The sequence below is a fragment of the Filicampus tigris genome, chromosome 7 (genome assembly GCF_054856515.1).
Source record: "Filicampus tigris isolate MCC_2025a chromosome 7, RoL_Ftig_1.0, whole genome shotgun sequence".
Lineage (NCBI taxonomy): Eukaryota > Metazoa > Chordata > Actinopteri > Syngnathiformes > Syngnathidae > Filicampus > Filicampus tigris.
In genome coordinates, this window is record NC_141223.1 from 14,084,648 (window position 1) to 14,156,736 (window position 72,089).

At 40.9% G+C, this 72,089-nt stretch overlaps 4 protein-coding genes across 9 annotated transcripts in view; all 4 read left to right on the forward strand.

Annotated features, from left to right (window-relative positions):
• The first annotated feature begins 9,746 nt into the window (after positions 1-9,746).
• trpc4b (transient receptor potential cation channel, subfamily C, member 4b) lies at positions 9,747-19,403 on the forward strand. Its single transcript, XM_086035512.1, has 11 exons — positions 9,747-9,875; positions 10,504-10,898; positions 11,330-11,848; positions 15,092-15,428; positions 15,520-15,659; positions 16,468-16,781; positions 16,870-17,065; positions 17,157-17,351; positions 18,142-18,183; positions 18,264-18,353; positions 18,436-19,403. Exons 2-11 carry the CDS (start codon positions 10,521-10,523, stop codon positions 18,913-18,915), a joined length of 2,691 nt encoding a protein of 896 aa, XP_085891638.1. The 5' UTR covers positions 9,747-9,875; positions 10,504-10,520; the 3' UTR covers positions 18,916-19,403.
• A 5,131-nt stretch (positions 19,404-24,534) lies between these two features.
• On the forward strand, positions 24,535-42,814 carry postnb (periostin, osteoblast specific factor b). 2 transcript variants are annotated; one of them, XM_086035611.1, is made up of 22 exons: positions 24,535-24,656; positions 25,379-25,477; positions 29,819-29,883; positions 30,565-30,722; positions 31,307-31,471; positions 31,553-31,699; positions 33,805-33,946; positions 34,732-34,944; positions 35,272-35,406; positions 35,923-36,071; positions 36,153-36,289; positions 36,730-36,860; positions 36,941-37,071; positions 37,236-37,338; positions 37,471-37,538; positions 38,106-38,151; positions 38,265-38,291; positions 39,235-39,387; positions 39,699-39,746; positions 39,857-39,919; positions 40,004-40,042; positions 42,248-42,814. In XM_086035611.1, exons 1-22 carry the CDS (start codon positions 24,535-24,537, stop codon positions 42,274-42,276), a joined length of 2,370 nt encoding a protein of 789 aa, XP_085891737.1. In that variant the 3' UTR covers positions 42,277-42,814. The 2 variants fall into 2 exon arrangements, with proteins under 2 accessions (XP_085891737.1, XP_085891738.1); XM_086035612.1 differs by lacking the exon at positions 40,004-40,042.
• Positions 42,815-59,557: 16,743 nt separating this feature from the next.
• Positions 59,558-70,229, forward strand: spartb (spartin b). 4 transcript variants are annotated; one of them, XM_086036638.1, is made up of 9 exons: positions 59,558-59,728; positions 60,138-60,838; positions 62,256-62,453; positions 63,968-64,115; positions 65,276-65,470; positions 65,547-65,705; positions 67,937-68,027; positions 68,129-68,173; positions 69,172-70,229. In XM_086036638.1, exons 2-9 carry the CDS (start codon positions 60,143-60,145, stop codon positions 69,374-69,376), a joined length of 1,737 nt encoding a protein of 578 aa, XP_085892764.1. In that variant the 5' UTR covers positions 59,558-59,728; positions 60,138-60,142; the 3' UTR covers positions 69,377-70,229. The 4 variants fall into 4 exon arrangements, with proteins under 4 accessions (XP_085892764.1, XP_085892762.1, XP_085892763.1 ...); XM_086036636.1 differs by lacking the exon at positions 68,129-68,173 and having other exon boundaries at positions 59,559-59,728; positions 60,141-60,838; XM_086036637.1 differs by lacking the exon at positions 69,172-70,229 and having other exon boundaries at positions 59,560-59,728; positions 68,129-69,157.
• A 1,043-nt stretch (positions 70,230-71,272) lies between these two features.
• dclk1b (doublecortin-like kinase 1b) overlaps positions 71,273-72,089 on the forward strand; it is a 16,190-nt gene continuing 15,373 nt past the window's right edge. The window contains exon 1 of one of the 2 annotated variants that reach the window (XM_086035953.1): positions 71,273-71,463. The gene's annotated coding sequence lies outside the window, so the exon portion shown is untranslated. The remainder of the gene's footprint in view (positions 71,464-72,089) is intronic. The other variant, XM_086035954.1, reaches the window with a different exon arrangement.

The window sequence follows — 72,089 nt, forward strand, 5'->3', positions numbered from 1 at the left end:
AACTTTTATATGAAATTGTTACTTAATAAATGATAGCTTATTTGCATTTGCAAGGCGGACTAAAATAATTTAACTATGGCAAAATTCACCTTCCTTGCCATCTACAACTAACATAAAAAAACAAAAACAAAAACACACACCTACACATAACTGAAAGATAATTGACTGTAGAAATTTACCTGGAATGCCCCAAGAAACACCATGTCAAAATTCGGCATGTGTAGAAATGGGCACTGGACATTGTTGACAGAGTCCAATTATAAGCATAGCTGAGTAAACTGCAAGGAAAGCCCCTCAGGCTTTGACAGCTCCCAGATAGTAGAGAAAATGGGAGGGGAAAAAGCGGTCGAATAAAACCGTCTGACAGCAACCAGTGCAGAGAGGGAATTGGATCATAGCCCAAACCTTTAGGCTTTGGGTTTGAGACCAAGCCACGTTTTGTGATATTCCGTCATATCGGATTTATATCAAATTTAGTGTAAATTGTCGATCCAGAGCATAGTGTCACAGTGTCAGCTTGTCAAAAGTTGCTGGAGAGACCATTTTGATTTATTATTGGCTAGGGCAAAGATGCACAAGCGCAGAGCTTAAATAATGCACTTGCACTGCAGGTCACATTCACCCAAAGTTTCCTCCTGCTTCAAATCTAACAACAAAACAAATGAAATCTTTTGCTACCGGGCGTGACAATCCTTTGTCCGGTTTGTTTTTGCTTCTGTAACAACTGCACTGACAGCCAGATAAGATGCTACCTTGGGTGTGTTGGAAAATTTCAGCCGGTCACTCACTTGGGATGTAAGCTCAATTATTAATTCACAGACAATAACCATTTTTCAACGCGTGTTCGTTTAATCTTTCAAGAAAGCATCCAATGTAAATCAAGATTCACACCAGTTGATTGAATTTGCTCGTCCATTTCTTTCAGTCTCTGAAATACAGGAATCAGACAAAGTCAGATCTGGGCTTCTTTTCTTACCTCGCGAGCACTCACACCCAAAGGGGCGAAGTGAGAAAAGGGCGCTGCCTAAGATGCAACACCCACATATATAGTGTTGTGCTGTCAGATAAGTCTAGTCAAAAATGTTGGTTCTGATCTTCTCCATCTATGGTTACCGGTAATCACTTCAAGGACCAGGTCGTCTGGCCTGGAGACACCATTTGTCACAAGGATTTCTAGCTCTGTCAGATATCCCTCAAAGCCACATACCATTACATTAAACAAAGCTGTATGCGTGCAGTGATGTGAAGGCCTGTTGGTGTGTGTGTTACACAAGACACAAATAGTTTTCTTTCTTCTTTCTATTGACTGCTTATGTGTAAGGACATTTAGCGGTTTGTGTAATGACCATAAATGTTTAATGCAATTACCATCTGATCAACATATGGCTAATATATTGGCTAATATTCAGCCATCCATCTAGAGTCAGTAATTACCAGCCTGATGCTAATATTGGACAAATCCTTCAGGTGCACACTGAGGACAACAACACAACACATGCACATTATAAAAAAGCGGACATTCTTGTCTCTATATTGTCTCTATATTTGAAGCTACTAGCAAAGGTTACGCTTGGCTCAAGCCATATTGGTTTGCAGCCGGAAAAAAAAAGTTACCAAAAGTTACCAGCATAAAGTACAATTAATTGAATTCCAAGTATATTGCGGCCTAAATGGAAGATTGCAAAAGCAATGATTGCATTTTGAAAGGTACCAAAATTAGAGGAAGAGTTGTTGATTTTATTCATTCATTCATTATCCATACCGCTTATCCTCACAAGGGTCGCGGGCGTGCTGGAGCCTATCCCAGCTGTCTTTGGGCAGTAGGCGGGGGACACCCTGAATTGGTTGCCAGCCAATCGCAGGGCACACAGAGACAAACATCCGCACTCACAATCACACCTAGGGCCAATTTAGAGCATCCAATCAACTTACCATGCATGTTTTTGGAATGTGGGAGGAAACCGGAGTACCCGGAGGAAACCCACGCAGGCACGGGGAGAACATGCAAACTCCACACAGGGTGGCCGGAGCCGGGATCGAACCCACGACCTCTGAACTGTGAGGCGGACGTGCTAACCAGTCGACCACCGTGCCGCCCTTGTTGATTTTAGAATACCTGAAAACAACCAGCAGAAGGTCAAATTCATTCCAACCGAACTGACTTTCTGCCTAAAGAGGCTGCTGCAGAAGCAGAAATTGAACAGGAAGAGGGGGACATTTCCCCCTCCCTCCCCCCAAAAATAGATATGCGAGGATACAGTGGATTTCATGAAACTTATTATCCCCAAAGAAGGCTCAAATAATTCAATGCCAAATAGACTACTGCCTCAACGTGCAGCTGAAGAAAAGTCAGAGGATAGATTGGGGCATTTTAAACGAGGCGGTTTTCACTAGGCAGCAATGTGGCCGACTGTTTAGCACATCCGCCTCGCAGAAAAGAGGCCAAGGTTTCAAATCTGGGCTGCGGCCTTCCTGTGTGGGATTTGCATGTTCTCGACGTGACAGCGAGGGTTTTCTCCAGGTACTCAGGTTTCCTATCACATTTGAAAAACATGCATGGTAGGTTTATTGAACACTCTATATTGTCCCTACGTGTGATTGTGAGTGCGGATGTTTGTTTGTCTCTGTGTGCCCTACGATTGGCTGGCAACCAATTCGGGGTGCACTCCGCCTACTGGCGACAACAGCTGGAATAGGCTCCAGCATGCCTGCGACCCTTGAGAGGAAAGGCGGTTTGAAAATGGATGGATGGATGGTTTTCTCTACTAGCAGAAAGCACAATTAATTCATTCCCAAATAGGCTGCTGCCTAAATGGGTAGCTGTAGTGTACGTTAGTTGAAGATTACAATAGCAAAGATTGCACTCCAACTTTAAAAGGTACCAAAGTTAGAGGACAAAACTAATCCAGACCTCTCTAGTTTTCTGCCTAAACATGCTGCTGTGACAGCAGATAAGCAGCTACCTGCAGTGAAAACTGGCCTACTACAGGAAAAGGAGGTTTTTTTTCCCACATGCATAATTGAAAAACATCCTACACTCTAAAACCAGTTGGGTTAAAAATAACACAACGTGGGTAAAAATATGTACCAATACACAAATTGGGTCAATTTGACCTACTTTGTGGCATTGTTTTGTACAAAACAGTCAATTTTTCGGGTTCTTTTGTACAAAACTACCCATTTTTGGGGTTGTTTTTTGCAAAGAAAACCACAAGAAAGTTGGGTCAAATTGACCCAAGTTGTGGATCGGTCCATTTTTGACCCAGAATTGTGTTATTTTTTAACCCAACTGTTTTTAGAGTATATTTTATTAGTTACACAGCAGCCTGTCATTTTTATGCATATGGCTTTCAGGTGAATGTCGAGCCTTATTGTCGTCGCCCACACGCCAGTGTGGCCTTCTCTTCAGTCAGTCAGTGGGGCCATTGTTATTACACTTGCGTTAAGAGAGATGTATGCGACATAAGGGATAATGAGGTGCTGCTGCATGGTCAGGTGGAGACTCCAAAGTCCGCCGATGGATGAACTACTCTGCGGAATTGAGCCACTGAGAACAAGAGTGGTGAAACTCGATTTCTGTTGTTTTTCAGCAGAGTGACTTAAAGATTTTATGCCTGTAATCAATTCTGGGGAATTTCTTTCTTGGTGGTTTGTACGGCAATGGCGACTTCTTCTGGATGCTCCCTTTTTAATTTTTTTTTTACATAAATTGCGGGTTTCCACAGAAAATGAGAGAAGAATAATTTTGGACTTGGTTCATATTGGATATTCATATTTCTTGCGCTTCTATCTGCAAATTAGGTAATGTCATCATCTTTATCATCATCATCTTCAGTCAGTATCTTCTGCATTGCCTGGAAGAAAAGAACTAAACCGGGATTTGTCATGGGAGGAGCTGAATTTGGAGCCAGAAGCAGACAGGACACGGACGTGAAAAAAGAGTCTATATATAGAAAAATACAAAGTAACAATAGAGCAGGGCTGGATGCAGAACACAAAAATACAAAGTAAGAACAGAAAGCAGGGCTGGATGCAGACGGTAAGGAAGAACACTTGACATTCTGACGTGTCACTAAGCCCACTCAATCTTAAATACTCAGAGACATCAAGCCCTGACCAATCTCGCATGACAACATAAAGGTGACAGAATAAAGGGCCATAGCAACTGCACAGCAACTGACAACTACAGTCACAAGAGGATTAGAAGGGGGAAAAACATTTAGTACATTAATGGTCTTAATCCAAACATCCATCAAATCACTGTAAACTATCGATCCAATATCCTTCAACTAACGTGCTGCAGCCTGACTTCCTTTCTGTTTTTTTTTTTTTTTTCTGGAGGGTGTCCTCTTGGAAATGGGAGTTGGCACAGTGTTGGACATTGGACATGGACATTGGCCCTGTATGATTTATCATTATTTGTATTTATAGCAAATATTATTTATTACCGTATTTGTCCAAAAGATACTTTATTACCTGTCGGGGCTTAAGGACCGAGCCCTGCTGCAAATAATGAAATAGTGAAAAACTATCAGAAATTAATGCCACACCCAACCGCCAGATATTTTTCATAATTGACTGTATGCGGCTAATAGACCTTTTTATCATGTTTGGTGCCAGTATGCTTCGAGGTGACAGACAGCTAATGATTACCGCTGACCTGAACTGAAACAATGACAAACTTGTTTAGGATGGTACTAAAGATAACGTATACCCGAAGAAAAGGTTTAGGTTTCTTTATGAAACTTAATCAATCCAGCAGAACCTGTCAGTGAGAAAGATAAATCGAGGTAATCTCAAAACTAGTTGTATAGAAAAGCTCGCAGAAAAAAAAATTGCCTTGTTTTTTTTCCCCTCCTCAAATTATGTCAATGTTATTGATGGAACAAAGGAGCAGACCTTGGCTATTGCTTGTTCACTTTTTGCTAGCAAAGCGAGATGGGTCCTCGGTGGTGATTCCCTAGACGGCGCCGCCTGACGTCATCACAGAGGCAATTTCAGTTCATCAACTTTCTGTCAGGACCAATTCTTTTCCGCTGCTTCAAGCGCAAAACAGTGGCACCATCGACTTGGAGCTCAGGCCAAATCCATATTCTCCAATTTTCATTCCTCCCAGGATGCCCCCCTACTAAACAGGCAGCACAACCCAGTCAGATTTAATTATATTCTTTACCTTGCTGGGGCGTTGCAATCCCCTCGGGTACACGTGGACCGCTATGGCTGGACTATTACGGATGGCAGGAGCAATCATACGGCTTTAGCAAACAAGTCAAATGAGGTTTATTTACAGCGTTTGCTTAATAAATAGCTTCATCGCAGGCGACCTGGAAAATATAAGCGGAAAACGTCCAAAAGAGATGAATGTCTGTGCCTCAAATAAAAATATGACCTTCTAACATTGTTTTTGTGTCTTAAAGCATGGCTGGGTAAACCTGAACACTAGGGCACATCCTTAAAAGGTACTCATCTGACCACTACAGTACAGTTAACCATGTTAACAATGTACGAGTACAGTAATTACACTTCATAAAACGACTTTCTTTCTTTACATTCACCTTTATTATGTTGTTTTGCAATACAGTGATATTTTTCTATAGAGTCAAAAGCCTACCACAGCTGATGAGGCATTCATCTGTGCTTCCGACACGCAACATAAACGTCTCAAACTCCACAGCGGAGGTGTGGTCACCCGCGGTTCAAATTTCGTGTTATTTAATGATCTTGCTGCTGCAAGGACTCCTGCCGCTGATGAGTTCTTAAGGTGCCAGGCACTTGACAGGATGACCCACGCGTCCCCCCATCTCCTGTTATGTATATGCTAAATTGATGACCAACCTGGTAGTCGACGTGAATTGTTGACCCTGTGCGGAATTAATGGGATGATTATAATCGTGCACACCGTAGACGCTGCTAAAACGGATTTGGATTTCACTCACGAATTACAATAGTATACTGTGCTGAAGTTTTGCGTCGCCACTACTTTTGTAATTACTTTTTTGTTTTTAACACAGTCATTTTTACTTTCAACCATATTGTTTTTACACAGTCATTTTTAATTCCAACCATATATAAATCGTCAAACCCATGAAAAGACCTAAGCGTAAGTGTTTAGTAAGTCTGACTCAGTTGAGAGATCCGGAGTTTAGGATTTCACGAGGTAATCTGGATTCCTTCCACAATCCCCAAAAAATGCAGATTTGCTCCATTCAAGGCCCGACATTTGCATCAAATGAAACAATAATCATGAATGTCAGGTTATAGAAGATTACATAGACAGGCGAAAATCCACTTCCGCTTATGCTTAATCTGTCTATTTTTTTTATTTCTCGTTTATTGTTTACAAACGCCGGCAAAATGGGCGTTCGTCGTAGGCGGATAGACGGACCGGTCCGTCAGCTGAGCGGAATGTCCAGCTCTGCTTTTTTCCCCCATTCATTCGATTGAGATCTTTGAAGCATTTTTAGAATCAATTTCACTCTGTGATCTTTTAGTAATTTCAGAAAGCTACATTTTATTTATTTATTTAGCTTGTAAATGTTTTTATATGTTTTGGTTGCAAATGTGCTTCACTCTTGTCATTGCACATTCTTTTAGTAATTCTAATAAACTACTTTTGTTCTCCTTGCTATGTGAATGCCTTCAGTTGTTATTTTTGTTAACGCTTTGAGAAGTGCACATGAATTTAAAGAAAAACCTTGAGTTATTTTTTATTTTTTATTTTATTTTAGTCATATTAAACAACACTTAAAATCAACCAACAAGCTTTTAGTTGAGGGCCTGTTGTGGCCCAAAACATTGAGGGGGATGAGGGGGAATATTTCAAATTTTTCCACAGTCCCCCTACTGTGCTGTAATGGACTTAATCTGCCCCTCAGAGTCATCTGTCATCTGTTAACTGTTGTAACTGATGCTTCCTGATAGATGTGGACTTCAGTTATGGGCCTTGAGTTTGATTTATAACCCCCTGCCCCTACTAGCCCCTCGCACACACACACACACACACACAAAATTAAGCAACCTACAGCGAACACACACACACATGCGCACCCCGACAGGTTTAATGGGAACCAGTGCAGCATCTGACAAACTCTTGCTCATTCCTGTCAGGTGATGGGTTGTTGCTGGACCCACAAATACCTGCAAACAGTCACAAACACAACCTCTAACCCGACATGCATCACCGTCCCTCTGAGGCGGGGGGGAACAAAACGAACGCCAGGAAAAAAAACGAGCCTATTTTTAAACGATGACACGTTGTGAGTTCTTTTGTAAACATGAAATTCCCTCCTGGCTCAGGCTTTTTCGAATCGCTCACCATATTATTTATTTTTATTTTGTGATGCTGCCGGAAGGTGGCAACATCTCATTAGACAGCCGACACAACGCCGACACTTTGTTTATTATCTGCTTGCCACATTTAGTTTGCATGAAAGGGGCAAAATAAAACACACACCTGCAAGATTACACATATCCATTTTTAAAAGGCTTGTCCTTATTAAGGTGGCAAACTGGGACATATATCCCTTTTCACACTGCACTCAGTGTGAAAGGGTCGCTCCGGTTTTCAACATGCCCATATTTGAACGCATTGATGCAGCAGCCATCCAGGAAGTAAAAACGGAGACTTTTGCTTTAGACGGGAAGTAGGCCACACCTTAATAAGATGTGTCTTTCATTGTTGCAAAAGTTAGAACTAGCATGGCTCATTTTAACAAGAAGAAGGAGGAGACAAACAACACAAACAACACGGTCCATTTTTCGATAACAAACTCTGTGTGTGTGTGTGTGTGTGTGTGTGTGTGCGTGTGGGGGTGTGTGGGTGTGGGTGTGTGTGTGTGTGTGTTTTAAATCAGGAAAATTGTATTAGCTTGCATTTTAAATTTTATCAATGAGCTTTGTTTTCTTAGCATTTATCCGCCATTTTGTCTGCCCGGGCCAAATAGTAATCGCCTTGGCCGGTCCAGCTTTCATTTTAAATGGCCTTTCATTATTGTTTCAGACTACCAAATTCGACAAATTACCACAAGCAACACACACATGCACACTTCTTGCCATCCCCTCGAATGACAACGTCATGATAATTTACAAGCGGTGTCATTTCTGTGTTTTTTCCACCCGAAAGCACATGTGATGTCACAGTGAAAGGTTTGCCACATAAGTTGCTCTTGTGCCACGCAGACCATGAAGCTATAGTGGAATAGTAACTCGCCACCATCATATCATCGCTGTCCTATTTTGCATTTTTTTTGTTAATGGGATATCTTAAAACGTTAAGACATGAGAAAAATGGACCTAGTGTTTTTCACAGGACAGCGACGATAGATACAGTAAGCTATGTGATGCACGGCTCTGTTCGGGTTGCATCAACGTGTCAATCTAGTGCCAAGGAGTCCTGGCAGCACTAATTAGCTCATGTTCACCAAATATGTTTGAATTTCTGACTATTGCATCATCGGGTTCTTCTTGAGCTGCGAGGTCGAAACCTGGCGGGCGTGAACGGCATAGCATGGTCAAGCGCATTGGAAAACAAGACCGCTTCCGCTGCATGCATTTTCTGGAAATACAAAGTGTAGTTCATTCCGCTTACTTTATTTGGTGAAAAAGGGGGTGGATTTTAGTAAAGAAAAACACTTCCTAAATGATGCGATTAATATTAAATGTTGTTGCTGCAAACATCTTCAGTTGCTGCTCTAGGTACCCTCAAGCCTGCGGCGCTAAACCTTATTTATTACACACATAAAACTCCTGAGTGAGAAAAGTTAAAAGCAGTAAACAACATGTCAAGAAGTGGACCGGAGGACTTGCTAACATTTGTACCATTAACCATTTTGTTGACCCAGATTTTTGTACTCTTCAGACACCCCAAAAAAAAAGGACCATTCCCCTGGGGATTTTTTACATCCCTATAGGGCAAAAAAAGTCCCGAGCTCCCAAATAGAGCAGCTAACATAAATCATATAGAAACTTGAATCTACAAAGAGGGTTGTTGTCTGCCCTCTAGTGGACAGACAACCGTGGAAATGATTTTAAACAGAAACATTATCCTGCTGTGCATGTGGTGAGTCTGGCTTTTGTTGCCATGATAGAGCAGGTGGAAGAGCAAGGGCGTTGCGACTAGGTGAGTTGTATGAAAAAAAAGCCCGCAAGGACAATAAAAGCATACTAATTGGTGATGGCGGCACGTCATACAGTTTGTCAATTAGTGAGCAGATCTGTGCATCTGGCGCATGCAGCGTCAACAACTTCACCAAGCCATAAAATAGGAAGCTAACATCTGTGCATCCAACAAAATTCAATGCAGCTCTGCCTATCCTTTGACTGACATGTGGCTTTTCTGTCATGGGAAGGTATCCTGACATCCACTGTTTGCAAACATTATGAATAGGTCAATTCCACTTTTATATTGGATCTCATCAAACCATGTGTAGATAAATATGTTTTCCTCCCCCAAAACACCAACGTGTCCGGTTAATGTCTTCTTGTGAGTGACAATGGCTGCATCGAGGATAACAATGACTGCACAACCTGTAAGTGAGAATCAGAGACAGCCTCGCAAAACCTCACTTCCTCCAAGATCACAACACATTGACTTTTAAATGGAAAAGTGCAAATCTGTATGTGGGAAAATAAATCACTGAGAAATGAAAGCACTGAGATGAAGAGGGAGTTGGCGGCTTGACAGGATGTGTCCATAGAGGAACGCGAGGGGAGGCGGGAGGCTGACTGCTTGACATGTCATTGAGTTAGTGCGTCCAGTATACTGGAGGACTTCTTTCTCAGGAGGAGACGATACAAGCGTGTTATTATTTTTTTTCTCCGTTCACTTTGACATTTCCTGGCTGTCCATCCAGTGGCTACTTTGCACCGTGGAAAAGGTAATGCCTATTTCTATTCAGTTGGCAAAACGGGGGCATGTACTATAATGTAATTCAGTTATTTTAAAATCGGATTGTACAAAATGAGTTAAATTATCGGGTCATGTTTTTAGCAATTAAAACCGGTTGTGCCAAATACGATTCTACTTCATGATACAAAGTTTTTCAAAAATGCCTAATAAATTGTGAAATGTAGATGATTTCACCTTTTATATGTCTGCTATATATCATAATAATTAAAAAATAGTATTGGGGGTTTTGGCCTATCTGTGTGAAGTTTGAATTGTGAAGGTCAGAGATCTAACAATCTCCAGACCGGTATCATTTGGTACAGATAGAGGAAAGCTAGTTCAGGTACACCCTGAACTGGTTGCCAGCCAATCACAGAGCACACAGAGACAAACAAACATTTACACTCACAATCACACCTATGGGCAATTTAGAGTATCCAGTCAACCTACCATGCATGTTTTTGGAATGTGGGAGGAAACCGGAGTACCCGAAGAAAACCCACGCAGGCACGGGGAGAACATACAAACTCCACACAGGAAGGCCAGGGCCGGATTCGAACCCACGACCTATGCACTGTGAGTCGAATATGCTAACCACGGCCACGACCACCGTGCAGGTGCAGCCGTTTGAACAATGTCGCAGCTGTACTACAAGAAGACGGACAGCTCCTCATTTAGCGACCGCATTCCCCTGCGCATCGTGCGGGCCGAGTCGGAGCTCTCGGCCCTGGAGAGGGCCTACCTCGGGGCGGTGGGGAAAGGTGACTATGCCACAGTGAAGGAGGCCCTGGAGGAAGCCGAGATCTACTTCCGCATCAACATCGACTGCGTGGACTCACTGGGGCGCACGGCGCTGCTTATCGCCATTGAGAATGAGAACCTGGAGATCGTGGAGCTACTGCTCAGCTACAATGTGCACGTGGGCGACGCCCTTCTGCACGCCATCCGCAAGGAGGTGGTGGGCGCCGTGGAACTGCTGCTCAACCACAAGAAGCCCAGTGGTGAGAAACAGGTACAGCAATCCCAATGAATCGTACATGACTATCTTAAAAACAGGAGGAATTGACTTCCCCCTTTAAAAGGTTTGTGATTGCCTGCATTAATTACTATTGCAGTGGTATCGAGTGCCCCAATTTACCAGTTTTTCAAGTCACAATCTGTCACTTAGTCAATTAAGTTGACTAACCGACAGACCGGTAGACTGAAAGACAGAGAGACTACAGACCAACCCACAGAAGGACACAGACAACAGACCGACCAACCGACAGACAGAACGATGGAGAGTACAAGAGCACCATTGAGAAGGAATTAAAATAATTTTTAATCTAAGTTACGCAAGAAGAAAAAAAAAGGCGGAGTGGCTACCACCACACTGTTATTCTCTTATCCAGCTAAACGACAAGCGTCTTCCTATCTGGTAATTGAATTACTTGTCTTTTAAAGCTCCCACCCATACTCCTGGACAAACAGTTTTCGGACTTCACCCCGGACATCACTCCGATCATCCTGGCAGCCCACACCAACAACTACGAGATCATCAAACTACTGGTGCAGCGAGGCGTCTCAATACCTCAGCCGCACGCCGTGCTCTGCGACTGCCTGGAGTGCGTGTCCAGTTTGGACGTGGACGGCCTGCGCCACTCGCACTCCCGCCTCAACATCTACAAGGCGCTGGCCAGCCCGTCGCTCATCGCCCTGTCCAGCGAGGACCCGTTCCTCACGGCCTTTCAGCTCAGCTGGGAGCTGAAGGAGCTCAGCAGGGTGGAGAATGAGTTCAAGTCAGAGTACGAGGAGCTGTCGCATACGTGCAAACAGTTTGCCAAGGACCTCTTGGACCAGACCAGGAGCTCCAAGGAGCTGGAAATCATCCTCAACTACCGTGATGACATCAACCCACTGCTGGATGAGAACGCAAACGATCTAGCCCGCGTTAAGTTGGCGATCAAATACTGCCAGAAAGAGGTAAGTCGCATTTTCAGTTGAACCAGAACAAGTAGTGGTCTAATCTAATCTATATTTTGTGAATACTTTCCAAAATTGAAACAATAAGTTTGCTAATGGCAAATTGACCTTCTTTTTTCTGAGGGGAATGACAAGATTTTTATGTTGGGGAGGAGCTAAGTTTAGACTGTGTTTTAAATGGAAATGAGGAGAGTCATCACCCCATGCTCATGTACATACGTACTGCAGCAGCACTTTTTGGCTGTAACTCATATTACTGTAGTTCCGTCTCAGACCTCCCCTATTTGATTACTTCTGGGGCCTGTTTTCGTAGACAGATGCACGCGTGCTCGGCGTAAAAACGATTGCATCTTCATTTTCGCGCCGGGACAAGTCCAGTTTACAGTATATGTCAATTTGGTAGACCGCACTGTGCCTAGCTCGAAGTTTCAGCAGAGCAATGGTTCAATTTTCTATTGCACGCCCCGGCGCACCTGACAATTTGGTGACAGAAACTAGGTTGGATTGTAGATCAGGTGAAAGCAGGTCTAAGTTGAGGCACAGGTGAATGTAACGCGATTCTGGAGGATTTGATCGAGGCACAGGCAGACCGATTCTGTGCTCCGATGATGTGTCGTGTATGCCATCATATATTATTATTATTAGCTTTAATATGTATAAGAGCACCCGCCTGACAGCGGCACAATTGGCGTCGGGGTGTGCATGTGTGTGTGTGAGTATGCGGGTGGGGGGTTGTCACACACAGACGTATGACGATCAGGTGGCTAAAGGCGGTCACCAAGTGCCCACTTCACAGCGGCCGCCTTTACATCATCTGCAAATGGAGATGTTCTTGCTGTTCCTTATAAATTGTGCATTGCACTTGCCGATCTCCTGTTTTCGTACACAGATGCACGTGTGCTAGGCGTAAAATCGATCGCATCTGGAATGCTTCCACCATGTAGACCACACGCCTCTCCTGCTCTGAATTTAAAGGGAGAGCCACTCCGATTGGCCCGGTATCAAGGCAGCGTGTTCACTCCCACAATAGCACAAACACCAATTTTTAACTGCGCCCGTCTATGAAAATACCAAAAGAAAGAAAATTCCACCCATGCGCACAGATAGACTGCACTTTTTCTAGACTTGCGCTGGACAGGTAAATAGGGCCCTTGATGTCAAAACCAAAACATGAAGCTCTAAGTCACTTGCGATTAGTTTGCTAATTATTAACATTAAACAATGTAATTTCCACCAAACCGAGCTGATAAGTAAACGTTCATTTTAAGCCATTATGGGTTTTATCCGACACATTACGAATATGTCCTCATTTGGACAGGCATAATCTGGGCAAGACAGTTTAAACACATTCAACATATTGTGAATAGATATACCTAAAGTCCGAAAGATGGATTATCGATTGGAATAATTGGCTGTAAAACGTTTTTATTGCTTCTGGAAAAAAAAGGAAATGAGACATAAGGCTGTCATTAGATATACAAGGACTAAATCGTAAGTGGCTTTGTGACAAGAACCGCGTCAAGATGAGCCACAAATGGGTCTAAATGGTTGGAGGTGTCCTGAGGGACCTTTGGGCAGCCCGTAATTGCAAGGCTGGTTCTTAATGTAATGCATTACTGTTGCCTCCTCAGTCCCATGCCAATCGGATTACATGGTGATAATGACAATGTGACGCCTATTTCCCTGAAACTTGAAATAATTGAATCATTAGGATAACATTTCGGTGCCAGACATTGTGTGATTTATTCTCCCGTCACCAAGTTCGGGCCATAGGGGGGCACCAAGATGCTTCGGCTGCCACCCCCCCCCCCAATTGAGGCACGGATTTCTAAAACAAAAGGTTTTATTGTTATCATTTTATATTGTCATAGTAGTTATTTTTGTGTAGTGAAATACTAATATTGAGTTGCTTATCACTGAGAATATAATCAAAAATAAGAATATAATAAAAAATATAAAGAAACAGTGATATCATTTTTGTCTGATTGATGGCTAGCCTTATCTGCAACAGTCAATCACGGAGTTACTGAAAATAATAAAGGGTACGCATCTGAGTACGGGTAACTCCCAGGTATGTATATGAGACAAATACGTTAATATTTGCATACGAGAGTCCTGCACACTTTTCAAAGTGCGTCACTGTGTAATGTGGCAAGACATGTCTGTAAAAAATGTTTGTCTTTGTAAATAACGTGAGCCGAGGACACTGAGGCACTGGCACTTGGGGCAGCATTCTGAAACGTAAAAACAATTTAAAAAAAGCTTACGTCCCTTAATATGTCAGAAAGGTGCAATCACTTGTCCCCAAAATGAATATGAACATCTCTACATATGGCCAAATCAACCTCTAAAAATATCACATATTTAGCATGGATGACGACGTTTCTCTCATCAAGTGACATAAGCTTTGGAGTGAGCGCCTCTATGAAGAGGAAAACACCCTAAAATCTGTGATACTGGGGCAATCATTCTAATATTTTCAGAGGTTGATGTGAGCAAGAGTTGAGAGGTTAACGTACATTTTCGTAAACCCTGGCAACGTTACTCACAACGTTACTCATTTTATTGCATGTTTGCAGTATATTGACGCTAACGGCGTAACCACAAGCTTTTCACAGGTTGCTATTGTGGTATTTCTAATTGGATGGTTCCAACGTGGTTACAGACAAGCTGCAGAACATTACAAGCACTTAGCAGTTGTCCACAACATCTCTTCCTGCTGCCAGAGTTTGTGTCAGATTTCAATCATACAGTAATGCAAATTAATCCTCTGCTCTATGCCATACATTGTGCAACGCTTGCCTGCAGCCACAACATCCAAATTGGCCATTCCCGAGGCAAGATGGGAAGATTTAAAGGGATTCTGTGTGGAAAGATGATCTCATCACCCTGCCCATTATGGAGTGAAGCCATTTGGCTATAATGAGGTTAAAAGCTGAAATGAACTCCCATCACCAGAAAAAGATGTCTTGCAGATGTTTTTATCACGTTTTAGAGAGCAGAGGATAAGAACCAGATTCGACAACTTGTTAGGGAAAAAAGGGATGATAAATCATTTTTGGAACATTTTTGAATGTGTAGGGTTGGAAAAAAGCACACAAATGGGAGATTAATAAAGGGTAAATAAGTACAAGCGTTCTCACCAACAAAATTGCTTTCCACTTTCAACTATTCTGTCAGCAGTTTTCCGATTCCGGCTGAGTTGCAGGTCGGTTATTATTTCTTTGTTTGTCTCATTCATAGTTTGTCGCCCAGCCCAACTGTCAGCAGCTGCTGGCCTCTCGGTGGTATGATGAGATCCCAGGGTGGAGAAGGCGTCACTGGGCAGTGAAACTCATCACGTGTATCCTCATCGGGCTCCTCTTCCCAGTGTTATCCATCTTTTACTTGATCTCTCCGAAAAGCCGCTACGGCATATTCATCCGCAAGCCCTTCATTAAGTTTATCTGTCACGCCGCTTCCTATTTGACATTTCTGTTCCTGCTCTTCTTGGCATCGCAACACATTGAAGCCCCGCAGCGTGACTTTCAGGGCCCGGCCCCGACCGTGGTGGAATGGATGATCCTACCTTGGGTAATCGGTAAAGAATATCTTAAAAGACCATTCTTCCTATAATTGGCCTTCCTGGTGGTGATGCAATCATAATCCCGCCATTTGCTTGTTTCTTCAAGGTTTCATCTGGACAGAGATCAAGCAGATGTGGGATAGTGGTTTCCAAGACTACATGGATGACTGGTGGAACATCATGGATTTCATTATGAACGCATTGTATCTTGCAACCATTTCCCTCAAGTTTGTTGCCTATGCAAAGGTATAATGTACATATAAGTACAGGACTGGCAGAACGCTTGAAGGAAGATACAATCATCACTCTAGCTCATGCCTCTTTTATTAGATAGCATTTACAATCAATACGTTCTTGGTCTGGCTCAGCACACTGCTTGAAAATTTAAACAATGGCTAAGATTTAGCCAGCATTATTAAAAGTTGTTATTAGTGGTGTGAAAAGGAACAAGGGAGGTAACAAGACTATGGAACAGGATGGTGTTAGAATGGTGGGCGAGGGAGGAGCGGAGTCTATTGACGTTGCGTAGGTGGAAGTAAGCAAGACTGGGTTATGTTATTGATTTGTGAATGGACTGATTGTGTGCTGTTGAGGATTACACTCAGACTCTTAACCTGAAGGGAAGGTGAGAGTAAGAAGTGACCTACTGGGATGGTAACACTCTCAACTTGGTATAATGTAGATTTGGTGCCAATTATGAGAATTTCAGCTTTGTCTGTGTTTAATTTAATTAAATAAGATGTTAACCAGAAGTTAATGTCTGCTAAGAAGGAGGTAGGGCAGAGGATGGAAGTGAGACATTGGGTTTACAGGGTAGGTAGACCAGGGTGTCATCTGTGAAGCAATGGAAGAAAATATTACATTTTCAGGAAACAGCGCCAAGGTGGAGGAGGTAGATGATGAAAGCAGGGGCCCTGGGGAAGAGCTCTGAGGCACACCTGAAATCAGTGGGGAGGGGAGATGAGAAGTACTTTAGCTGGACGAACTGATGAACTGAACAGTGCGGGGGAACCTGCCTGTTCATTGACAATACCATGTATATTTATTTTTGCAGTACAGTGGGCGCAAACCCCGATGCAGCTGGGAAATGTTGCACCCGACTCTGATAGCCGAGGCGTTGTTTGCCATCGCCAACATCTTCAGTTCCCTGCGCCTCATCTGCCTTTTCACCGCCAATTCCCACCTGGGCCCGCTGCAGATCTCGCTGGGTCGCATGCTCCTCGACATCCTCAAGTTCCTCTTCATCTACTGCCTGGTGCTGCTGGCCTTTGCCAACGGCCTTAACCAGCTCTACTATTACTACGGAACCGACGTGGGCAGCAACTGCAAGGGTATCCGCTGCATGCAGCAAAACAACGCCTTCTCAACGTATGTTCAGAAACAAAACCATTGCGGATGATAAATAGCTTTATTTACCAGCGCAGCAAAGCTGATATATGTTTCACTTGTATTTTAGGTTATTCGAGACACTGCAGTCATTATTCTGGTCTGTGTTTGGCCTAATTTCCCTCTATGTGACACGAGTGAAGCCGGACCATGAATTTACCGAGTTTGTTGGAACCACCATGTTTGGCACGTACAACATCATCTCCCTGGTTGTGCTGCTGAACATGCTAATTGCGATGATGAACAACTCGTACCAGCACATTGCTGTGAGTAGCCTAATCTATAGTTAAATCACTCCCATTTGTCTTGTGTTCTTTTACTATCGCCTCTGATGAACGATTCATATTTTCTTTTAAGGATCACGCGGATATAGAGTGGAAATTTGCCAGAACTAAATTATGGATGAGCTACTTTGAAGAGGGAGGAACTTTGCCGTCTCCGTTCAACATAATACCCAGTCCCAAGTCATTTTATTATCTGACAGGATGGATCCAAGCGCGTGTGTTTCGGAGGCCGAGCTTAAAAAGACTTGAAACCTTTGAAAGTTTGGGGGTTAGTTATTTTATTATATTTTCTTGGATCTGTGCAGACTCTGAGGAGCATCTTGTAACAGATATCTTGCATTTCATTCGTACAGTGGTGCTATAACCCAAATTCGTACATAAACTAGAACTAGGCTATCACTAACCTACACTGATGCAATCATAGTCATAAACACAGTAAATATTTCTATACAAAAAGCATCTTTTTTTTTGTAGGTTTTTTTTTTTTGCTTCGTGTTATGAACCAAAATGTAACGTACTACCGAGCTTCAGATATGCCACCATTCAAGTAAAGTGGAAAAACAGTCATCATTAGCTGTTAACCGTTCATTTAACGGGACAAAGGGTCAAACACGCAGTTCTAAAACGAAAACAGCCACAAGGAGCATGGAAGAGACATGATTGCCAACATGACTGACTCAAGGCTCCTGGTGTCAATCACTCAACTCGGCCACTTAAAGGCACACCAACACACAAATGTACTGCAGCATCTGTGAGTGACTTTTGGCTTCATTACACTTAAACAACCAGTTTATTTCTTTACATTCTCCTTTATGGTGTTTTATATTTTACAGAGCTATTATATAAATTGCTAAGATTTTGACAAAAAATGGTGGTGTTTTTTTTCCAGGGTTGGAAGGGATTAATGTCATTTCTATTGATTTGAATGGGGAAAATGTATTCCATATACCGTACAAGTAATTGAGATACAAGTCACAAAAAAATGAAGTCAAGGTACCACTGTATTGTAAAAGCACAAATGAACATTACTGATGGAAAATCTATGTCTCTAATTATAGAGGCGCGCAGCAGACAATGTCAGACTAAACCACGAGTATCAGGTAAGGCAAATTTCCATGATCTAAAATTATTTACAAGAATCTAGATTACTTAAACATCAACATTAGCGCGTACTTTTCAGGAGGTTTTGAGAAACCTAGTAAAGAGGTATGTCGCTGCAATGATCAGAGATGCCAAGACAGAGGAAGGGTTGACTGAAGAAAACTTCAAGGTAGGGTAAACCTGCTAAACCGAAGACCTTTCCACCAGGTTCATTCGCTCTTGTTAAACCGTCTGTCCTTATTCGTCAACAGGAACTCAAGCAGGACATCTCCAGCTTCCGCTACGAGGTGCTGGGAATGATGAAGGGCAAATCCCAAGGCCGAAACTCTGGAAAGGTAGCGAGCTCCCCCTTTGCTTACCCGGGAAACTCATTCAAGTATTCCCCTAAATGTTGCACGGAGGATTCACAGCAGAGGCTGGACGTGTTTGAGTTGGCTGCCCACAGGCCCAGCGCAGCCGCCAACGCAAGCAATAGTCCCAGCAATAGCTCCGTCACTATTGCCGAAAGCCGCTTTGGTGACGCCCCCCAGCAGAGACAGTCCAGGCAGTCCTCTCAGGCCTGCGGAGAAATCCATTCCTCCTCGGCGGAGGGCTCAAAGTGTTCGGAAACCACTGGAGGACGAAAGCACGATCTTAAAAGTCCGAGGGTGATTGTGCAAGTTGTGCAGGAGGTGGAGAAGGACACTCAAGAAAAGGACAATTCATGCACACAGCAAACTGCTGGACATTAATAACCTCAACAATGTAGATATTAAGCCGTGCCCACAAATAATATATTCGTTTTTTTCCCTCTGCTTTGTGATCATTTATTAAATGAAGACCCTTTCGCAACTGTGTTCTAGTTAGCTTCTATCGCGTATAACATGAAAATGTGCCATAGTGTTGATAGTGCTGACTTGTGAAAAGTGGTGGAACAAGAGGGTATTAAAAATAATGTGTCATGTCATTTTTCGTTAACCTCAAAGTCTGTCTGGGTTTTTTTTTGTTTGTTTTTGTTTTTAATCAAAATAAGAAACCATAAAAAAATGTTATCTCTGGACTAGACTAAAAGGCTCATGTTATGGGTACAGTAAATTATTTATAATTTTCATAAATTAGAAAGTGGTTTCAAGTAACCTGAAACATTAATTTTATACTAATTATATCGTTCTGTATGCCATGAAAATAAATTATTGTGACACATCTTTGTAACGTATTGCTTTCCCCCCTTTTTTTATGTGTGAGCAATTGAATAAAAGGAAATACAGCTCCTGGAATTGTTTGCAGGTCATGCTGCCCAGATAATATGCTTTTCTAATTTTCTCTTGTGTGTGCTTTCAAAAATATTGCCATCGTTTAAAACAATGCATCAGCAAATTACAGTGTGAAATGCAGAAATGATATTTGGTTGGACTGAAAGACTTCAACATGGTGTAAAAATTCGGATGTTTAAAACTTCCATTTTTGGGCAACGATCGCAAAGGTATCCACTTGTTTATCCTGTTTACAGAGGGGGGAAAACATTCTAGTAAATAGTTTATTTCCTATACAGAGTATGTACACAAAAGCAGATGCTAAGTTGACAGGACATTCTCAATACCGGCTTGAAACATGGCCAGTAAAACAGGGCACAAAAGTACCAACAATTGGTCCATAAAATTGAATATTCTCCCCCCAATTGTGATAGAAGTCAGCAATGGATTACTCTGAAAGATTATCCTGAGGGATTATCTTGTGGTGTAAAGTGTATTAAGAGTGATTTTCCCTCAATCTGTTTGGAAAACTGTTGCCACCAACAATCACAAAACTTGCAGTTGTTCAATATTTACGATGGAAAATTATGATGTGTGGTCAATACCGATTTTGATTATCAGATACGCTAACCATTAGCCTAGCTTCTTCTACCACTACTGCAGTTAGGCCTACTACTACTGGCCTAGATACACCAATCCGACGTCGAGGTCGTGAAGCGTCGAAGCGTCTGAATGCGCCGTCTGATTGTTGTAGTGATCACTGTCGGAGCGTCGTAATCTGTCAGGAAGCGTCTGGTGGGCGTTTACACCTGTTGAATCGGCATCGCAAGTCGCGACATTTGGTCACTCTGATTTGCTGTTAGCTAGCAAATCAGGGCTCGCAGCACCAACGGGAAGTGACAAATGTGGATAAACAGTGAGCACGCCTTCACTGCCTTATTCTTCTTACAAGTACAAGAGGGAGGTTTGACAATCTAAGTATTTCACAATACCGTGTCAAGAACGTGAGTGTTTAGCGTGGGAGTTCATCGTGAGCGAAGAATATAGCTGAATGCATTGTTTACGTTTTTATAATCTGCCCCCGGCCAATAGCTTTCTGGTTGGATTTTTCTAACCATGAGAAATAGTGACTACCGCTGTCGATGGTTTGGAAGGGTATTAAAATCTCACGTGTGCGCAGAAGGTACTTTAATGGTCAGCGTCGCTGTGTGTCGTTGCCGTGTATTCCTCCAGCGTGACGTGCCGACAGCCGGCCTGACACCACAGGGGGGTAAGCGTCGGTCACTGTTGGCCAATGTCGGATTGGTCTATCTAAGCCTTACTCCTACTACTGCTGGTCTTTGTATTTTCCAGAAGTCTGTATGCAACAGTGGCACCACGCTGCCTCCCACAGGTTAGTCTTGGTATATGACACCTATTTGGTTTTGGGGAGGAGACTCACGATACGATTATGTGTGTGATGTCATCCGCTATGCTGGTTGTCGATTTTCTTCCTCGTTATATGTGGGGTCTCTCACATTTTACCAACAGTTAGACAGTTTCGGACCGTACTTCAAAGAACCAGCTGAATTACATTTTTTGAGAACTTGTCTTATTCAATGATAGTTGATCATTACTCAATGTAAACCTAAAAAATTATCATTTTTCTACGGGGGTGGTAGGCCTATATGATTATTTAAATACATGCATTTTCATGTTTTTTTTCATGGTCATGAGGTCACAAAATGATAAAAAAAAAGAGATACTCACTGTACTAAACAATAATTAATAATTCTTGGAAAACTAAAATCAGTTCACTTGACTCTTTCTGGAAGCCGTGCATAAGCCACACGCACTAGACTGAAAAGTTGTCAGATAATCACAAATTCTTTCCAGGCAAAAAAAAAAGAAGAAAACAATACTAGTGACACGATGTCAACAGCTGGCTAGTATATAGAAACACATGTGTGGATCAGTTGGTCTGTGTGACTTTACCTCAGTAATTTGCGCATGTGAAGTGATTATTTTCAAGCGTTGAGAACTGCAGCACACAGAACCATCTGTCTATTGATTACACTTTTCAAAGTTTTCAAAGATGCACTTAAGAAAAACAAACTCCCAAACTCTGAAGAGATGATCAAAAGATTTGTTTTTGACTTTTCAGACACTAAAAGCTTCGCACTCATTATTGATTTTGATGGTCACAGGCTTGCAGGAGAATAATGGCATTTTGTGACAGAGGCATCCATTGTGCTGTGTTTTTATTATCGATGTGGAAGTGAGTAAGAGCGGACGGCTTGTGGAAGTGTCGCCGGCAATTATCGCACCATTGAGTTCATCTGTGCTGTTATTGTTTCTGCATGCACTCTCAAGTTTCTTTTGTGAAAACTTCAAACGTTGGGATTATCAAGTTAATGTTCTCCATTTGTTTTGATTAAGATGAACTATCAGAACCAGGTAAGAAGTTAATAAAAGGCCTTGAAAGTTTAACCTCTTTGTGAATACAACAATTTGTGGCTTGGGATTGAGCCCTACAACGAATAGGGAAAAAAACACAAGTAATTGACGCCTTCCTTTTTTTAAATTTATTTATTTATTTTTTTAAAACAAATTCTCATATTAATAGATTACATGTAAATACATCACCAACTAGCAGAGATGGGGGACTCAAGTTGCTATTTTTAGGGCTTGCCTCCCAAAAACGTGGGAATGACTTGACTTGGTAGCTAAGTGACTCAAATTGATTTAGACTTGAACAACATGATTTGACAAGTCATCTTGTTTATACTCGTAAATCTGCATTTGAACTCCGTTTGCCATTTTAGGGAGGAAAGAAAGAAAAAAGAGGGGTTTTGTTCATTCACGCCAAACTGGCAACCCACTTGTTAGTGTGAAGTGGCGACGTAAACACAAACTCCAAGGATCATTAATCCGAATTAATGGATTATTTTGTCCATGACGTTGACAAAAGTAGCAATTGTGCACCCCCTGATAGCTTGCGCCGTTGGCGACCACCTACTTTGCCCATCGCAAGAGCCGGCTATGCTTCATGTAACAAACAAGGCTAAGGTTAGCTCCTCCCCGACAAAAAAAAAACTGGACGGTTCGGAATAGGCCCTAACCAAGACCACAGGGCTTTGTTGAGCACTTCTTAAGTGGTAAGATTCGTTCTCGAGTGTGATAAAATTCACACTTTTGCCTCTGCAGGCAGATTGTTATAGTAGTCCAATGACATTTCATCAAATTTTGAAATCAAAATAATCCTCACAAATCAAATAACAATGACTCAAAGCTCAATGCTTTTCAATGAGTGGAGAGTTTGTTTTCACCGACTTGACTGCCATCTTGACTTGTGACGTCATTTTGACGTAAACTCGGAATTGTCCATACGACAATTTGAGTTTAAGAATGGCTGGTAATGAACTATTGGCATAAGAATACATAACATGTAAAATTACTTGTTTGATTGTTATATATTTATTTCCTAGAAACATGTTTCGCACAAATCTTCACGTAATTACGACATCTCCAAAAGTGGACAATGAACTAGTTTTCATCGTGGGAGTAGAATGACTTTAAAACCATACTTTTGAAGATATATGCTGTTTGCAAACATATACAGTCACTAATTAGTTTCAAATAATTAATTCTCGTTTTTTGATTGACTTATGATTTCAAGGAACGGGATTTGCAACAAACTAGTTTGCTCAACGTGGTCACGCTGCGTGAGCCATGGGTGGGCCCGGGTGTGCAAAGTTCCGACTTTTGTTTTGGGAGGTTTTGTGGCCAGACACGCACATTACATGTGGGAAGCTAAGCGAGAACCATCAGGGTTCTATCAGTGCAGTCGGATGCGGGACTTTCACGGAAACAGAGACCGATGTTTGCCTGGAATATCCCAGATGTGTCCCATATGGGTTCCTTGTGTTTCCTTTATCACTGTGCAGTGTGAAATATACTTTGAGGTTGCTCTAACAACGTGATAACAATTTGACAGACTGGTCAAATATCTTATGCCAGTGACATATAGTGAGCGGTAGAAGCTGTGTCGCCACCTGATGCTATTCAAACACAAGAATAATAGCTTCGTGTTCACGCAAACAAGCCCAGAGTTCACACTGGTAAGTACATTTGTGAGGATATTGAGAGAAGATCATTATTATTTCAGTACACATAACTATTGTGTCACTTTTGTGGTGTACCTTGATGTTTTTCTCAGAGAAGTCAGAGATGTCCCTTGGCTCAAAAAAGGTTGGGAATCGCTGACCAAGTATGACCATATACTGCGGTTGATAAACAAACAGTCCTTCTCACCACCAGGTGGCGCATACACACAACATTGTGCAAGAAAAGCAGCAGTCCTGCAGTGTGCACTATTTATGCATGCTCCAGCCATGCCCACTACAATATAGCCTATGTACTTTAGCCATTTGAACAATGCTACAGAGAATTACATTGTCGTACATGAGTCCAATACAACTAGAAATAATACTAACAAACGCATTGTGTGTCTTTGAATTGTGCTGTGATCTTACTGAGGGTAAACAAGATAAACAGAGTTTTATTCTTGCTCTTAATCATATGTAATATAAAAAAATCTGCCTTTTGCACAGACAGTAATGCTGCTTTACAATGTAACAGTGTGTTATTATTGTGATTGCACATCCCAGAACAACATCATCCTATGAGCTGTTTCTAATACAAAGTATTTTGGTTACCTCATTTCACTCCATGGAAGAGATTGTGCAGGTGTGCCTAATAAAGTGTCAGTGACTGTATTTTGTCATTTAAAATAAAGGAGAAAAAAATGTTGATTCAAAAACAACTGTCAACGACACATATTTAAAAAGCACCTTTTGAAGTTGTGTTCAAGGTCCCATTTGAAAAATATATAAACAATATAAACAAACTGGATAATTACTTTATGTGTTATGAAGAACACTTAAGGAAATACTTTTAAAAAAAGAGAGAGGCCCTGTGTGTATTCTCTGAGTTTCCTGGTAGTACTTGTGCGTAATGTTGCCATCCTCCTGCAAGAGCAAGAGGCGAGTGTGCGCGGACAGTCATATATAAACTCCCACTCTGAGTGGAGCCCTCTTCACTTTGGCTGTGGAAGGGCTACAAGCCAGCAATCCAGGGATGAAGCTCCTCTTTGCAGTCACCTTTGCACTCTTTGTGCTCTCGTCCTTGTTGGACGGGGCACACTCGTCGGCCTACGACAAGATCGTGGCGCACAGTCGCATCCGGGCCAGGAACCAAGGGTAAGAAATGAATTTATTTGCCTATATATGATTATTGTATATCTAATGTCATTCCATTGTGAGTGCAGGATGAATACCCGTATTGGTACTTGCTGTTTTTTTTCCAAATAAATGCATAGTAAATTTGAATATCATCAGTCATATTTTGACAAAATATAGATTTTGTCAAAATATGACAAAATATGCCAGGAATATCTCCTCAGGATGCTGGTCACCTGTGCTAAGATCATCTGCATCCTTAATTAAATAGATCATTCAATTCTATGCCTGAAATGAAATGATTAATACATATAATATTATGAAAACGCGGTTCAGTTTTTCGTGTTTTATGAAAAAAAAAACAGTAAAAAATGACATAAGCCATTATATTGTAGATAAAGTGTATTCTTTTCATATTAAACCTGGTATGGTGTATTTTAGGTTTCCACAGTCCGCAAGCTATAAAATTAATCAAATGAAATCATGAAATATTTCACTCTGTGAATGTAAGATAATTGCTTGTTGACAAAGCTGTCTTTTGCAAATAATATAGTGCATCAGATTGGATATTGCAACCTTTGTAGTAAATATGGCATAACAAATTAATCTGTACAGTAAGATGACTTACACAGTTCACTTCATGGTGACATATGAATGATTTTAAGCCTTTCTATTAAAATTTTTTCTTGAGCGTTCATAGACTGACTCATGTTTCCTTCCCCCCCATTGTCGACGCACCTCAGGCCCAATGTGTGCGCCTTGCAGCAAGTCATGGGGACTAAGAAGAAGTACTTCAGCACTTGTCGCAATTGGTACCAAGGCGCCATCTGTGGGAAGAAAGCGTGAGTAGTTTTGAGTGCTCATTTCTTGATTTTGAGTGAAGTCGATGAATACGATGAGAAGAGCGCCATTAAACTGTTATCTCACAATTACAGTGACCAAAGTAAGTATGGTTTTTGGTATCATGAAGATAGACTGAGCCCACAAAAAGTGGAAAAATGTGAATTATTGTCACCTATCCACAAAGGTGTAGAATTGCCTGTATAAAAAATTTAAACCTTGAAATTATGATCCCAAAACAGTTTATTATAAGTTCAAATTCATCTACAGATCACCATTAAAATGAAGCGCCTTACAAATGATTTGATTTACGTGCGCAATGCGGCAAAGACTTGCACTAACAACCCAGGCTAAACTTAGCTCCTCCCCAACATGCAAAGCTTGTCACGCAGTCCAGATGCATCGCTTCTATATACTTCCTTGACTACTATGTGCTACTTTACGATTAGAAAAGGCTTTGACTCCATCTTGCGGCATTTCAGAAAGAACACACTAAAGGCGAATAAGTGCAATTTTAGCTTGGGATATGTTCAACAGAAAAGAAAACACAAATAGATGACATCATGAAGTGCGAAGAACATTATTTCTAAGAACATTATTTTTAAGAACATTTATTTTAAGATCCAAAACAAGCATATGGGATTTGGATTGTGTTCTTCTGTCATCCAGTACAGTATAGTCATTCACACCTTTTGGGTGACTCGTTAGACATATGTTTCCAATGCATGTGCATTTATCTTTAGTGTCATCTTTTGAGTGTAGTATTTTTTCTGGGAAACAAGACATTTTCCACCCTGAGAGACATCTGTTAGGCCACTTAAGGATGAAACGGTTTCATCACATTCAAACGGGTCCTGAAACTCTTTGTAGTCTTTGCAATAATGAACAGTCTTGTTCATTTGATTTTGGAGGGTGGCCAGTGGCCACTGTTTGAGTGTCAGTGTGGTGAACCACAGACTCCAGGATGTGGCTCGGAATTGCTGACACTATTCATGAATGGAAAAGCTTGCCGTTTACTCCAACTGCACAGTTTAGTTTTTCTCTCGCTCTCTTGCCATATCTGGCTTCTCAGCACTTTTGTGTTAAAACATGGATGGGAGCCATGTTTTTCCTTTTTTTTTTTTGGAGGGGAGGAGGGGGGGGGTCATTCATCTCTCTATTCAACCCTCACCCTCCAACACAAACACTCTCCATGCCCACCATGCTTGTGTGGGTTCCACCATTCAGCATGACGGCTTCATCATGAACTGTTTAGATTTGCTTTGCCAAAGAAAACACGGGTTTAAAAAACAAATATTTGCATTTTTTTTTAACATGTAAAAATGATAACCACCATTAAACACAGTCCATAGTTCATATAACACAAAGGAACAAAAATAAAAGGGAGAAAAACACAACAAAAATTGAAATACTTAAAATCAATATTTAAATATCAAAAAGTAGCTTGATTAGAGAGTTAAATGAATAGAACTATATAGAGCAATGCAACTCTATGTCAATGCAAACGACAACGCCAATAATAAATACATGGTGAAACAAATATCTCACTGATATTGTCAGTTAACATTGAGGATTATTGTTGTCATGAAGCCAGAATTATTTTGATATAATTTTGATGTATCAACTCTTATATGTTGTTCCCTTCATTATGTGGCCAGTGGGTGTATGTAATGAAGCATGTATGAAAAAGCTCCACTTAGTGTGACATTCGAGGCTTCTCATTTACTTCATGCAACACTACAATTGCTTCTGGATAAAAATGTGATCTATACAGAAACACAGCATTTTATTCTTACAAGAAAACAATTCCATGTGCATTTTCCTCACATTTGGCCTTCAAAAGCAACTTCCCATCTTCATCTAGCGGCATTTCAGAAGAGGAATGCAGTCTCGGGGAGAATATATACTATTTGACCAATTTGCCGTGAATTTCAGGGGAACCGTTTCTTTTTTTGAGGCTACGCTGATGAGTCAAAAGTTTCCGAATGCTTGGCCAGACACAATCCCTCTGTGTGGGAGAGCAACGTAGAAACCTTTTTCTTTCTGTTCATTTTTTTTTCTTTTAAATATGCTGAATGTGCCCTGACTGGGCTACTGTGTGATCTCATCGCAGTGTCTTCAAGTCTCATACAAACCACAAATTAGCATTAATAATATGGGTGACTTTACAGTCTAATAAGATTTTTATTTCAAGATTAGAGCCTCGTCTTTGATCAGAATGTCAAGCATACAGTACCAGGCAATTAGAATGTGAAAAAACCACACCAATAAAATCCCATTAATTGTGACATTTAATTTGGTAGTATGAGTTTTAAACCACATTTTTAGATAAAAACAGGTTATTTATTGTGAGATAGATAGATAGATAGATAGATAGATAGATAGATAGATAGATAGATAGATAGATAGATAGATAGATAGATAGATATCACAAACACATATAAGGTCATTCATTATTAATACATATATTTTACAAATGTTTGAACTTTAACTAGATAGATGTCCCCTTGTCCTAAAGTGTTTTTCTTAAATGAGGGTTGGCCACATTTTGTGTTTTTGTCATCTGACTGCATACTGCATTCAAGCCAACATCTTTCCTTTATCTAATGATTCAAGCATGCAGCATTTTTGGAGTGTTTTGTCCTCCAAAATGCCTGCATGTGCACAGGCTCACTATTGTTGCCCAGTTACAAGTGCAGGTGACTCACATATGGAGCTTTTTCCCCTCATTTGTTTTGCAGCTTTCACATGGAGGATTATTATTTTTTCTACATGGATATTTGGTCATAGATTGTTCTCTCTTAAGTTTATTTGATTAGGTCATTGAAATTTTATTTACAAGAGTAAGCAACAGAGCAGAATCTGAGCTATAACCATGTATACTGTATGTTCCTACCATATATATTTATACGTATTTAACTGTGGTGTTCTTATGGCTCCTTTTTAATGTTGCATATGTAGCGCATCCCCAAATGTTTCTAAAAGTGGAAACGAGGTTCAAACATGTTCATACCTGTGGACGCGAAAAGTATAGCAGTGTTTATATCCAGCAGCTGCACTTTTTAAAATTATTATCATCATTATTATTGTCCTCCTCCTGCCACCCTGGGTGATCTGCTGCAATTCAATTGCATCTCCAGTGGCAAACATACATGTTCAAGACAGTGTTTGCTTAGAAACAAGCAACGCAACATCACCTGAACCCCCGTTCATTGAGGGGATACATACCACACCTACCCGCAATACGTAAAAATCTGCTTTATACAGCGATCATAAAAATCAGTTTTACCCCTCCATATGCTTTAAACATATTCAAACACACTTTGTAATCACAAACATTTGAAAACAACAAAAATAGAAGCACAAAATATATACTTCATTGCTGTCCTGTGAAAAACTCAGATGATTTTTTTTTAATTTGTTTATTTTTACGTGAATGGGGTTCATGCATTATAGACATCCCATCAATGTGAACATTTAAAAAAAAGTCCACGTTAAACAACAACAAAAAAAATGGCTGACGACAACGATAAGACTGTACATCATGTGTCTCTGTTTTACAGTAAGGTACCGACATAGGCGTATGACATTTTGGGCGCACAATCAACTAGTTTGTCCAATGGTGTAAGAATGCATGATCACATAGCAAAAGATGGCGCTCGTAGTCACCACCGTACTTAGCATTTTTCTATTTCCAATAAGTATTTTTCATAGAAATATTTACTGTAATTATGACTTTGCAACTTTGTTATCATATCATGATAATATATTATGGCACATTCTGACTTATGGAAAAATTCAGGTTACGCCTGACATGCTGTGTTGTATAAGACAAGTCATTCTTCTATTCTCTCGCATTTGGGATCATTCCTGTGCAATTGCTAAGAGAATGGCAATCGCTACTTTTTTATGTTGGAAACCCGCAATACTTTTAGTTCAATAGTTTCCATAGAAGAGACGATAAAGGGTCTTTGTGCTGACCAAAATGTTCTGAAATCCAACATTGAGTACACTGCATTTTGTGTGCCAAAATGAGGTTAACCAAATGACAAGCAACAACCAAACTGATTGTGAGCCTTAAAATGGAGCACTCTCTGTAATATAAATCTGCTATTTTAATGTTAGCTTAATCCAGGAGGCAGCTTTCCCATTAGCTTTTGGAGCAAGACGCTAGACCACGTGGCATCTTTTGGTACCGAAGGAGACAAACGGTCACATCTGGAAACACTGTGACAGTGCTGTCGGTAGCCAGATATAACATATAATCCGACAGTGCTTGTAGTCAACCTTTTAAAGGATTTTCTACCTAGCTGAGGTTTATAATGTGCTTGTTTCACTTACAGGATGGTCCTTTACGAGTGCTGCCCAGGATACATGAAGCTGGATGGAATGCGCGGTTGCCCTGCAGGTGTGTGGCATTTCCCGACTTAAGTCGGAGTCAATTTATAAAAGTTGTATTTGGGCATATCTTCCAAACTCAGCGAGCAGCAGCTTGTTATTACCGTACTCTGGAAAGAGATGATCTAACATGTTGCTGACACATGTTCTTTAGGGTACATAGAAAAATTAGGCTAGCTGTGAACCATTTCAACCTCCAGTTTTACCTAGTGGAAGTAACGACAATGAAATCTGTTATTCAGCATTCCTAAAATTTAACAATGAGCTGCTATATTTCTATGTTCAAACAATAAAAACACTTTCTCAACTTTAATTATGCATGAGGCGTGCATAATAAAAGTATCGTTTATCGACTGGCGCAACCAATAAAATACACTAACCACTAATGTAGAAATAAAATGTAGCAACTAACCAGTCAGTGGCTAGCTTGCGCCTAGCGCTATTAGCGGTCCACTGATTGTTGTAAATTTGACATCACAAGTCATGGATATTAATGGCTAGTAAATATTTAAGTATATACATATTGTCCACTTTATGTTAAGTAAAGGCTCCAGCTCTCCCGCCACCCTAATGTGGCACCCTAAAGCACAATATAAAATTGATGGATGGATGTTGGTCTTTATCCAAATCGTCCGACCTTTGAGATGTTTTGTAATTCTGAGGCATCTCTGATTTCCATCCCAACCCACAGTGGCCCCGATCGACCATGTGTATGGCACGCTGGGCATGGTGAAGGCCCATTCCACCCAAAGATACGCTGACATTTCCAAGCTTAGGGCTGAGATCGAGGGATCCGGCTCATACACCTTGTTTGCGCCCAGCAATGACGCCTGGGAGCTTTTGGATGAGGTGAGGTTTTGATACATTTAAATCATGTTACATGTTGCACTTTACTGTTTAAAAGCAAGCTAGTGTTGTACTGACTATGCTCTGCTTACATTGTGAACTGAGTAACAAAAGATGTAAAATTAGCTAATGTCAAAACCACTAGAAAATGCACCTTACTTGTATGTATTTTCTTCAGATTAGAATGGGAATTTTTGAACGCCAAAAGGTGGTGGTTTAAGGCAGGGACAAGAACTCATTCGCCCTGACTCACCCCATTGATGGCGAATATCATGCTTCTCCGAATCTGTTAATACCCTAAGATCTTGATCAGTCAAGACCTTAGTTGAGTTTACTTCCCTCTATCAATGTCTTTTTTTATGTTGTGCCGCTATCTGCGGAGGTTGAAAAAATTAGCGAGTGTAATTTGACAAAAGTAAGGAGCGGAAAGTACACACATTTGTTTTCGAATGTGTAGTGTAATAAATACCCAATTGAAGTACAGATTCCCGGAAAATCTACTTAAGTACAGCTAAAGCATTTGTACTTGGTTACTTTCTACTCCTGCTTATACTGCATTTTTCATCTTATTCTTTCTCCTGTGGCAGACCATGCGGGCTGCGCTAGTCAGCAATGTCAACATTGAGCTATACAATGCCCTGCATTATCACATGGTAAACAAGCGCCTCCTGACCAAAGACTTACGCAATGGCATGACAGTCACGTCCATGTACAACGACCTGGGTCTGCTCATCAATCACTACTCCAACGGGGTGAGCACCATCATCATTTAGCACAGGCCGTCGCTTGACCTCATGGGTGTCACATGTTATAAACCGTGTGTTGCCCGACAGGTGGTGACGGTCAATTGTGCCAGGATCATCCACGGCAACCAGGTGGCTACCAACGGCGTCGTCCACGTGATCGACCGCGTCATCAGCGCTGTCGGAACCTCCATTCAGGATGTTATCGAGGTTGATGATGACCTGACAACGCTGAATGTGAGTTGTAGTCAGTGGCGGGTCTGGCTGGGCTTTCTGTGAGGTTTTACCCGACTTAATCCAAATTCAAATACCACCACTATTCTGTCGCAAATCTTTGATGCTGTACAAAAATGCAATATAACACAGCACAACTATACACACACAACACACACCCGTGTCAAGTACATCATCAGGAGCAGTTCAGATCAATATTTATCCAATAACATAACAAAAACATCAACAATTAAAAAAAAAAAGCACCAGAGATGCTGAGTATTACAGATGTGATTTACTAATCAAACTTGTCTTGCTCTGACCAACCTATGAGAGGATGTAAAAATGCTGACGTGAGGCGAATTTGAACTCTGACTTATTAAAGAATATACAATCCCATTGGTAATCTAATTTATATTACATGAGCATTATGGATTCTGAAGGCCCTGGGCAGATTAGATTGACACAGCAGCAGATTGAGGCTGAAATTTGACATCCACATACACACCCGTGGAAGCAGAGCGGCCAAGAGTAATGCTGAAAAATGAAGCAAATAGACAGTATTATGAACACGATTTAATGGAACAAATAATTTAGAGAAGAGAGAAGAGGCCCTGGTCATCCTGACTGCCAACTATTTGTATTAGCAGTGCATAGGGTTGCCAACTGTCGGGACATCCCATATTTTGGGCTGATTTGGTTTGTCCTATACGGGACCTTAAATGTCCCGTATATTGACTATCAACCCTTACAAATACAGAAAACTGCAATCTACTGATCCTTTAATATAAGATGCTTTTAGTAAAGCTTTGGATGGCGATCGATTCTCAATAACGACGGACACAGACGGGTTGGCAGCTCAATGTCTTTTACTTGTATACTTGCTCGAACATACATTGCTGGTTCTTAAACAGTGATAGCACATTACAGCGCTCCTAATTGAGACTCTCGGTACTACACATGACAGATCCTAGATCAGATAAAGCGTCAATCTCAGAGCAAGCGGCAATAACTCCACCTGTCATGTAAGGACTTCTCTCTGGCTGCGCAAAATGACAGAAGACTTTTGAGTCAGTCAAAAGCAGCCAGAAATATCCATAGAAAAAATAAATTTGGTGAGTCACACTCCTCTTTTACATTTCAGATTTCTTACACCCATTTTTTGATGAAAAGAGCCAAATTGTGGTTTCATATGAGGTGACATATCGTCGCTGTGCTGTGAAAAACAATGTCCATTTTATCGTATTTTTACGTGAATGTGGTTTCAGCATTAACGTGAAAATTAGAAAAAAAAATCAAAAATTCATACATCATGCCCACGCCCACACCACCGTGGCACAGTGCACCTGTCCCTTATTTAGGAGTGAGAAAGTTGGCAACCCTAGTAGTGCATGTACAGTATGTTGATCCAATCGTACCCTTAAAAGGGATGTAATGGTTTGTTTGCCGATAAACCGTGCCATTTTAAAATGAGTAGTGTTAGTGGTGCAGTAGATGCTCCTTTATATTCTGTGACATAGCAGAGTTTATTGAATACATAGTGACATAACTAAACAGATGAAATCTTCGGTTTAGAAGCTTGCGTCTTTTCCCCATGCAAAGGAGAATAACTTGTTGAAGCCATGCTTTTACAGTGCACTCTGCTTATTTTTTGGTATGTTGGAGCATACCGGATTATCCAGTTGATTATCAGAGTTATCAAGAAACACCAGTTCTGCTCCATTTTCAGTTTATTGGTGTTGATATATTTGTGTATAGCAATCTTTCTTCCTGTTTACATTTTTGTGATGAATAAGAGACAAGGTCAGTGTTACATGTTTTGCTGTGATGCATTTTGGGAACTTGCATGCATGGAAATTTATTTTGGTTGCTGTCTCAATTTCTAATGTGTAAAAAGACCATATAGTTACTGATTTTAATCAAAATAATACATATTACAATACTCTATGTGCATATATCTGTCATCTCATTCGTTTTTTTTTCCTCAAAGCAAGATCTTGATCATATCTAAAACCATGATCATTTTGGTCAAAAGACTCTTGATGTAAAATGTTCATTCTGTTTCATCTTTAGTCTTTGTCAAGTAATGTTCCCTGTTAAACTTTACCCTATTGCTTCCTTGAATCCAGGATATTGCCCAGAACTCCGGATTGTTGGACAAGCTGGGTCAGCCCGGACATTTCACTCTCTTTGCCCCCACCAACGAAGCCTTTGCCAAGCTTGGAGGCGACGTGCTGGAGAGGCTCCAGAGCGACAAGCAGGTCCTCCAAGGTACACCACATGTTTGCTCTCAGGGATGATGAATCGTTCCCAGACATCTCTCAGTGCCGCATGACAGTCTACAACCATAACACAAAGTGTCTTTGTCGTTAAAAGGTGAAGGTACCACCATAGATATGCATAATTTAAAATTCTCAGGCTTTGTGTTTGCTTGACTTTTTGGTCACAAGTTCAATCGGCTCCAACTGGAAACAGCTGAAACCGCAATTTTCTGTGCAATGAGTCTGGAACATGGACAAACTTTGGCAAGCCACGCATAACAAAGTTTAGTGGGGAATAAAAAACAAAATTAGTCTCCACTTTCAAATCGCGCATGTAATCGTGAATGGAAAGTCAACAGATGAAAGAGAATATCTGACAATGTAATGGGATCACACGTTTACGCTGATAAAGCCCTTTTGCGAGGTAGCAAATCCTATTTTGTTGAGCTGTTTGTTGAACTATCCTAAAATTTCAACTCGGTGATGTTGTTCTTGTCTGCAGCAACAAAAATCAGCTTTCGCTGGAAGCAGTAGTTACACAAAGTAGGCTGGTCAACCTCAAATATTTTATACGCTGATGATGTCAGATCACACAATCCCACACAAAGTTAAACAGAACCGTGGCAGAATCCCAAGTGGTTATCCTCAAGGCCCCAAAGGATCCAAGGGTCTTCTGGTTCCCGAGAGCTTCTATTTGCAGTGTAACATGAGATCTAGCACCAAGCCACCCAAGCAGCAAACAAGCCAATTAAACAATGCGACTACATTCATTACAGACTTGTCTTTGTTTTGCAGCTCTTCTTAATTTCCACCTCCTGGACTCGGTGCAATGCTCTGAGGCCATCATGGCTGGAACCTCTTATGAGACCCTGGAGGGCAACAACATTGTAATTGGTTGTGACGGTGAGAGCTTGACCATCAACGGCATTAAGATGGTGCGCAAGAAGGACATTGTAACAACCAATGGAGTCATCCACCTCATTGACCAAGTTCTCATGCCAGACTCAGGTTAGATCTGCCTTCGCTCTTCCTCCCATCTTCACTGATTTATGACTTACCAACAGACAACTATGCCTCAATCAAAACCAAGTGCAGTGTAAAAATAATTAGTCCCATCGTCAAACCTAACATATCCGTGTGTCCTATGATTTTCTAAATACTACATATGAATCCTGTATGCCAGAAAACTGATTAAGAGTTGCTTCCAGAAGACCTACGTCTTATAAACCCAACCCCAACTGAAACCCCAACCGAAACCTAACATTAGTCCTATCGTTTTGTAAATGCCAATATGACCCCGTTTTAACTGTTTAGGGATACTGTCTGCTTTTTAAGCCAAACAGGTGATGGAATTGGTGGGAAGTTCCCAGTCCACCTTTGGCGACATGGTGTCCGAGCTGGGCCTCTCTGCCGCCATGAGGCCTGAGGCCGAGTACACACTCCTGGCCCCCCTCAACACCGCCTTCAACGGTAAGCAACACACTGCCCAATCCGATGCGTCATAAAATTCTGTGTTCTCCCACTCAGGATGAAACTAAGAGGAAGCTCTGGTGTTGTATTTGTCAAATGAGTATAACAGTCAATGGGGACTGGAAACTTATATCGTTTTTGGAGCTAGGAATTCACAGAGCGCCAGAAGCTGGAGATAACAGGAACCTCGTGCTTGCTCTGTAAATTCTTCTCGTAGTGGAGACAACATGATTTGTAGCATAATGCACACACCGTCCATCCCCTAAGCTTGAGCTTGTGGTGTAAGTCATTCATAGCCACTGTGCCATTGCACATCCATGATCCGTATTGTGATATGACCTGCAACAGTTAAGGGATGACCACACTGTCTACGCCTGCACAATAAAATGGGTGTATAAAATAAATCACTTTACATAGAATTGTATGCTTTTAAGAATTGCTATTAATTCAGGTAAGTGTTTACAGTGTTGAACAACTGCACCTTACTGACAGCTGTTTCTATGTTTTCGCTGCAAGATGAGGTGATGTCCATGGATCAGAGAATGCTTAAGTTTATCCTGGAGAACCACATCCTGAAGAAAAAGATCATCCTTGGACAGCTGTACAATGGGCAGACACTAGAGACTATCGGCGGAAAGTCCCTGAGGGTCTTCATCTATCGCACCGTGAGTCTTCCTCCTTGAAAACCATCAAGCTTTGTGCGAATGAGCTGTGATCTTGACTGCTTAGTCTCTGTTCTTTTGCAGGCCGTGTGTATCGAGAACTCCTGCCTTATCAGAGGAAGCAAGGAGGGAAGCAATGGAGCGCTCCACCTCATGAGGGGCTTCATCAAACCGGCCGAAAATACCATGTACGAAATTCTGAGAGACAACGGCGAGTTCAAGTAAGTACAGCCATAGTCTTTATGAAAGCAGACCTTGGCATTAAGGTGCTGCGTTGCGTCACCCATTTAAACTGCAGTGTTTTAAATCTTTCCAGTAGTAGGCAAACCAAGGCAAGGCAAGTTTATTTGTATAGCACAAGACAACTCAAAGTGCTTTACATAAAACATCAAAAGCATTACAGAAAGAGGAATAAAACATTAAGAAAAACATTTAAAAAATCAAAATCAGAAAGAATAATTACATTAATATGATTAAAAGCAAGATAGATAAAAAAATAATGAAAAAATACCGTGCAGATTTCATGAGAACAGAAATGTTTTTAACCTGGATTTAAAGGTGTCTACATTTGATGAAAGTTTAGAAGCAACAACAGTATATCTATGCATATGAGAAAGAAATGTTGCAGTACTCCAGTGCCAAATCTCTCTCTGTGCTTTAGGATCTTTTTGTCTCTGATGGAAGATGCCGGATTGACTGACCTGCTGAGACAAGCGGGAGACTTCACATTATTCGCCCCTACCGACAAGGCTTTTGCCGGTTTAAAGGAGAGAGATTTCACACTGCTGAAGAGTAGGCCTCCTGCACACCTTGTATGAGCACACATAATGTGTTTCTAGCTGTTTATAACTCTTGCCTCTCTTTAAAATTAGGTGACATAAATGCTCTCAGAACTATCCTTCTCTACCACATCAATAATGGCATCTTCATTGGTGGCGGTTTGGAGACCGGAGTGACGAACCTTCTCAAGTCCCTGCAAGGCAGCAACCTCAAAGTGATGTTTGTGAGTAGAGTTACATGCACTTTTTAAAATTTTTTTAGTATTTCAAGCAGTTTTTGTGGTGCAATTGTCAAATGCCCTCAACTTACAGTAGTAAGCTGGTAGCTATTATGTGAGAAATCAACCGAGGTCTTGGGTTTGAGGTTTGTGGATACTGTCTTTGGCAGGCAAATGACACCATGCGAGTCAACTCGGTGCAAATCCCCGATTCGGACATCATGGCCACAAATGGAGTCATTCACTTTGTCAACCGACTCTTGTATCCTGCAGGTACAGTTTTCCACAAAATCTGTCAAGCTATGTGATGCAATCTCCGGCTCCCTCTAACACCCATTGTTGTTTTTTTTTATTTTTTATTATTTTATTTTTTTTTGTAATGAGAGTTTGTGCACTTTCACACAGATATACCCGTTGGAAGCCAGGACCTCCTTTCACTACTGAAGAGGCTCATTACTTACATACAGATTAAGGTTAGTCAGAAGCTCATGTCATTGTATACTACCTCAGAGATTTGAATATTGTTGGGTATGAAACATGTCCTTGAAAAGATTAACTAATGTAGTACCAATCTGCTGACTAGGTAAAGAAAATTTAAATTGGGTTTTGTCTGCTCACATAATACATGAGGAAAAACAGAACAAACATTGTGTATTGTGTGTGTTTGGATATGTTGTGGTCACCACCATATTGTAATTTTTTGTTTTGCTCATGACTGAATTTGTGTTGAAAGGAAACTTTCCATGTGTTTCACAATTTAACATTGTCCATGTGTCTCGTACCAATGCATGGTTTAAACTTCAGAGTAATTGGACAAAATATAGTATGCAAGTTCTTCGTTTGAAGGACCCCTGGAAACGACCAAAATGACTCTGAAATGTCTGTTTGAAAACAAATGGGTTCTTGAAACTTTTTGTAGTTAGGGTTACTCATGTTACACATGCCTCGCAAATGTCTAGTCACTAAATGAAATGGTGCTCTGTACAGCTTTACGTGTAATTTCAATTTGCACTAACAAACTTCCACTTTTGAATTTCCAGTACATTCCAGGCTTCAGATACCAGGAAATCCCCCTCACGTTTTTGAGTGAGTAGTAAAAGAACTTAAATTTAATGTACACTATTCATAACGAGTATCAAATCTTCCGAGAGAGCTTATGGACTGTCATTTAATGGTTTTCTATCTTCTGTTGTCATTAGAAAAGTTCATCACACGAGTTGTTGAAGGTACAGTGATGACGATTAAGCATTATCATGTGATTCCACATCAGAAAATTCTTTACACACGCACAAGCTTTGGCTAGCGACAGAGTTGCATGTACTGTGGTTTCATCTAGGGACTGACCAACCCTCATACAAAATAGTTTAGCGGTTAATGTGAAAACATAAATAACAGGCCTGGAGCAGGAAATTATTGAGTTCAAATCCTGTTTACACTCAACAGAAGTCAGATTTCAGGCAAGCTGTGACATGTTCATTACACATCACACATATCACTTCACTGAGATCAGTTAAATCCTGCTTAAATTATGAGTGACGGGCAAACCGGCATTTGAACCTATTCACCTCTATTTGCACTTTTTCATCAAGCCGTCAGTTACCGGAAAATCATCTTTTCAAACGAGAAGAGGTTTTCCATGGCATGTTTTCCTACTGACCACAAAGGGGAGTCCCTGGCCATGATGGAGTGCCCCTGACGAGTGACAAAAAAATTCACAGGCATCCCTGTCACATATAATGCACAAAACAGATGCCACTGGGTTTTTTGGGGGGGTGTTAAACAGATGTGCCCAATGATGTAATGGTTTCTTCCTTGGCACATGTTGCAGAGCTCTGCGGTGCACAAAGAAAAATTGCGTTGTAGGAGAGGTGGGGAACTGGAGTCAGATGACTTGTATCAAGTCAGACTCGGGCTGTCTCTCGTCTGTGCTGTAGTAGTTTACAAACAAAGAGACAAGAGATTTCTGTGAATAGCAATGCAAATTAAAGGTGCGAGCAGTGATGCAAAAAAAACAGTTGCGCAATTTAGCATCGCCTGTCTGTCTTGCATATACCACAAGCTTGAGTGAGGAATCCTCTAATGGTGAATCACAGTCTTTTTGTAGAAAGGTCGATTGGTCGTAATGCAGTAGTTGCCATTGTTTTTCATTTTGTCGTTTGGCTAATTTAGCTCCCGACGTGACCAAAGTGACGAGGGTCATCCATCAGGAACAGCCCATCACTAAGGTGACCAGAGTCATTGAAGGCCACCCGTCCATCACCAAGGTGACCAGAGTTATTGAAAGTGAACCTGCCATCACCAAAGTCACCAGAGTTGTCTCAGGCAAGTGTTTTAATGGGAGTAAAACCTGACAAATCTGCACAAAGTGACACTTTGATGAAACTGGGGAGGAATCACAGCATCTTCTGACTAGCCGTCATACTTTTCCTGACCCTTGAGCTGCCTTGTGATCGGAAATATATAATTTATACAGTCACTTGGAATGGGGGCTTATCTCTTTGATAAGCCGCATGCTGCTTCACCAAGATATTATTATTACCTGTGTCACATGTAGCAGCCTGTTCTGTAAATATCCATGACACACTCAAATGGTTGTAGATGACCTATTGTGTCATTGACTGTGTTGTTTCCAGGACCTCAGTATTCAGTCAACACTGGCACCTCCCACGTTGCCCTGGACGGTCAGTTAAACCATTTGACTAAGGGCCGTTACAATTGTCATGACCTTTATAAATGACGCTTTGCTCTAATTATAATCTTTTCTTTTTTCCTTTAATATCTAACCTCGCAGAGATCTCCGCCATGGAAACAGATAAAAATTTTGACAGCGACCAACTTGTGAAAATGATCAAAGGTGAGCGAGGAGTGACTGGTTTGTGCATGCTAGCAAGGGGTAAAACAGTGTTTGACCAGATGATGTTTGATTGCCTCCATATAGAAGGCGTTTCAAGGAGAAACCCTAACCGAAGAGTTTTAGGTAAAGCAATGATTCAGTCCGTGAATGCTGCTGCTGCAAAAAAAGCATTTAATAGAGATCAGCTTGCAAGCTGGTTGAATCTGCATTCAACTGTCCGTCAATCATCTTGTCTTTGAAGGAACAGTCTGAAACGTGTTTACTGCTGCTGTGTGTGGTTAATTCAGAAAAGATGAGAAGTAGGACATTTTGACTGCTTTCGTTTGTGAAACAAGCTACAGTATTTAACAAGGTTTTGCATGGAAATCGATTCTTTGCTGTATCAGCATATACTCAATATATTACAGTATTTGACCCTCTGGTTCAAAAGTCCTTAATGTTGCATATGTGGTGTATGAGTTAAGCAGCAAAATCCACCTGTTTCTAGCCATCTCTGGGGGTGGGCATTACTTGAGCCCTGATACAAGATGGACGGAGCATCACAGAAAAGTCTGATGAGAATCTAGAGCAAAAAAAAAAGTTGATCAGTGACGGAATGCTACTACTTCCCTGCTGAGGGTAATTTGAAGTCCTTGCCTCTCAGTGAAAAATGACAGATGTTCCTGTTAAATTTTAGGTTTCAGCATATATAATAATAATATAGCAGACAAGCAAGTTGCTACAAAAACAATCTTCCACCGCAAGGTCCATTAAGACGGCTGTCTCTGGTCTTTATTATGGTGTGTGGGACCCAATCACTGCCCCCAACCTAGACCTTCCGCAGCTGATGCAACATTGGGACAAATACATATGTTTTATAACAATTCAGATTTACGACTTTCAACTTGTTGGCATTGAAACGACAAACAAGAAGCTCCCGCCAGACAGCCTGGCTTAGCAGAACGTCTGGAAATGAAGTATACAGCCAGCTGCTAGGCAACAAAAAGCATCCAGCAGCACACTTTTCAGTTAATCCCTGGTATCCAGGAACCGTAACACAGTAAAACACGATCAAGGTTCGCATTTTTTCCCCATGTTTAGATGGATAAGGGTTAAGTCGTAACTTTAGGAGCATGGGAACCTGCAGAAATGTTGTAAATAATAACCATGTGATCGTTAATGATTGCAATTCAATAGTATGACTATGTGACTATGCTATGAAGAGATTTCACAAAATAATATTCTCAGTACACGTACGTTTCAAAAGAACGGTTGCACATCGCATCGCTTTACCACGGGCCAGGGGGGCGTTTTAATAGATAATATAAAGATGATGAGAATAATAATTTGTTGAATCAGTTGATTTGCACAATGACTCAGAGGGTTCAATGCACGCTGATAAGCGGAGTGCACAATACGGCTGCCTGTGCCTTGAGCATATCCACCAAAATCATGTTACACCACCTGTGCCACAACTTAGACCTGGTTCCACATGATCTAAAGTCTAGTCTACTTTTTTTCACCAAATTGTCAGGTGTGCCAAAGTCGTAAAATAGAAAACACCCTTGTTCCACCGGAGCGGCTAGCATGGCGTGCCAAACACGGTGAACTAGACTTGCCCCGGGACAAAATTGAAGATGCACTAGTTTTTACGTGAAGCACACATGTGCCTGTCTTTGAAATAAGAGCCCCTAAAGTCTAGTTTGTGTGCGTGCTCCCATCTCTCGCTCACTTGGAAGAGGGCAGGTATGGCCCACCACAATTGGTCGGCATACAGTGGAGGTCTCATACACACTGAAAAAAAAATCTTTAGATTTACTTAATTTGAACATGTACATCGGTTTCACATGTTTAAAATTATTCATGATAACTACCACCTTGAAATAAAAAAAAAACGTATACTGCTTGTCCTCATCAGGGTCCCGGGTAGGATAGAGCCTATTCTAGCTGATTATTCCTGGGCTAGAGAGATGACCATGTGTCATAGACATCAAAATAATGCATCAGAAAGTGAAAGACAGCTTCATCAAGAAATCATGTTTTTTTCCCCATCCCAACATGTCAAACTCTTTGTCTCTTTATGTGACCGCGCATGCATTCATGTTGTGCTGCCATGCTTGCTGCTGCTCTATTTGTACTAATGCTGTTCATTTAGCATCCTCCAGTGTCTATTGTGGTATCATTGTACTCACTCTCAGATAGCAGATCATTCCGTGCTCCTGCTTTTGCCAAATTTGATATTTCCATGAAAGAAATGTTGATGTACAGCCTCTAAACTTCCTCAAAAAAATTCCTCTAGCTTGGGAAAAATATGTATTCAAAATGTTCTTTTCCTTCTTGTCTTCCAAGCTGGCAGCAGGCGAAGAGGAAGAGACTGAGCCTGGACAAGGGGGAGTGACCAGAATTCAGGCAGCGAGACATCAAAGTACAGCAGTTTGAAAGTGGCTCGCTGACACAGGGACGCACTTTAAATGTCATTTCAAGTGTACTCTCGGTTCAAAAACGGTTCTGGTAAGCAATCTCAACAGCACTTTGAATGCATATCCACTTTAAGGGTCTCAAATGCAAACAAATGAACATTCTGGCTTGGCTTTAATACGAGCCATTAGGGGAGCAATAAACCCCCCCCCAAAAAAATAAAGACGGTTCAATCCTACACTTTTTCCCTGTGCCTTTGCCGGAGTCAAAGCAATGAAACTCAAGTAGATTTTGTAAATCCAAGCATGATAAATAAGTAGATAAATGATGTTTTCAGACCCCTAATTGCTCTTATCTCTCTGTCTTTTAAGTTGTTAAAAAAGTTTCATGCACATTTTTATGTGTCTCTCATTTCCAACAATGTATCCATCCAAATGCTTCCCTGCTTTCTGTCTTTTTCCAAACAATTTTCCAATAAAGTGCATTCTTTGACATAAACATGCCACTTTTGCCAAAAGGACACCTGACAATGATGGCCTTGCGTATTCCCCAAGTTTCTTAAAAGGTCTCGTATATCCAACGTTGAATCCTAATTATGCCTCTTTTGTCAATTTACAAGTTTTTCCAAGGACACGTGTTTAATAATGTTAAATTCTTCCTCCGGGGCCAAGTCATAATAATTGATGCCGGATGGAGAGCCTGGCCGTTTGCTTTGGTATGGTCTCAATAAGAAATTTTAAATAGAAAAACTGACTTTCATGTGTATCCAAACTGACTGGCGTCCAGGTCTGTGAGGTCTGCGTGCTTGCTTTGGGTGTTGAGAGTGTATTTTGGATGGAATTAATTAACAGCAAGTCCATTTGATTACGTGGGAAACTGTTTAAGGTGACTTTTCAATACAAAAAAGAAATCACAACTGAGTTAATGCAATGGTTAGTCTACATGTATGTAACCATAAAACTTCAAAATATACTCTAACAGTAGTATAGTGAGATTGAATGATAGTGGGCCAAGACATAAGCCCTGTGGAACTCTACACACATGATTGGGAGGTGTTACACTGGAGTCTGTTTTATAATTTGTCCGGCTGATTTTGATAGAAGATTCAAAAAGACTAAACGCACAAATGTACAATGAAAATGAGTAGGGCCCAGCTGATTATGGCTCTTCTAAGTTATGCAAGGAATTGACCTGGATGTCACTATTTTCAACACACGCTTATTTTATGCATTATACATTTTTTTTAATTAATCAGCAGATTAATAAGGAAACAGTATATTTTTCTGGCAAAATTTGTCACTGGCCTAAACAGTCGAGCCCTACAAATGAGTCTATTTCCTAAAAAAAACTTGCCTTGCTAGTTAAGATTATCACACACTTTTTGTTGGACTGTGACAAAACAAAAACAAAAAATAAATAGAATATTTTGAAAATCACCCCCAAAATAATTCTTGGATCTTTCATTTTTCAGCATACAATATAGAAATAAAATTAACATCAAAAATAAATAACAAATAATTATAAAAGTGCAAGTTAATACTAGTATTGACTATTATACAGACAAAGTAAGCACATTTTTTTCAAGCAGTCAAAAATATTACGGTACAAGCAGACACCCAAACTACATTTTCAATTAGCACATGAGGCTAACCAGCAGGCTAGCCACTCTCCTGCGTACAGTTGGTCAGAGTCTATCTGCAACCTGATCGCGCCGAAACATGGGAAATCACCTCAACCTTCTAATGTCACATCCATCACTGGTTACATGATGTTTTAAACACATGTGGGCAAAGGAAGTCCAATGAACAGCCGGTGTTGTGGCGAGTAAAGGAAATCCCACATTTCAGGACGCTTGAGCTAAACGTGACGAAATTTATGGCTAGCAACACCTCTTAAAAGGAATGTCACTGTTTTCTGCGTTGCTGCACTCACAAACCTTTGTGGTACTTGGCATGCAAAACATTGCCATGCATTCACTAAACTTTATACGTGCACGGCCTCTGACTTCATATGGGATGGATTCATTCAGCAACCACTCTTTGTACTCCTCCAACGCTGAGGATGGAGAAAAGATCAGTTAAAAGACCCGATGGCTATTCCATTTGGTTTGTGGGTTTGGGGTTTTTTCCGCACAACTCAGCAGTGTTGTTCCAATCAATGATTGAGTCATGGATTCAAATTTCTGTGTATGTGGCGCCTCCAATGCGATCTGACGCTTGCTGTTAAGTAAAACCAGACAGGCGACATGTTCGCTGGTACTCAAAACCTCAACAGGGGACCACCATAACTCAACTGAATTTATTAGCTCGCCTGCTATTTTAGTTCCTCTACAACGCCAAAAACGTTCATGGGTCAATTTAACCTGCTGCATATTTACTTTTGAAAAAAAAAATCATGTATTTTATTACAAACCAGGAATGAATGCACCGCGACACTATTACTACCTATTCAGTCAATATTTAATGCAACCACTGGAGTCACTCACACACAGAGAAAACAAAAGCAGCCAACAAAGCTACTAGAATGTACGTTGACAACATTTAAGCACATTAGCAGAAAACTTTAAAAACATTGAAAAGTAAAGTAAAAAAAGTGGGTTTCTATAATATATAAAATATAGATTGGTTGAGCGAACTCCCATGCACCCTCGAGTACCCTGTCAAGGGTGTTGAGCTGGTCCACTGTTACACGGCCAGGAGGAAAGCCACACTGCTCCTCCTGAATCTGAGATTCAACTTCCTGATGGACGCTCCTCTCCAGCACCCCTGAATAGGCTGGACCAGGGGAGGCTGAGGAGTGTGATCTCCCTATATATGTAACACACCCTCCAGTCCCACTTCTTAAAAAGGGGAACCCGTCTGCCAATCCAGAGGCACTGTTCCCGATGTCCATACGATGTTGCAGAGGCGTGTCAACCAGGACAGCCCTACAACATCCAGCACCTTTTGGAACTCTGGCCGAATCTCATCCACCCCCGGGGCTTTGCCACCTGGGAGTTTTTTGACAACCTCGGTTAATTCAACCTAGGGCTGTTCAATCTTGCCTAACAAGAAAATCCTGATTATTTTCTCTCAAACCCGATTTTACGATTACGATTTCTATGTAAAATGAAAAAAATAATGAAAAATGAAGTATTTTGAATGTCTTTTATTTAAACTTAATTTTTCTTTCTTTGAACTCAAAATGCCAGTCAATTCAACTTAACCAAGGCTGCATTCCGCTTGGCCAGCCAGTATCCATCAGCTGCCTCTGGAGTCCCACAGACCCAAAACGCTCAAAAGGACTCTTTCTTCAGCTTGATGGCATCCCTCACCGATGATGTCCACCAAAAAGTTTGGGGGATGTGGCCAATACAGGCACCAACCACCTTACGGCCACAGCTCCGTTCGGCCGCCGCAATCATGGAAGCACGGAACTTGGTCCACTCGGACTCATTGTCCACCTCCCCCCCTGGGATGTGGGCAAAGTGCTACTGGAGGTGGGAGTTTAAACTCTTCCCGACAGGAGATTCTGCCAGACGTTCCCAGCAAACCCTCAAAATATGTTTGGGTCTGCCAGGTCGGGCTGGCATCTTCCCCCATCATCGGAGCCAACACACCACCAGGTGGTGCTCAGTTTACAGCTCTGCCCCTCTCTTCACCCAATTGTTCAAAACATGTGATCAATTGTTATGGACAATCCATGACGAGCACAGAAGTCCAGCAACAGAACACCGCTCGGGTTGTGATCACGCCCCTACAGGTCTGACTTCAGCTCAGGTGCTTTAGATATGACAGTGAGTTCAAAGAAAATCAATAGGAAAGAGACCATTGGCAATCATCTTATATTACTAATAAATGTATTATGTATTTTAGTGGTGTATCTATCAGAGCGTCAAAGTAGGAAATTAAATGTCAGGAAAGAAAATTTGCTGGGGCTAAAAAGGGTTTAGCTGCCTTTGCTTGGCAACTGCGGAGAATCAAGCATGCAATGACTTGCGATGATATTCTGTCAGGCAGAGAACACTTGTTAGAGAATTTAATAACATTCCAACAAACCTCTGCCAATAATTATTTAAAAGTGATGTAAAATAAAATATAGTAAATTAGCTGTGAACATCTACTGTATGCTCTAGTGTCACAACAGCTGTGCCGTGTTTAGTAAATGCTTCCAGGTGCTACGTGGCAAACAACTCAGTCACTGATGTTGTATAATGGATCCCATTATATGGAAGGAACCATAACCATGGTAACTGTAGTGGAAATTCACTTCACATGTACCATGAGAAGTAATTTTTTTTTAGCTTATGTATGTATTTCATAGAAATATGGTAATCAAGGGTGTTTTCCGATCAAGGTTTTATGCCGCCGATTCTGTTGTGATCATCGATGAGTCAAATCGGCCGATACTGATTCAGATGCCGATCAAGGATGAGCTGCACATTTAAAAATTTTTGAGCTGCAAATAATGATTATTTTAATAATCGATTGTTCTGTCAAATTTTGGGGGGATTAATTGATAAATCACATTTTAGAAAAACATTCTATCCAAATGTCCATCCCTTTATTACACAGAGACAGGATATTATTTCACACTGACGGTGCAGAAAATGCACAAACATATATTATGATTCAGTGACTGGTTTGGTCTGTAACATGTGCCGAGTTGAAAAAGGGGTGAGGGGACACTACGCTGCACACAGGCTGGTGTCTAGGCCGCAGGCCACAAAGTACAAGCATCTGGTGATCAGTTTTTGTGACTGGCAATGCAAGGCACTGATCAACATATGCTGAGCATATACTAAATCATCCGGTCAACCATCAGAAGCCACTCGATCAGATCACCACTACTGGTGATAGCAGAGCTGGGCATCGCCTAACCACCACCGAGTCCCCGTCTGCATATTTAGACAACCCACGTGGTGCTAGTCCGTCCCTCGTCGGCGATAGCCGGTTGGCATTTAGAATGTAATCTTCATGTCACACGCAGGAGCGCACGCGCAGACACGTCGCCTTTATGGCCTTACATTCAAGCCTTTTAATCTGTTTTCTTGGTCAAATATATACACATAAGTCTTTGTTTTACAATTGGTACAATCCGAGCACCTAATGAAGTGTCCGATGTGTGTGGGTGTTTGTGTGTGTGTGTGTGTGTGTGTAGCCTCTTGGTCAGTGGTGTCCAAACAAAATGGCCACTCTGATGGAACACAGCTTGGCAAGCGTTAACATGTTTCACGGCGGGCGCGCGCTTCCTCGTGAGTCAGCGCTCAGGGAAAGACGTGATGCCAAGTGGCGGGCGTCCAGCGCGACGTTCAAACTGTTTATGCTACGTCCAAGTGTTATAAAGTTGTGTAAGACAGTGATATAACTTCTGTGAAGAACTATCATTTGCTTTTAATGTACTGCTATGACGACACTGCAGCTGCGGGAAGACGGAAGGCATTGAGACTGCCAAAGAAGTAGTTGGAATACAAGGAGGCCTCCTTGGGACGTTTTTGGGGAGACACACACTCTAAAAACAGTTGGGTCAAAAATAACTATTTTTGGGGAAAATTTGACCCAACTGTTAAAGGACCGACCCAGACTTGGGTCAATTTGAACCAAAAAATTGGGTTATTCAGTTTTGACCCAACTTTTAGGGTTAAATGAACACAACGAATTGGGTTATTCCATTTTGACCCAAAATTAAGGGTTAAATGAACACAACAAATTGGGTCAGAACAATGCAAATAATTGGGTTATTCCATTATTTTAGTCATTTATTTATTTCTTTTATTTATACTGCTAATTATACTGCCCCTTCCCCCAAAATGTATAACAAGTGAAAGTTAAAAAACTGCGTATTTATCTTCAGGCATATCACTCTTAATGTTGACATAACTTGAGTAACAGTAGGGGATGATGGACAAAAAATGGGCTTGATTTAGGAAGGGCAGATGTGGAATTTAGTAGGGCCCACTATTCAGCCCTCACACATGTGACATAGTCACAACTTAGGCAGCCAAATTTCATTTTACTCAATGTGGTGATATCTGTATGTTAACATGGCAGGGAGGTCATTGTTTGCTGTGCAGTCCTCAGTCGTCATGGTTTCATAAAGTAGAATGCATAAGTGTCCAGAATTTTGTTCAGCACATTCATGGTGTAAGTGAGAACAAATCTAAATTAAAAATGTTTAGAATTGTGTCAAATTCATATAATTTGTGGACTTTTTAGATATGAATTGAATGAATAAGACACCAACGGCAGTCTGCAAAATGGTGTCAGTGGCAATCACTCTGATTGGCTGTCAGCGAGGAAATGCAAATCAGTGCATGAGATTAGGGTTTATTTCAGTTCTATAAACCAAGCATTGCTTCCTTGCATTCATCACCAGACAACTGTCTCACACTTTCACACGGGCTGTGATGAGTTGTGGGTCCATCTTGAAAAGTGTGTTAATGTATATTGACCTCTTGAGGAGAGTTGCGCTCAACAGTTTAAAATCTCCAAGCAAGGTAACCAGAACCACTCTGCTAATCATAGAAATGTTCCTGTGGATTACAGTAAACACATAAACTTAATATGGAACATTATTTGGAGAACGCGCAGTTTTTGTGAAGTGTCACATCCTACAATAGAGGCAGACTAATGCCTTTTTTTTTTTTTTTTTTTACGATTCCAGCACTCGTCCTGTCCAACACATGCTCATTTACAAGGCAACTCGTTTTCAAAAGATTACAATGTGTGAAGTCCCAAAACAGTGTGATAAATGAAGAAATCAAAATGTCAAAAGTGTCATTGACTTCACCACGATGCTGCGTGTGTAGACGTATGTCGGTGGCTGTCATGGCCGTCAGTCATACTTAATTAAAGTGTACATCTCAGACCTGTGTATGGGCCTGTACGTTTGATTTTTGACCCAACATAAAACATTACTAGCATAAAACCCAATATATAGTTAATTTAAACCAACAATTGGGTTAATTTATAAGAAATAACCCAGAATTTTGACCCAGACAAACAATCCAAACATTGGTTTAATGAAATAACCCAACTGTTTTTAGAGTGCAAAGACGGGCACCCCACAGATGCAACTATTTGTATACAAATCACGAAGAAGTTCCAAATATATCCCCTTTTATGTATTGTATGACATTTGAGAATGTTAAAATGCCAATTAAAACAACCATATTTCTCAATTTGTAACAAGTTGTGTCACCGACTCGGAGGAATGGAAAATAAAACATGACTGGAAGAGCAGCATGATCAGTTCTGTGGATGTCAATCTTTTGAGTTTGCCATTATTTGTCCATGCCACTAAAGGTTTCTAAGGCAATGCTGATTTATGTCAAGTACAAACGGCATCGTAAGGAAGCCATTACAAAAACACACACAGTAACCGTTGGCGGCCATTCTGGATTTATGTCGACGTCAGAGTGTCCAAAGTGTATATGAGGAGGACTACATGTGCAGGCACATCAATCGAGGAAAACATGAAAAGATCATCGTCGTCCCGTCATCATGTTTGTCGAAACAGCAATCCTATATTTCCTAACGTGAAGCAAGAGGGAAATAACTGCTAAACGATGGATGCCATACTTCATTTTCCATCTCTCAGAGTCCATAAAAGCTGCCGACTTGGAAGTGGATATTTGGCTGGTTACAAAGGCACCAGAGGTTTATGCAGCCTTGGAAGTGCGTTTTAGGAGTCACTTAAGGTAATCACTACTGACGACTACAAAGCACTTTTATCAGATCAAACAGCACATGAATAGATCTTAGATACAATACAAAAAAAACAATACATTTAAAACCTAACTTGAAACCATAACCCATCAAAAGTTGTTGTTTTTTTTAACACCTAACTATGTTTTGAAACCCTAATTTCAAATCCTAACCCTGCCCGTTAATTTTAAGGTTCCCATCCATCGTTTATTGCCTAAAAAATGTCATAGGCTGATATACGGACCGGTCCGTCACATAGGCGGACTGCCCAATTTTGTTTGATTTTATTTACAACCCAAAATTTAAAGCTATTTTGAATCCCTACCTTGAAGAGCTAACCCTTATTTGTAAACCTAACGCTGCCTTGAAACCATCAATCTGTCTTAAAACACAAATTTGAAACCTAACTTGAAACCGAAACCCTAATTTGTAAACCTAACTTTGTCTTCAAAACTTACTCTGAAAGCCTGTGTTGAAACCCTCAACTTGGTTTGAAACCCTAGTTTGAAACCTAACGAAGATGTGAGTCTCCTACTTATGACACAGTGCATAGTAAAACTACCACAAAGCTTGTGTTGTTATAAAAGAGTTACATTTCTATTTGGAATGAAATTCAGCAGAATTCATAGTTTTAGTACCAGCCGATCGGCTGAATGGAATGCACACGTGTCGAGCTACTGCAGCACAACGCACTTCCAGTGTCATGACATCATGGGGTGACGCGTGCATGACCCCAGAAAAACATCCCGGCAGGTTCTTCCTTTCCGCATGGACGAGTCAGATATTTACCACATTCTTGCGTGACGTGTGTGTTCTTGAGCGTGAAAATCGTAGCCTTGAGATGAAAACACGGGAAGAAGAATTATTTCCAATTGCTCACAATGTGTCGAGACAAGTGGCATCTTTGTGTCGGGATTTATGTCGGAAAGAAAGCTTGACACTTCATTTTAATATCTTCCAAAGTTTTCCAAAGAGTTTGTTGGGGCCATGTCCAGACAAGCGTTTTCATATTAACACCTGTATGATAGCAGCTGACCATTTACAATGTTTTAGTAGATATCATTTAGTACATATAAATTTGTCATCGCTCACAAATTGACTTTATTTACACTGAAAATAACCACCTTTTTTATGAAATGATAAACATATGTATACTCTTAGTTCAACTAATGATCCCATGTTTATTGTTTCAACTTGTCTTTTTATACCTATTTTGCGCTTTATTATACTTTATGAATTTTTCTCCACAAAAGCTGTTCCCGCTTCAAAGAATTGCTTGGCTCTGATCTGTGATTCATGTTTCCATTTAAAACCTTTAGAAATGTTCAAATTAAAGACTAGCAGTTTTTGTTTGTGTGTAAAAATGTCCAGTCGATGGAATGACATGTTTCTGCATGTTTTTTAATGAAAATATGCAGCTGAAAGAATACATAATTAACAAGTGGGGACGGACAAGTACAGCAATATTCCTGGTTCGATACATCTCTTGATTTTAAGGTCATGTTTAAGTTCACGTTGAGTACATCATGGGAACAAAATGCAAAACATAAAATAGTGATGTCCTTCTGTTTTAACAGGAACAAAATTACAATGACATTAACGTCCGCCACACACTGAAAATGTGAATAATGAAAGAATTTTTGCCGCCTTTTTTTCTTCAATTCAATATACATTGTGCTGCTCTTTCTGGTGTGTTTGCCTTGGCCACCTGGGGGCGGTATAATACTGTACAGACATATGAATATATTTTGAAGACTGTGACAACTTCTCAGTAGGCTACAGTAATATTAGTCGTTGATCGCAGAGGATAAAGAATGTATTACTGTGATTATTGTTTTATCATATGTCTCCATATCCACCGTTTGCATTCAGATGTTAGTTACTTTAGAGTTAGAACAATGCAACGCCAATGCTATTCGTTAGCCCATCTACAACATTCGTTTGTTAGCATAGAGCTAAGCCCCAAGTCAAATATACCAAAAGTGATGCAATTTGGAGGAGGGCAACAAAGCTTGTGAGAAAACAAACAGTTTGTGTTGGGGCACATCTCACTTTACGACAAACATACTAGAGTTTAGTGCGGCTGGCATGTGTTAGCTCGCAAGGTCGCGCTGGCGTACGCTGGCGAAGGCTACAGGAATATAGCAATATTTGGACTTATGTGTGATTTATCATCTTTTTTTTTTTATACACGTCTAGAGCAGCCCGTGTATAACTGCTTCAGATTAGTCTACCTTTATTTCATGTATTTAGCATAGCTGCATGCAGACGTCGCAGCGAGCATGGGGACAAAGTGTTTTTCCAGACAGAACAGCCTAATTTCATCTGGGGAAGTAGCAGGGAAGAACTGCATGACTCTGCTCATAAATCACACAAAAGAGAGATAGCTTTACTGGCCGGATGCTGATAAAAGTTCCTTTCTCTTTGTCGACCACTTTTTCAAGCATGTTTCATATTCATGTTCAAAGAGAACATATACATGACCTTGGACATATGTTCATTTTTGTTTTATTTTATTTTACATCATTCATGTAAGTTGATGTATCCAACTGGTATACGTGAGATTTATAGTTGAGTTGGTCACACTTTTATTAGGAACATGTTTAGATCATAAGAATAAGGCGGAACTAAACTGGAACACAATGCGTCAAATTGCAATTTGTTTTGATTTCCCAATCATTTTCCCCTTAGAAAGCATAAATAATCTTCCAGGGTCAACCTTTGGCCATCGTAACATCTTTGATACGGAACTGTAAGGTTTTAAAGAGGACATGGACAATGGGAAAATTACTTTAGAATGGCTTAGTGTACTGTAGCTGGGTCTCTGGAGTGTTATTTTTTTTGTCAGGGTTTTTTCTGGGACCTGCCTGTCAATGTATAGAAGCAAGTCATTCCGATTCTGACCGTACTGTTAATTTGACTCATTTAAATAATAATGCCATTGGGTTCAAATTAGGTTTTCAAGTTAGTGTTTTGGATTATGTTTCATACCTCAATTAAGGTTTCAAAGTTGGGTTTTAAGTCTGGGTTTCAAGGAAAACTGGTCTAGGTTTTAAAAATAGGGGTTTCCAAAAGAGGATTACGGTTTCAAAGTAGGGTATCAAAAAGGGTTATAATTTCAAACAAGGGTGTCGAATTAGATTTGCATTAGGGTTTTAAAGTTGGGTTTTAACCCAGAGTCTAGGTTTCTAAGAAGGGTTTAAAGACAAAGGTAGGGTTTCAAAAGAGTTTACCTTATACAATTATAGGGTTTCAAACTAGAGTTTAAAGACTGGGATAGGATTTCTGTGGAGGGTTTCAAGAAAGGGTGGTTTCCAAGAGAAGGTTAGTGTTTCAAACTAGGATTAAGGCTTCAAATATCAGTGACATTCTCATCAATTTTAGTTCCACCGCACAAAAAAATCTTAAGGTCTTGTGGGTTACATTGTGGCTATCTACGACCATACATTTGTTTTGTTTTGTTTTGTTTTGTTTTGTTTTTCACCAGCAAAAGCATTTGCCTTCCACGAATTTGCTGCTGGAAGAAATTTGCAAATGTGGTCATAAGTGTGAGGACACAGTTGGACCAGAGAAAGGAAAATGCTATTTGTGCGTCCAGGAGCGCCGTGAAATCACATGACTTTTGTTGCGCAAGAGGCACGTGTGTGTGAAAGCATCTTCAGTGTGTGAAAAAGGACACTTTGACCTCTTTTTATTTCTCTCAGCTCTAGAGGCACATTTAACACTTTAAACCCCACAATTTCTGTTGTTTTTATTTGCGTACTGTATGGCAATAACACACATTGCATTATTTTCCAACTTCTTGCTTCCATGTTATGATGCTTCTTATTACCACATCATGACGCCTTTATGAGCCCTTTCACCTAAACTGACAGATTTAATTATTATATCATCATGGTTTGATACTGCAGATTTCAATACCACATAGATACTAGATCTGTATTGCAGTGCTGATCTATTTTTCATGTTCTTCAATTCAGTTCTCACTCAGTAATGTGAGTGTGAATGATTGGCTGTCTCCGTTACGTACCAGCAAGTGATTGACTGGCGCTCAGTTTTCCTTTCATCCGAAGTTCGCTAGAATGTGCTGTGGCTCCCCGCAACCCTGAACAGGACACAGGGTATATGTATAGCAAATGGATGGATGGTGTATTAATGAGTAAAAAGCAAGAACAGAATGTGGTAAAGGTTTCTGGGTAAATAGAAAATAATTAAATAGCATCACTATAAAAGTTTAAAAACAATGCAACAGTAATATAACAAATTATTACTTGAAAACAAATTGTTTGTTTCTGCTACAGTGTTTAGAAACTAGTACAATACAGAAATTACAACATATTTATTTCTTCACTGCAATTCTTTTATGTTTTTTTCTTTTTTTTAAATGACCAACATGAAACACAGTTGGTCAAAAATAAGAATTTGGGATCCACTAATTGAGTCTGCGTGTTTGTGTGCGTGTGCGTGAGATTGTGCGTGTGTGTGCGTGTATACAAAGCAACCCGGAAAGTTGTGTCAAATTATGACACCGATGTAACGGGTTGGTCCCTTTTTGACACAAATTGAGTTATTTTTGACCTAACTGTTTTTAAAGTGAACAAAATTATCACACCACAACAAATGTTATTTAAAAAAATAAATAAATGAAAAAAATCATTCAGAATAAAATCAATACGTGGATATATAATAATGTGTAACTATCTACACAAGCCCCTTGAAAACTTTGAGTTCAAATGAATACTGTCTTCTTATGAAACTAATGTGTCAATCTACATCAGCACCACCGTTGGCATCATCAATATTACGCTTGATCCGCCGACCGCTCTTACATCATCATAACAGTTAACGAGTGCTTAAGAAAATTTCCAACCATCTTCTATTTTATCTGAGTTACAACCACTTATTATCTTCTGATTCCTCGTGCATGAATGTGCAATTCGTCCAACAGCTCAACACCAATTGGAAATTGGAGAAAAAGCAAAATTGAAAACAGATTTCAAAATCAAGACAGTTTTATTTTCTTCTTTCCTGTCGTTCATTTTCTCGCAGCACCCTTACTGATCCATCCCATAAAGTTGTGAAATATTTATGAGGATGATGTAACTGTCTGAGTAACAGTCCAGTTTTACTGCTATATAATTCCTTCTGATATTTTCATTAATTTAAATTATAATATTTTCACAGTGTTTCAAGCACAACTTTGTATATTTTTCTAAATTCCTCAGTGGATACTGTATGAACATAATTGACAAAATTCAATCACATGCAGAGTTCAAAGTAGGGTTTCAAGGTGTCGACTGTAAATGACATCACAGTGCCTAAGAGCTCAGGTTACGACGACCTATCACGGCTCATCCTTCCGTCTGTCCGTCACTGAGGGACACCCGTTTTGCTGACATAGACGATAGATGGGAAACTTAAAAAAAAGACGGACTAAGGACTGACGGAAGTGGATTTTCGTCCGCCTGTGTAATCATCACTAACCTGGTCAAGTTCGAACAAACCTCATGGTCCATCATTGATGGATATGCAAGAAGAAGAAATAATAAACAATTTATTGCAATATGGCTATTTCATTTCGGTTTGAACAAGGAATGGGACGCATTTCAATCCACCAGTACCTTTGGCAACAATGTGACATGGGATTTTGGTTAAGGTAAGCAAAATTTTAAAGTAAAACTTATAAGAGTTAAATCGGTAGCAGGCTCCCACTTAACAGTTCAATAGATTGGCAATTAAGTGTAGGCCAGAGATGGGCACTCGACCCTTTTTTGCCAGTCCGTCCTCAGTCCGCGACCTGGGTGCCCTTCTGTCCTAAAAATAATCGTCCTCTGACCCCGTCCGTCCTCATTCTTTTAAAGCGCTTCCGTCCTTACATTCCGTCGGTCCTCCCCAACGCCCCCCCCCAAAAACAAAACAAAACTAGAAAAAACATCTTTGTACTCATAAGTATTATTTAAAGCTCATTAAGTGGCTAATTTCCTATGCACATCTACGTACCGGCAGGGAGCATCGTGATTGAATTGAATTGTTTACAACTGTTTAACCAAGAAGGCATTGAGGTGCGAACACAAGACCACCGTGATGCCATGAACATGATGATGATGATGCAGACCGCAGCAATCCAGGGGACATCATGATAATATTTAAGATTGCGTAATAATGCAATAGTATTGAATTTTGTTGTGTTTTAACGCAAGCCGTTTTCAGTTTTTATTGCATTTCGCAATAAAAATAATTATTGCAAAATAACACAATTTTATTTTAGGATGAGAACGGACGTCTTCCACTCCACAGCTTTCAGTGTACTGCGAAGCTGGCACGACCCGTCAGGTTTGGATAGATATTTACAGTCTGGAGATGTCCAAGACAAGGACATACTTAAGCATGCAAAGGAATTAGGTTTGTACTCAATGTTAACAGTAAGCTAACAAAAAAATATTGCCATCCACCTTCTTCCTCATCAGTTAACTGGGCGTCCAATAGAGGGCTGGACTATGCCTGTGAGAACAGTACTGCAGGGGGGAACGCACATGAAAAAGAGCATTTTACAGTGTTGTACAGGCTCAGTCGTGGCTGCTCCGTGGTATCACGGAGGAAGAGAACAGTGGTCTTTCTTTTTAAAAGAACCCAACACAACGCGTCAGCCGGTACTTGACCGGGTTAGGGATGATTAGAAGGATGGCCGAAAACCCACCTCTGTCCTTGCTTAGTCTGTCCTTTTTAAGAGACTTCTCCTCCATCCGTCCATCCACAAAATGGGCGTGGACCAGACGGATGGACCGTTCCGTTCCTGGGACGGAATGCCCATTTCTGGCTATGTGAAATGTCAAATGTATGTGAGTGTAAAGCTTTTTGAGCAGCAAGCCAACACGTTATGATGTACATAGTGCGATCCATTTACCATTAATATCAAATTGGTTAAAATATTGGATGGATGGATGGATTTTTCATCTGTTGGACCTTTTTTTTCTCCAAATTGACGATTGGCGGACTGGCAGATCTTTGATGTTTACTGATGCAAGCAGGCTTAAAATAATATGACAGACTGACCGACAGACAATTCCAGTTTGGTTTCGACTTGAAAAAATGACGGGTTGACGCATGACAGACAGGTACTCAGGCTGCTGACGGATGGCAAATGACAAACCGGCAAACTTTAGTAAAATGACCACTTCTAGAAATAACTTGACTTGATCATGTGATGTTCTCAAACTGAGCCCTTAGGCACTGTGATGTCAAAGAACCCAACACTCATGTTTTGAGGATGTGGGACACAAAAGCACAAAAAGAACACACAGGAGGGCCTGAGCGGACATTCAGACCCACAACCACAAACCACTACTCCAACGTGCTGCTAAGTGGAGTCCACTTTTTAAGGAAATACAGCAAAATGTCTCTTTTTCCTGGTGAATGAAACCAAACAAGAGTTTACCGTATTATTCGCTTCCTTTGTCCGAGCATGTGTGCACAATTAGAGATTCGTCACTGCAATGATCACTCATTAATCATTGGGACGTTCCAGACAATATCGAAACACTTGCATCGCATAATTCGGACAGGCGGCTTCACTTAGGAGTACCCGCGGCGACGGCTGCACGCTTCCCACGGGAAACAATAACAGAGCAGTAGTGCCATAAATCACCACGAGTGAGGCCCCAACTTCTCATTTTAAAACTGTGATTGTCAACTGGACCCATTTTGGGTGGGTTGCTAATGTCTAGTAAAGAAATACATGTATTTGCATTCAAATATATTCAGAACAGTATTGAGGCGTACCAAGTTTCCACATACAACAGACAATATTGGATAAGGCTGGAAATACTGCCCAGAAGTTATAGACGGAGAGACGATGCCCAGCTCTGACAAAAAGACAAATAGAGCAAAAATGATGCCAGCAGAATATAAATATTCAAAGCAATCACATCTGAAACGCAGCATAGCAGAAGAGTTGATACAAGTTCAAACTCAAGCATGCAATGTGCAACAACAACAGTCTCGAACTTGGATTTTAAATTGGACAGTAATTTTAAACTGGACCAGAAAGACAGTGTTGTTGTTGGATCCAGCTGCTTTCATCTTAGGCAGCTGGTTAAGGTAAAGCCGTTTCTTTCTCAACAGTACTTAGATACTGTAATCCATGCCTTTGTTACATTTTAGCTAGATTACTGTAATGAACTTTATTTTGGAGTCAGCCAGTCCTCCCACAAGTGTCTCCAGTTGATCCAAAATGCTGCTGCTCGCCTACTAACTGGAGCTCGGAAGAGGGAACAAATAACCCAAATTCGGACTTCCCTACACTGGCTCCCAGTGCATTTTAGAGTTCATTCTATTCGTCTTCAAATAAGCATTCCTTTCAGAGCTCCTCCACCCCTATGCACCTGCCTGGTGGCTCAGGTCTGCGGACCAGACGCGACTGGAGGTGCCAAGGACTAAGCGGAGCCTCAGAGGGGATCGAGCCTTTTCAGTTGCTGGTACATCTGGAATGACTTTCCATTAAATGTTAGGCAAGCCCCTTCTCTGGTGTCTATGTTGTATATTTTTAGCATCATTATTTTGTTTTAATTTATTGCTTTCACTGTTGTTGTCGTATCATTGCTATTTTATGTTGTATCTAAAGTGCTTTGTTGCAGCGCAGCGGTTGTGAAATGTGCTATACAAGTTGTATTGTATTGTATTGTATTTAGAAAAAAAAAAAAACATATAAAACAACATTGCCACAAGGCAAAGACAGAGTTTCCATTGTGAGTTGGTATTTCTAATAAAATAAATGAAAGGCAAAGAAATTATGATGAAAGACTTGAGATCGTCTGCTCTTACTCACAAAGACTGTTTTTTTTATACCACTGGGATTCACCGCCCACAATGCTGATCATAAATAACATCATTATAGGTAATTCTATTAAATCGAATAGCTTCCATGCATAATTCTGGAAATATACAAGAGTAATAATCTGCTTTTGCTCAAGGCGAAAGAACACCAAGCAGACAATGCATTTCCTCTTAACGCTTAATATTTGTATTTGACCTGAGATTTGTTGCCCCCTATAGACTGTGAACGTTATTACTCATCTTGTATGCGGTAACTTTTAATTACATTTGAATTACACAAAAAGCAGTTTGGATGTTTTGCACGGTATTATGTCAGCAGGAAATGAAAATAAAATGTGTGTGTTCACTGTTTGTTTAAATTTACCGGAGACGTTACGATAGTGGTCGTTTCAAGTCCAGGTACGTTAACTCAGACCCTTCGACAGAAACGTTTACAATAACGAGCGTTCGTTCATTGCCATCTCGTGGTGAAAATGAGGAAACATTGATTTTTAATAATCAAGTTAGCGTTAGTGTCACCAAACGTGCACAGGCTTCTGGTTAGCAAATTTCACATTAAGTAGTATACTCGTTTTTTTTCTCGTTCACATTACAAGGCCGGCCGTCATCTCTAATATTCATACGCCACGTCTTGATATTATAGAAATGAAACTCCCAAGGGCAATTTAAGAGCGGAACCAAAAGCAATAATAAGATAAGTATCTCAGAGCCATAGTGCTGCCATTTCCGTTGTATTAGAAACCTTCACAATAAAACAAACTCGAGGCTGACGGCATCACTCAACTGTTCAACTGCTCTTAATTGAGTTGTTGCTGTGTCACGGTCCAAATATATTCACTTGAACCCCCGGGGAGTGTTAGCAGCGGTGTCAGCTAACCCGCTGCTACGTTGGGAGGTAAGTTAACACCGTCCGTTACGACCTAACGGGGAGCTAACGCTAACTAGCTGATCGAGAGCAGAGCTGTCAACTAATCCTACGTAGTTTAGTCGCGCAGACGAAATGTTTGTCGTTCAAATGTTATATTTTAGGATTAGAACTACTGACGTGCATAAAAGCGAATGTGAGAGGAATACATGTAGTTTGAAAAGTTTGAGGTGGACACATCATAATTAAAAACAAAATAGTAGTCTTCGAACCGTTAATTAGCTATTGTTTGCTAGTTTTGTTTTTTATTTTTTACATGCTTTACAAAAAGCTACACCAGTCTGATAAATATTCCTTGTCTCATAGCTGTTTTCCATAGAAAATGCTGTGACTGGTGTCTGTGTCCTAACCCAATTATTTAACAAGTGTCTTATTTCAGAAGACATGGAGAAGGGGATAGATGATGCATTCGACCACGCCAGACTTGAGGCGATCAAAGATGGCTACAAGAGGGCCTTTGAGTGTATCAACAAGGCGCTGACGGCTGACGAAAACGGAGACATGCATCAGGCCCTGGAACTCTACAGGAAGGGGCAGAAGCACCTCCTCAGGGCCATCAGTGTGCCAACACAGGGGGGTGAGTGTGCGGGCAGCTCCTGGGAGTCAGCTCGGGAGATGCAGCGGAAGATGCAGGAGACCCTGGACAACATCACCACGCGCCTCGCTGTACTGGAGACTGCTGCAGGCGCTGAGCATGCCATCTACCCACAACTCCCTGCCAAAAATGAGCAAGTTAAAGGCCTCCCCGGAGGTACGCCTGCATGCAGCGTCTTGGCTCTTGGGGACCAGCCGCCGGCGTACTCACCTCAAGCGGCCGATGGCCACCTCTCCATCTCCTACGGTACCGAATCGGGTGAGCTGTCGCTGGTGGGTGACGACTTCTACAGTCGGACATCCAGTACTGCGTCGTCCCCACAGAGCATGGGTGAGGATGCAGAGGAGTTGCTGTGCATCCCGCAAGGTGTGCAGATATTCTTTGTGACCCCAGAGGGGCACGTGAGTGCACCTTCGTACCCGGGCTACCTACGGCTGATCAAGTTCACCAATGATTGCCCCGGTAGACCACCAGCGTTTCTGCAGGTAATTTGGTGTTGGCACCGGACTAGAAACCTCATTAGGTACACATTGATATAATATACAGTATATTTCCTTTCTATGGAACATGGCCTGAACCTTTGTTGTGGGGGCTCGTGTTCATCACCCACGAATTTGTACATTTTCCCTATGATAAAAGAATTTTGGGCACGTGTCATTAGTGTGCGAGTGTACCTAATGTTGTGTCGTGTGTTCATAAGTTACGTGAGCTGTCTCACTATAATGTAATCAAGGCACTAAACCAGGACTTCAGACTTTGAAGCAATAGATACAAATTAATTTGGACTGTGATGTTGTGATGACATTCACTAAACTACAGAGAACCATTTCTAGTCATGAGGCAGATACATGTAATTTATTCTTCAAGGGGGAATTTCCTAGGTGCCCTACAGTGGCGGATGACATCACAGTGGCGAGTCACATGAGTGAAAGTTGTTGTGAGTAATAAGTATGTGCGTTGTGATGCCCACATAATCCTGTTAGACATGCAGCAGTTCAAAGGGAGAGCTCCGTTCTCCTTGTAAACCCAATTGAGCTTCCTTTGCAAAGAATATTAAATCCATCAACTGTTAATCAAATCAAAGATGACAAAATTACTCACACTACAAATACAGATATCTTTGTTTAATAAAAAAAGGGCTGGTAAAATGACAAATAATTATTCAAATCCTTAAAAAAAAGGCAGTAAATAAAAGTACAGACCCTGGAATGTCCAAAGTAAAGATGTATTTTTACTCTTACTTTTACTCAATTGTGCAATACTTTTTTTGATAACCTGGCACTACAACAAAAAATCTAACTTCTCTACACAAAACAATTTCTCTCTTTCATAGATTTGCATATTGCTCAATCATACTAAAAGAAAAAAAATGCTTTTGGTAATGGCATAGGCTTTTATGCTATCAAAACAAGTTCCTTTAGCTTTGCTAATGTTGCGAACAAACAAAAAATGCTAAATTAGCCAATGATTAAAAAAATAAATTAAAATGACACCTTCTCTATAATCGTGCTTGGAGCCGGCAATAACCAATTCTCATGAATAAGGCCATGGACTACGATATTGGTAATGCTCCCTAGTTCTCTAGTTCATGTTCTTTTGGTCCCTGCTTCCCTTCTTTTGTTTTTTCGCCTTACAAGTCCCCAAGATTCTCAATTTAGATCCCAACTGTGGTTGACTTGAACTCTCTCTATTTATCTTTCCCCATCCGTAGTGTCATCAATCAGTAGAGGTTAAAAAAGTAACAAGCCTGTTTTACACCATAAGGACTAGAAAGTACAGATACAGTATGTAGTAAAAGTAATAAGCCAGAAATAAAATCTCAAAATGTACTTAAGTACAGTAATGAAGTATTTGTACTTTGTTACTTCCTTCCACTGCAATTAATAGATTCTCTCCTGGCAGGTGTGCGACTGGCTGTATCCTCTCATGGCGGCAAACTCGCCGGCCCTGCTCTGCAACACCGGCGTGTTCATGTTCCCTGACATGATGGCGCCAGCGCCAGGACACTTCGTGGGTGTGGTCCTATCGTCAGAGTTGGCCGCCGCTGACCGAGAGCTGTTCCGAGATTTGCTGGATCAGATGACGGACCTCAGGGTGCAGGTAGTCTATTGAAGTGGTTCTCACACTGGAGTACCCGGGGCCCTACGAGCCATATCTTGGGTTCCCGCAAAATTATTTGCAGTAATTATTGTTGAATACTGACATCTCCTCCCTACCTTAATTTTGGCACATATAAAAGCACTGTTATGATTATAAGTCTGACATCCCTGCATGCACCAAGTATTTTTATTTTTTAAGGGGCTTATTAGTAGGGATGGGCAATACCAGTGATTATGGATTAGATCCGATACCAAGTAATACTCAACCAAATATCGCAATGCCAATACGATATCGATACTGGAAGTGTAGGGGTTTTTTTTTAACACAGTTTTTTGGGGGTGAAACAAACCCATGTTCTACTGATGATTACTAAGAAATGGAGAAAGGGAAAGGGAGAAGCAATCTTTATTTGTGTGATGAAAGAAGAGTCTAATCTTTTATTTGGTAGTTCCTAGGGATGTCACGATATCCAAATGTCACGATATGATAATATCACGAAATGAACCTCGTGGTATGATAATTCTCTCGATATTGTGTGGAGATTGGCGATGTATAAGAAGGTCACGATACTGTATAAAAGCTCACGTGTAAAAAAGAAAAAAAAGAGCTCTTATTTAAGAAAAAGAACATCACAATATTCTGTTTTTGTACGTAATAACAGTGTAGCTGCCCTTGGTATCAATAAAAAATAAGGCGTTAACTTCTACTGGTGCAAAACTTTATTTCTATGATCTCAAGCACCGTGAAACTAAAACATACAAATTACAATTCATATTACATTTGCCATACATAAAAAACATACATTTACAATTCAATTGTTAATTGATTTTACGCACAAGTAAATACAACCAACACGCCACATACCTCGCTTCGCCTACCTCCCTTCGTCCCACTCTCCAGCAGCCGCGAGGGAACAGTAAACAGGAAACAGCTTTACTCGCCAATCAAACACATGCCCCACAAAGTCAGGTACAATAAATGTAATGTTGAAAAATATTTGCTGGCATGACTCTTTTAAATGGGACCTATCATTGGTTAGAACATAGTTTTGTTCAGCTTACTATGTCGCCTTTAAGAAATAAACAATTGCAGTCAGGAAATCTCTTGAAATGGAGACTCAGCAGTGTCACTCAGCAGACTTTTTGACAATTTGTTTTGAGTCGTGAGCCATCCTTGCTCGCTCTGCCTCAGCATTGTCAGGATTTGAGCATTAAAACGGTGCTAATGCTCTTATCGTCATCTGTTAGAACGGGGCGACAGCCTTGGACGCCACACAGGGTCTTTTTTCTTGCCAATGGAGCTGATCCCGCGTCAGCGAGTAGGCACTTTTCTCTTTCCCCAAGTAGCAGATTTGAGGATTTCAGTACAAAGAGAAGCTGTTCTATTTGTAAACAATTGCAGATTTGTGACTAGTTGCGCCACGTCATGAAAGGGCGCTATCAGGGCAGTGATGTGAGCAGACGAGCGTCGAGCTGTCTTGAGGTTTTAGCTGTACCATGTGTTTGTTTCATCAGGATGCGGACGAGGCCGTCGAGCATGTGAATCTCAGCAACAAAGTGTCCATCGCGACGCCCGCGGAGGAGCCAAGCGCGGATGCGGCAGCGGAGAAAGACAAGAATTTGCCCGAGTGGAGCGAGAAGGTGGCCAATGGCATCCTGACAGGTGAGGTAGATACATAGATAGATGGATGTTTCCAATTTCACACAACATACAAAAAAGAGGAGTCTTTAATTCATTTAAACTCCCAACTATGGCTGAACAATTAATTGCATTTGTAATATAATTGCGATTTGAGAGCGCAACTTTTTAATCGCGAAGGCTGCAGTTTAAATGGTCATTACTTTATTGACAGCGGAGGGGTGAGGGGGTTTCACAGAAAGCGAAGCTAATGCTGCCCCGCTCGCTTTCATCTGCGCAAGCTTTCAGCTTTCTAACATGCTTGATTCTTGTCACCTCGCATGAAAAAAACTTCTTAAAAACCCCTGACCGCGTATGTGTGTTGTCTATTTTGTGACGTTTTGGCTGCCGTCATACTGTATGTTGGAGCGTGTATGAGGAAGTGTCTGTCTTGGCTGTCGGATGTGTGCTGCCATTGTAAGAGTTGACTTTAACATTTTTATCAAATGTATCTCTAATCGGATTATGTTTTTTTTCTGCAATGGTAATGGAATACAGTTATCTATTATTTATTTATTTTTTTGTATCCTGAATATGTAACTCCAATACATGTATTTTGTTACTCCCTGAGCCTGTGCACACTCAATGATATCGCAATGTGTCGCCACGGACGAGATGGTGCCTCCAACAGACGATGATGCCCTGCTCACTATGCGTGCTCTGCATATTGGGAGCAACGGGCCTGAGTTCGAGTTAATGTCAAATGTTCAAACATGTATTGTTTTTATTCTTAATTCAGCTATTATAAACGTCTTTTATACTACAGATAGAACACAATAGATAATATCATAATTACTTTGCTTAGTAACTAATTATTTTTTCAAGCCAGTAACTAAGTTAATAACTCAATTACTTTTTGGAAGAAGTAACTGTAACTAATTACTTTTTAAAAGTACCGTTAACATGCCCAACACTGTGCATAACAGATCTGATATTGTTTGTCGTAATAAAGATTAATCGTTGAAAAATACATTAGAGAAGGACCTTGGGCAAAAAAATTGCAACTCATATCGCAATCGCGATTTTTATGAAAAAAAATTGCAATTCGATTATTTTCCATAATTGTTCGACCCTACTACCAACACCTTCTGTCGGAATTGGGCATAGTGGAACGTGGCTCATGTTTGTGTCGACTTCTCAATCAGGTGCATCGTGGCTGAGCTGGGGTCTGGTCAAAGGAGCCGAGTTCACGGGGAAGGCCATTCACAAGGGGGCGTCCAAACTGCGAGAACACATCACGCCGGAGGACAAGCCGGCGCACGTAAGCCCCACCGTCACCAAAGGCCTTCACGTTGCCAAGCGGGCCACAGGCGGCGCCGTCAAAGTCAGCCAGTTTCTAGGTGAGCGTCATCTGCATGTTTCCCTGTCATCTTTTTTTTTTTTTTGGAGGGGGTACTGACTGCTGTGTCACTGCAGTGGATGGCGTGTGCGCCGTGGCCGGCTGTGTGGGTCGGGAGCTGGCACCGCACGTCAAGAAGCACGGCGGCAAACTCATTCCCGAGTCTATGCGCAAAGATAAGGACGGGCGCTCCAACGTCGACGGGGCCATGGTGGTGGCCGCCAGCGGAGTGCAAGGTAGTCTCGTGCTCATGTCCTCATTTTAAGGCCGCCACACACTGAGGCATACGACTGAAATGTCATGCAGTGTGCAGGGTCCTAACTATTTTTTACAAGTGGTCAACCATCTGCAACTAGTTTTTCTTTGATGAAATTAGGGCTGGGTGATATGACTGAAAAGTATATCACGATAAGTGTTTCATATTGGTCGATACAGATATATATAGAATATTCTTTCTTTTTTTTTTTTAGCTATTGATAATAATGACCCGAAGAAAAATACATTTACCGTAGGTTATTTTATTTTAACATAATACTTATTAACCTTTAATAAGCGGTCAATGTAACTATGAAAGAGTGAATTAAATTGGTGGCTATAAAGATTAAATGAACTCCATTTTAAACATAATGTGCTTAGAAGGGCTGATATTTCATATCAGTCAGTATTGATAATTGTTGATTTGTTTTAAACCTATTCTTTAAATAACAGTTAACTGTTTTTCTGTACATCGTAATGTAGTGTCATTGCAGTTTGTCCTCCACCAGTACATTGCAAATGCTTATTTGCATTAGGTCTACCCAAAGCAATTGTTGACACACATATGTATTAGCCTTCATTCAATGTTCATCCAATGTAAGTGAACGAATACTCTCTTGGACTGTATACATTATCGTTGACCAACCGTCTTAGGACTACTTTATCTTTTTAGTGGACTCATTATTGCCATTGTCCATTCATATTTTACTTGCTTCATTTTACCTTGAGTGCGATGCTGTTGTCGGATAAGGTTAACTGGCACTAGCATATCAAAGACAATAACTCCTCTACTTGTACAACACGGCTCCATCCGGAGGTGTTTAATAGGGTTATCATGCATAGTATCATTTTATTGTAAGGGTTGTACTGAGTCGAGTGGTCATTTATTTGAGAGAAGTTACGACGTTCGCTCGCTGGATGCGAGCATAGCGCACGGCCGCTGGGCCCGCAAGCATGCTCCGTTGAGTTAACAGCTTCTTTTTCGTTGGTTTAAACGCTTCTTCATGTTTGGAGGTGGAAGCGTGCTGCCTACATCACGCACCATGCTGCGATCGGATTTGTTTTCTCTTTTTTTTCCTCTATCAAACGTTTCATCGAAGGCATTTTCTTTTGATATCGATCTCGTGTCAATCGCGATACATATTAATTATCGGCCCATCCCGAGATGAAATGGCGAATCAAAAATGCCATGTTGTATCACAAAAATTAGACAGTTACAGCCGGCTGCAGCCAAGCTGTACCAATACATTATAGACAGTGTATATATTGTGTTTTAGAATAATACTTTAATTATTTGGGGGAGCAGTTATTCTTCATTTTTTGCTTCTGATAGGCTGAAGTAGGTTGTAATAGCAATGTAGAAGAAGGATGAATGCTCCTTTCCAAGAGAGTTATTCCCACTTCTGTCGGCAGAGGTAGCTGTTGCCATCAGTGCCAAAGACGGTGGCTGTGTTGGGAATCATTCACTCTTTGCTGGTGGAACACTGAATGAACATAAACTTGAACTTGACGACCTTCCATAATAAATATTGAACACATAAATGCATCATAATCACATTATATTGTTTTAAACTGAGTGTGTTTTTATGAAATTAACGCAAACCAGGCACTTCGTCTGTCTGTTTTGTATTTTTATAATTGCTTTTCTCGTGAAAGTGTTGTTCATTAACTTCCAAGATGCTTTGAGGGAAGGCCTCTACTTCAGGGTCCCCAAACGTTTTCCTGTGAGGCCACAAAACTTTTTCCTTCCCTGATGGGGGGCCAGGGTTAGTTTGTAACAGAAAAACTATGACGATCGCAGGTGTTCCTGGCGAACGGACCGAGAGGACACAGCCAGTGAGGACAAGCTACCATGGCGTTGGCGTGCAACCACGCCGCAGCTTCGGTGGCAGGAGGGGCTGTATGCTGTGTGCACACATATTCTATCCGTCCTACCTCGTTCGTGCTTCTTCCACAAGGCTAACTAGGAATTGAAATTTAGTGCTGACATTCTGGAATTCATGAAAGAAAAAATCATAATGCATATCTGGTATTGTTCAGGGGGCCAGGCAAAATGTGAAGACGGGCTTTATTTGGCCCGTAGGCCATAGTTTGGCGACCACTTCTCTACTTATTACAAATGGCCAACTCCCAATATTGGTGATCTATATAGTGGATAGGGAGTGATGCCAGTGACTTGAACTCAGTTATGTTTTTCTGTCTTGTCGGTCAGGATTCGCCACCATGTGGACAGGTTTGGAAGTGGCGGCCAAGAACATCACGACGAGCGTGGCCTCAGAGACGGTCACTACAGTGAAACACAAGTAGGTCACTTCCTTGTGAGTCTTATCCTATCGTGTTTGCCACTACGTGACCGTTTTGTGTGGCGCTCACCTTTTTCCACCCTCTTCAATTTGCTTTGCAGATTTAGGGGTCTTCAAAATCTCTTTGACCCACCTAACAGCAACAAGTGATGATTTTCACCATCAAAAATGCAGCTATTTAATTAACGCTTTGCACTAACGACAAGCATGACACCAGCCTGTCTACTCAATTCCAAATCACTTTTTCCCTTTGTGGAAAATCCGATCCCTAACCCTTTTTCTCCTTTTTTATTTTTGTATATTTCATTTAATTTGATCACACACATTGACGGTCGAGATCAGTAAACTAATTTGTGAAAAGACATAAAGTCCTTTAAATTGTCTTAATTTATCCAAACTAGTTTGGGAGTTATTTTTGTTGGAATTTTTAATTTGTTTTACTGGCATACAAGACGTACTGGAAAAATGTGAGCTTTTTCCTGAATTTATTCTCGTTTTGCTGCTAGATTCACCCCAATATTGAATACGACAGACATGCTGAGTGTGCTTACCCAAAAAAATGGCAATTCATCGTAGCTGAAAGGTGCTTTTGCTAAAATAAATGGACTTACAAGGTGTGATGCTTTTTTTTTTTTTGCAAGTGAAAACAGTTCCATATCTGTGACATACTTTTGACAAAAGTACCCCAAGGCTCAAGAATTATAGCTCACTTTTCACTCTTTTTAAAACTTTGATAAAATGAGCTGGTTTAGAGGGGGCAATCAAGTCTCATGCAGACGAGATGAGGCACTGCTCACCTCGCCGCATCTACTGAGGGGCCTTTGCCAAGTCCGGCTTTCATTACCATGACGACTATGGGCAGAGCTCAAAGCCCGCAGTGCGTGCAAACTGACAGAATTCAAAACTCACCAGGTGCTAGTCAATGTTAGCTCCGCTGGGTTGATGCACTGTTTGCAGGTGTACTGGAAACTTCCTGCATGATATCACAATAAGTGCTGCCTGTTGACTACACCGCTTAAATACTTTCTGAGCCTTTTGGTGGCCACAGCGCTCCATCTTCCCCAATCACTCTCAGCATGGCATCCTTGCGTATGAATTCCTCTCTGTGTCTCGCCTTTCACCCCCACCTTGCCCCCATCAAAAGGTATGGCGCGGCGGCCGGGCAGGCCACGGATAACGCCGTCAACTCAGCCATCAATGTGGGCGTGGCCGCCTTCAACATTGACAACCTGGGTGTCAAAGCGGTGGTGAAGCGGACGGGCAAGCACACGGCGCAGGCCATCCTGGAGGACTACAAGCTTCAGGACAGAGCGGACACGCAGAAACAAGTGGAGAAATCCAACGAATAGCCCTAACCCTTGACCACCATCACCTACTCTCTTGCCTTAAATATAGTTCTAGATGTACTGTATTCATATTTGTGCTTATACAGTATGTGGTTTATAGTTACACGACTACTAATTGTTTTCATAACTAAAAGGACTTGGATGTAGATAGAGATGTTATTCTGTGAAATAAATATACGTAATATATTGTATAATTTTATATGATCCAAAGTAAAGTCACCAACATGACATGCTTCTCAAAGCTTCACAGGACAAATAGTTTTTGTTTATTTGTTTGTTTTTTTTCCTAATGCGGTTTGGACGGTCTGTTTGACTGTGGTTCATTAGACTACTGATCACTGTGCCAATACTATTGTGATGTTATGCTATAAAGTTATACAAGACAAAATAGTTATATAAAAAAAATGTGATGTTATGAAGCAATCAAAAATTCATCTGTTCAAACCAAAGATTAAAGCTTATGTTATCTTCTATCACTATTCATGTTGAAAGTGCATAACGGTTTATTCAAAATTTAAATAACAAATTTGTATGAAGTAGTTATTTCAAAATGTACATGTGTAATATAATATGTTTGTATAACTGTTCCAAATGTAGAACCTGACTGCAATGAGGCAAGTGCTGTGTTCCTACACATCATATTGTTCTAAAAAATTTCTGATTTGTTAACTTCAAACTGAAGTTTGAAAATTAAGACTTTTTTGTGTGTAGCAAGAGTAACCTTTTTCCTGGATTGTGCCTTTCCCAGCCAACTGGGCCTGCACTGTGTAATGAAATAAAAGCGTCATCTTGGGCCAACACACAAACGGTAACATGTTGCTAAGTAACAGATGCTAACAAAATAATTTTATGAGTACAATTCGAATTTTGTCATGTTTATTTAACATCCAGTTTTCTTTTGGAGAAAACACAAAACAGATTAAAGGATTTCTTGGACCTTTAGCTTTGCATTGCTAAGGTTAGCTGGCTAGCTGCGTCAATGCAATAGCTTTTTTGCCAGTAGTTGGATACAACCTTAATTTCAAATTGAAACCTGAATTGTATTACTTTTTAGATAAAAATAAATCCCATTTGACGCTGTTGTAAAAAAAAAAAAATTTTACTTGCACAAAGCTTGTATGTGTGATGTTTTCTGACATGAGTAAGACTTGAATCTATACTGTTGCCTGGTCCTTCAGTTTCTACCTCTTACCCCCTATAATTATAACAAATATACTCATACTGCAGTATAACGCAACACAATTGTACATCATTTATCTAATGATACACAAAAATGAAAAACTAGAAATGCAGAGGCTGGGGTCATTTGGTAGAGCAAGTCATCCATTGACCGAAGGGTCGCCGGTTGAAATCCTGACTCCAACTGTGCATTGTTGAAGTGTCCTTTAGCAAGACACTGAACCCATTTGCTCCCAGTGGGCCGTGCAGAACCTTGCAGGACAGCATTAAGTGTAGCATGTGTGTGTGCGTGTGAATGTGTGACTGTTAAGCTTTGTAAAGCACCATGGGCACTGATTGAGGTGGATCAGGGACCACGTGAGTAGCCTGCAGGCCTGTTGTAATATTACCTCACCAGTGAGTGGACATTTTGATTTTCTAGAAATGTTGCAGAAGTGATCTTAAATGGCAGAGATTTACAGAAATCCATTGTGAGGGGTCAGCATTTTTTTTTCACAAGTGTGTATCAAACTGATAAGCCTTTGCATTAGTAAACAAGAAGTCTTTATGCAGTTTAAAAAGTTTGGTGAACTTAACTTATTATATACTGTAATCATTTAGCGCATGCGCGCTTCGCCGTGGACGAGCACAGGTCCGGTGTCCGCAGTGCAATGGCCGAGGAGGGAGGAGGGAGGAAGAAAGATGACGATGAGGAGTTGGTAGCAGGTGGAGGAGGGGCAATAAGCTCAGTTGGGTGGAGGAGGACACCGGCTCCAGTCCTCCCTCTTCTCCGCGTGCGAGCAAGCACACGGCAGGCGGGCGTGCACACGCAGCAACAAAGGGACACTCGCCCCGTCTGTGACATCAAATGAATGCATTTAAGGCGACTCACACCCTTTTCTTTTTGACACGTTTCTGCTCCAATCTCGAAGGTAGGACGAATCCAAATCAAATCCAATTCATTTTCATTGTTTTACGTTGGGTTTTTTTTCTATCTTGCAAGAAATCCAATTACTTAAGATGCTATTATTGTATGTGCATATGATGCTGCATTGTTTGTGTATTATTTCTTTATTGAACGAAAAACGTTCTGATTGTGGAAGGTGTCAAACCAAGAAGCATGGGATGGGTGTGACTTATGTGTCCTCGCAGCAGCATGGTTATGAAGAGGGCTTCTGGCGTTCAACACAAGTAGAATTGTGCGGATTTCCCCAAATCCACAATTTAAAACCGTTCCAGGTGTCTATTTAACATGTCCGAAATTGTTTTAGCAACAAGGACCAACAATTACAGTACACTTGTCACACTCTTGTATAGGCCTCGCTGAAATTAGCCTGTTTTGAGGGGGTGTTCTTGTTTTATGAAAATGGAAGTAAAAAAGGCAGCTAACAAGAGACTTTCATGGTTATCTAATTTCGGGTGGCAGGGCACTTCAGAGACCCAACTATTGGATAGTTCATGATCCATTTTACAGACTACAGTGTGGTACCTTACCAGTGATTTACTTACCAGCAACTTACACATTTTTGTGTATGGGAGAGAAAACATGGTGAGCCAC

Coding starts and splice junctions, on each gene's coding strand:
- trpc4b (XM_086035512.1), top strand. CDS start 10,521: ATGTCGCAGCTGTACTACAAGAAGACGGACAGCTCCTCATTTAGCGAC. Junction 11,849..15,091: donor TCAAATACTGCCAGAAAGAG/GTAAGTCGCATT, acceptor TCTCATTCATAG/TTTGTCGCCCAGCCCAACTG. Junction 15,429..15,519: donor GATCCTACCTTGGGTAATCG/GTAAAGAATATC, acceptor TGTTTCTTCAAG/GTTTCATCTGGACAGAGATC.
- postnb (XM_086035611.1), top strand. CDS start 24,535: ATGAAGCTCCTCTTTGCAGTCACCTTTGCACTCTTTGTGCTCTCGTCC. Junction 33,947..34,731: donor CGACAAGCAGGTCCTCCAAG/GTACACCACATG, acceptor TTTGTTTTGCAG/CTCTTCTTAATTTCCACCTC. Junction 37,339..37,470: donor CCGACTCTTGTATCCTGCAG/GTACAGTTTTCC, acceptor ACTTTCACACAG/ATATACCCGTTGGAAGCCAG.
- spartb (XM_086036638.1), top strand. CDS start 60,143: ATGGAGAAGGGGATAGATGATGCATTCGACCACGCCAGACTTGAGGCG. Junction 64,116..65,275: donor GGCCAATGGCATCCTGACAG/GTGAGGTAGATA, acceptor CTTCTCAATCAG/GTGCATCGTGGCTGAGCTGG. Junction 68,174..69,171: donor GACCCACCTAACAGCAACAA/GTGATGATTTTC, acceptor CCCCATCAAAAG/GTATGGCGCGGCGGCCGGGC.